Here is a 72089-nt window from a genome sequence, read left to right as displayed (position 1 = left end):
ATTTGTTCTAAAAATAAATCTTATTTTGAAAAATAAAATTTCTTCATTATAACACATTCTTAATAGACAAACAGACAATTTTATTATCATGACATTAATGTATTTAAATGAATTAAAGAATAAAAAATTTTTTATAATTAAAATTTATAATTGTTATCTGTATATATTTTTTAAATGTTAAAAATTTAAAATTGCATTATTTTTTTTTTCTTATGAACTTTTTGGCTACTTTATTGTCTTGCTACATCAAGTAGAGATCCAGTATTCTTCATCAAACTTTCTGAATAAAATGCAACAAAAGTGCAACACAGTTGCTGTCAATGAGAACTTAAATCCTTTTGACTTTCATTTATGCCAAGAAGTTAAGAATTAGAATTTTTACTTCCAGCATCGTTTTAAATTACACACCAGGCGTTAGAAATAAAGGAGCATAGCTCTTGGATATTAAACTTTTGTTGTGCAATTTGCCATAAACTTTGCATTTTGTTCTTATTTCGTAGTCCAAGTTAAAACTTTTGTGGAGGATTTTTTTTAATTTTTGGTTTTACTATGTTGTCTTTAGAGATGCATTTAAATGTGAATGAAAAATTTCTCTTTGAGATTTAAAAAAAAAAATATCAACAAAATATCCTAGTGATATTTTTTAATACATATTTTTCTAAATTATTTAAAATATTAAATGTATGAAATAAGCCATATAAAGCAATAGTATTTGATAGACTCAGAAAAATGATATATTGTAGTAGATAGATAGATTTTAAACGGGTAGGGAACTTGTCACCACATCACTACATCCTTTGAGGATTATTGTGACAAACCCACTTTAGGTAGTTGATTAGTACTGGTCTGAGACTAGCAAGACCATCACATTGACACACAATGTGTTCTGCTGTTTCTTCTTCTTTGTGACAAAATTTGCAACTATCGTCCCTTGTAATACGTAAATTTAATAGATGTTTTTTGGACAATCAATCTTAGCTGCTTTTTAATTTTAAGTTTGAAAAAGCTTCATGAAGGACCGCAGAATAGCTGTGGCGTCATATATTATAATATGATATCGCTCCTTTTCTAACTTGTTCATCAGTTTTCTAGAGTCTCTCAAATCCACTGTGTCCTGGGATCCATATTAAGTGGACCCTGTTCCTTTCAGCAAGATCTTTAAGAAGTTGAAGTCATTGCCACACTAGTTTTGAAGTTACTCGAGGTGAATGCTGTGTTTATTTGCTGTCAGAGAAAATATACCTTTTTCCCCGTGATGGGTTTCCCTTTATATTCCCTTAGACAAAGTTCAATTTCGTGTATTCCATCACTCCTTCCATCGTTTTAGAGCCATCCGTGTACCACAGATGGTAGTCTCCACCGAACGGAGGTATGTTCCGTTCCCAGTCTTTCCTGTCTGGTATAAGAACTAGGAATTTTTGGTGGAAGTCAAGTTTAGATGAGCAACTGTTAGACATGGTGATGTCTGACAATTGACAATTGTCTGACAATCCTTACCTAAAAAGGAGTTATCGAGTGATCTTGTTCATCGATTACTAGTCAACTTGAGCATAGGTATCTGTAAAAGTCATTGCTTCCTTTTTGACAAATAGGTGAAGTGGGGGAGTGCTATCTTAAGGGCTGCTTTCGGGGTGGTTCTCATTGCTCTATTTATATTATAGTAAACCATAATAAAGTTAAAAAGTTTGTATCCTTATATTGCATTACAAAACAAACTTATTTAGCAAATTTTCTAAAAACATCCTATGTGACACAAATATATATTATGTCATGAAATTAAGACAAACTTTGCAGTTTTCATTTTTAATAGAGTTTTGCAGCTGCTGTGCAAATTCATTTTGTCCTACAAAAACCCAAAAATGTTTACAGTGTAGAATGTGTAATTAAAGTTCATCCTTTTGCAGCTCCAATTTCATTTGTCAGAACTTGTAAACTAAGAAGTAACACGAATCTGTTCCAATGAAATTAGTTTAAATTAAGTATTTTTAAAAAAACATTTACAATATGTTAATACAATATTTTTTACAAATTTATTATTAAAATTGTCATTGGAAATCCAATGAACTGTTAATAGCATACGTTTTTTATTCAAAAATTGTAAAATAAGTCCATGTGCATATACGAATTACTATATGTGTAGTGCATGTCGGATTAATTATTTCAAAATACTTCTAAAAATAATACAAACGAGAAAATTTCAGTTTATTAATAAAATTTCACGATAAATCTTTATCAATAAAAAAATATACAAATTTTCGACACAAATTTTGAATTGAATTTTTTTTTTTTAAAATACACAGTTAATGTTAATAATTAAATATAAATAATTTTGATGTATTCGTTTTACAAAAACTTTAATCAATTATACTCACAACGCATGAAATTTTAAATCTTAATCATTTACAAAACCTAAGATATCACTATTAAAAGTTTAATAGCCAGTCTTTTCGGCTGGCGATTATCAGGAGTGTCCCGCCAATTGCGATTTCTCTTAGCTCAAAACATTTTTCTATCAGAGAGTTTTTTATAGACTAACTTATACCGCAATCGGTCCCGGTTCATAAAGTTGAATGACTGATTCAACTCTTGCAAGCCTATCTGCAAACCCGTTGCCACTAATTTCTGTAGGACTATAAAACCTAGCAAAACACCACTCTGTTCACAACATTTCCATTTACATTTATAGTTTAACTTGTGCAATCTTAGACAGTGGCAAGACAATAACAAGACACATAACCCAAATTTAAAGACTTTTTTAAGTATTATATTGTGTAAATTATCAATAATTGTTGAACAGAAACTATATGTATATCGTTTTAATATATCCTCACATTTTATTTTTGTGCATCTATATTATATACATATATATATTATAAACAATACTTAATACGTACTGGAACGTTAATAATAAACGTATTAAATGTATATTCTTATATTTTAAAAAAAAAAATTTTTTATATAATAAATTTTTCTCAATAGTGGTACATACCTCAAGTATACAAAAAAATTTGTTAACTGAGTTTAATACTTATTTTGTTAAAACTTTCCAAAACTTCTCTTAATAAATCTTTTTAACGCTTCGTAATGGCATTTTCTCTACATTTGCAATGAAGTACAAATTTAAGCACCCAGAAAATCTAAACAAAACTACAACTTTAAATATAAATCCAAAAATGTCACACAAGGCCAGGTGTGGAAAAAAAGAAAATAAGAAACTTTCTTTATGGATTTGTAATACAAAAATATATACAAAAGGAATTTTACAGAAAAAATACAAACTATGGACTTTTTCGTAAATACTATATACACTTCAAGTTAAATGAACTGTTATTAAGAACATATAATTCAGATATTATAGAGCATATAGATATTATGATCTACTATTGTGTTTAGTTAAATAGCTAGCCTTATCCCTACCATAATAGAAAGAAAAAAATTTAAATCTATATCACTGATAACTTTATTTTACAGACGTTCGAAACAATTCCAAATTCTATAGATATCCAAAGTAGTTCAAAATCTTATAAATATTAAAAATAGTTCAAAATGTTAGACCAAAATTAACCGATTTTTTAAGCTTTCAAAACTGCTTTAAACAGCTCTTAAGAGATAACAGATTTTTAATACAGTTTTTGTAGAACTACCGTCTCTATGATGGTAAACTATAAATAAACTATAAATGTTGAAGGTAGAAATTAAAGAAGGCTTAACACATCTTATCACTCGAATGTTCGAAGAAATTTATTTATAAATACCTGAAACTTTAACCAATCTTAAAAAATATGTATAATATATATACATTATATACCTTAGGAGGTCCTCAACGGCCGACATTCTAGAATTCATTCGGACGGCGGAATGTTCTTCTGTTCGGTTAGGGTGTGTTGCAGCATAAAAGATCAATCATAGTCGCAATGCTCCGCTCCGTTGGGAGCTAAAACCCCGTTCATTCCTATTCCTATACATTATTATATTGAGGCTAGTTGAGTCAGCGCACTTTTACTCTCCACTAACTGCTAGGTTTCTTCATAACCCCTCTCTACGCTATATAATGCTCATACAATAATAATCCCACAATAAAAAAGATTTATCTAGTAATCTGAAAATTTGAAATTTAAAAAAATCAAATATATTTATAAGTTGAATTTTATTTTACATCTATAAAAAAAAAAATGTTAAATACATAGCAGAATAATTTTATATTTGGATTTGTATTTTTATACTTTTTTATTGCAAAAATCTATAAAATTAATGGGCAAAATTACGATACCAGAACCCTTTTTCTCTCGCTAGTCACAAAAAATTGCAAAAATGGTAAACACAACATACAGACGAGTTTTTTATAATTTACTAATCTTTTAACTTACTTTAGGTTTATATTGAATACGGGCACAGAAATGATTTCATATGCAGAACACAGAAATTGATCTTACAAAGACCATGGACACCAACGGTACGTAAGAAAAAAATAATCGCAGAAGAATCATTGCCTAAACTTGTAAATTTGGGATCATTAATCGGTAAGTAAAGGTAAAATAATCTTAAATCTTAATTAAATTAATCGGTAAGTAAAGGTAAAATAATCTTAAATCTTACTTAAATTAAAAATACTTTATGCACAATTAGGACGAAATATACTTCAATATTCTTTAAAAAGAACTGCTCCAGCCTATCGTATAACTGGAAGAATTGAGAAAAAAATAAAGAGTTCCACACCTAGCCCTGCCGCATATGATATTTCTGGTTTAACTTGTAGAGGTAAATTCACATGTGTTACTCCAACACTGAAAGGACTCCGAGAATGTAAACAAAAACTTGAAACACCCGGACCTGAGAGATATAAATCTTCTAAAGCATATAAAAATGCGCACAAAAATTTACCGATGTACTCATTTGGATACAAACGTAAAATTGTTAGAAATGAAATTATTCCTGGTACTTTTTCAATTTTTTAAACAATTAAATACATAGCTTTATAAACTTTGTCTCTTTATAAGCATCAAAATTTAATATTTCACATTTTATCATATTATTTCAATTTGTCCTTATTTTTATTTTTAGGTCCAAATGTATTTGCTTTACCTTCAATGGTAGGGCCAAACGTAGTTGGCAAGGCACGCTGTGCACCTGCGTATTCATTAACAGGTCGAATAGATCCAAACTCCAAATTTCTTACACCATGTCCAACGACTTATACTCCCGTTATTGACTGTTCTAAAAAAAATTTACCTAAATATTCACTACGTGGCCACTGCCATCAAATAAATTCACAAAAACAAATTCCAGGACCAGCCGCATATTGCCCACAGAGCGTGCGTTTTTAGTATATTAGTAAGATTACTTTAAAAACAAACTTTTATTTTTTTTCTCTTTTTTGTAGTATAACCGTTATAAATCAGCACCGGAGATATCATTTGCTATTAAACATAGTCCATACAGTGGCAGACCATTACCTAAATGCCTTGATCCAGTCACTGGAATCTGCAAGTGCGTTTAAATTTAAATGAAGTTATGCTCATCATTCAAATATATTTTATTTAACTGAATATAATATATTTATATATAGATAAAAAAAAAATAAGTTGCATATATCTGTATGTAAATATATTATATTTTCATAAATATGTAGATTTATAATTGGATGTGCATATATGCGTAGTGAAATGATTACATTATATAGCAAAATTAGGTAAATTATTAAAATCCAAAATAAAATATTTTGTATACCATAGCAACAAAAACTAATTTTATTATTTATACATATTTTATAGAGACATTTCGAAAAGTAGTGAACTACAACAACAAAAACTGTTTTTTATATTATTTTTAATTAACTGAATTTTTGACTGACCATACAGCTGTTTCGAGTATTGCCAAATACCCATCATCAGTGGTCTAGGAAATATTTCTTATATTTAATTATTCGGAAATACTTTTAAGACTGTAAGTACCAAGGGTTGAACTCGTACCCAGCCAAATTTGAAACTCAAAGTCAGTCTTCATTACCCATCGGACCCAAAGCCATACTTGACTCGCACTTTGAGTTTTGTTAATTTGCTGCTAAAGTTCATTAACAAATTCGCTTGCTGTGTTATATTAGACTATATTAAAATAATTTATTAAAAGCAATTTTTTTAAAAATTTAAATGGAACCATAAAGCAATTAGGCTAGTTTATTTCTGACAAAGTATAATTTATGGAAGTTTGAGATCCTGTTCTATACCACGTTATTTTTACTTACACAGTTCTTCAACAACGGTTTGTATAACATACAATGGAATGCATAAATATTTCCATTTTATTCTTCAAATTATCTTAAATACAGTATCCCATTTGCAATAATGCTAAATTGTGAAGATTTTTAAGAGATAGTAGCGGGAAACTATTGAACATATGTCACGACCTAAGATCTTAATCTTATTTGGCACTATAGTCCAGTGTGAACCTTACCCGCCCTACCTCAATCTAAAATACCTGGCTTAGTCAATACGAATATTTTCAAATTGAACTAAAATGTGAATTCCTGCTTATTGTTTCTAATCCACACATAGTTTCTTTTTCTTGAATCTTCATTATATATTGCAATCTGTCCAATTTAATTTGATATTAAGTTATTATTTTAAACAGACTTTAAACTATATTCGGTGTCACAACCACACATATTTACTATCAGGGAGTGTTTCTTCCTAGCCCTATAAATGTGTTCTAAGGCAACAAGCGGGTGTGGATATTTACATATTCTATTGGCATGCTTTTTTGCAATTTAAGACATTTGTCTTTTGATTGTTGGGACTGAGAGTTGTTTATGTAATTGATTGTTGATAGAACACCAAGTCCATTTGTATTGTTTTGAAGTAAAAACGTTTGATTATTCTCGGATTTTTACCTGCCGATGTCCTTCCTTATTGTAATTAGTAACTTCAGTTAGTTTTTGGAACACTATTATAAATCTGATATCTATTCCTTTAAGACAATTCAGTATTTAGACAATTCCTTAACTGAGGAATCAAAATAAGTTTCATATATTTGTATCGTGTAATCCTTCCTCCTCTTATGAGTAAATTTATTCCATTTTAATTCATATGAAACATAAATGCATATTCTTCCGAAATCCTTCGAAACTAATTATTATTTCGGAAAGTTGCATTAAAACCATAAATTCTAAACTTATAACCACGGTTGCCACTTATGGTAGTACCAAAATTGGTACTTTTTTTTTCGTTTGGTACTCATGTTCAAAAAATGGTACATTTTTGACCACCCAACTTTATTGTGGATATTTCCAATTAATTTTTATTATAAATGCAATTTTGCACTATTTTATATTTCGTTCATTTATAACACTATGAAAAACACAGAACGAAAAAATAAAAAGGTCCAAAAAAATTTTGGACCCTTTTTTACAGAAATGGTACCTTTTTAAACCAATTTTGGTACGGGAAAAAATTTTCAAGTGGCAAGTGATAACTCCTAAGTGCCCAGCTATATATAGTGTAATGTAGCATAAGGCAAAGCAATTTTTCCTGCATTATTTTATCTAATCTAACACATTCAACGCCCTTTTTAAAATTCATTGTACTCAAAATGTTTTTTTATAATAAAGAAATCTGAATAATTTTATGCGGAGAGCACAATCCAAAATAATTGATATGAAATTAAAGTATATTAATGATTGCCTACGGCAAAAGTTCAATTCAATTCAATTCAATTCCGTTTGTTCTCTCAGAACTCTTCGTAAAATTTGTTTAAACTAATTTTGTAATATGAACATTTGCTTGAATAAATTATATCAAATGCAAGTAAGGAATATACTTTCTATTACAATTATTATTATTATTATATTATTATTACAAAGTATTAGAATTATAAATTACATTAACATAAAATTTGAACATTAACACTTTCAAGTTCTCATATATATTTTATATTTAAATAAAAGTGATGAGAATTACAATTTCACTTATTTGTGAAAATTGTACCATACACTATGAAATCAATTTTTTGTTTTTTATAAGAAAAAGCCTAACAGGAAATAACTTAATAATAAATGTGGTTTATGTTATTAACTTATGTGCAACAACAACAAGAAATTCACAAAAATACAAGTTAGAATAAAAAAAATAAATTTTGATTATTTTCGATTTGAGAGTTCTGATGATTAAAGTCTAGTTCGAGAGAATAAGGCAGAAACATATTTCAAATCTTGAAAACCATGTGAATGCGCTGACTAGATCTCTTGCTAATATGACAACTTCCTCTAGACTGAAACGAAATGATAGTCCCGCCATCCTGTTTTCCTAAAGATCACTCTGATTAATTCAACTTATAACACGTGATATCTGGTAAATAAGCCTTAGCTACTTTTTCAGAGGCCCCTTAAAAGAAAAAAAAAGTGATATTCGCTTTCATTTGGTAAGATGATGATTATTTATTGTGTATATATTTATATTATCAATCAAAAAATCAATCAAAAATAATTTGGTGATTCATTTCTTAATCACTTGCTTTTCACTATCTTAAACACTATCACTATCTTAATATAATAAAACCTTTTAAATTTATACAAAACTTCCATTACCGAAGTTCAAAATTATGCACGGTGTCACTATTTATGAAAAAAATAACTATTAAATAAACCTAAACCTAAGATACTTTCACAGTTTAATGAAAGTTGTATTAACCATTCTAAATGTACCCTGAAATAATTGTATTGGAGTGAGTGAAGAGTAAGCACATACAGTTAAATTCGTTCTGCATCAAGTTTCTAAACAAAAGTTGCATTTAAATTGATGTTTTTTCTTAGTTACAAGTTCATTTGCTAGTAATTCGTTGCCAGCTAAGCTGATTCACTTTGAAACTGCATTCGGCACACAAGTGCAATAGTTGCAGTAAATTTTGGTTCACACATTGCACTTAATTTCAGGGTTTCGTGTTGGTACGATAAAATAAAGAGGAAGGAATTAATACCCCTGATCTACTCTTAAATGGATGTGAAATGTAAAGACCCCATATATTACACTTTACCTTTTCTACTAAACCTTTACGCTAGTTTTTTGTGGTTATCAGACTGTGTGACTATGTGAGAGCAAATGCATTGCGTAGTTTCCGTCCTAACGTGATGCTTTGTGATGCATTACACTGAAACGGACATTTGACAGGAATCCAAGTAAATGCATTTAACTAAAACTGTTTGTAGGTATACATATCTGCAGATTTATATAGCAAAACGTATGAGACTCCTATTCCACTTCATTAAGTATGGTTGCAATTAGCTTAACTGCATGTAACCAGCAAAAATTTGTAATCAACTTTAAATTGATTGAGCAAATGGTGGTGACCACTACATTTTGTCAACTGTAAATAACTTAACTTTTGTTCAAAAAATTAAAGATAAATTAACAAAACAATTGCATTTAAACCGTCTTATAGCATTTGAATGATATGTGAGCTATTCTGAACATTTAAAATATAAATTCTAAAAATTTGAAGATTGAAAAAAAGATTTTTTACAAGAAATTTTTCAATCATTCCATACACAATATAACCAAAAATATTTTATATTTTATTATGTTTTTCGTTCTATTGTTAAAATGAAAAGAATCTATGGGGTAGATTGTAAGAATTTCTCCAACTTTTTTGTTTTTTTGTTTATGTATTTGTTGTAATTACATCTGCCTTACAGGAAAAGGCAATAAATAATTGGAAGAATTTTAGTATATAAGCTAATATGTAATATGAAATTAGTTTTTCTAATAAGTAAGTAAAGTAACATATGTAACAACTTTTACATTAGAACATAATATTTAGCAAGTCTGTTGGGAATGAGCTAATTCTTTCGTCGGTAAAATCTGGAGTTCCGACTTTTAATGTTTAAGTAGTCGAGTTATGTGCTTTGCACTAGACACCCTTATCATCTCGGTTATTATTAGACAACGCCAAAGTCTTTATGAATTTCGTTGTTTGGTATATACCAATCAGCATTGACGTTGTTTCTATTTCTACAATATAATGTTAAAAATACTAAATAAAAATTTTCAGAAAAATTAAAACTTTCGCATAAATGTTAGTAGAACTTTAAAGTTAAATATTTTTACTGAATTTCTATTTTAATATAATTCTACCTTATGTGTACTATGAAACATACATAAAGTCTGTTTATTTCTCGCCATATATACTTCAGGATTAAGGATGAACGTAGACTACATGTAGAAAATTAAACCTTTACTACTACTGCATGTAGAGGAGCTAACATCTTCATATGTGTGCACACAGTTGGATAAGATTTATTTAAAGAGTGGCAAACAAAATTGTCTTTGAGTTTTACAAAACTTCAACAATAAATCTTTTTTACGCTTCAGCACGACACTTTCTGTGCATTTTCAATAAGGCAACACATAGGAAATTTCAAGATATTAAGCCGCAAATGTGACCTACGCAAATGTGACCAACAGCATAAATTTAAAAGTTTTACTGGAGACACGTGCATGTGCGACCGAAAAACAATATTGATGCAGCAGGTTTTGCATATTTCAGGAGGAGGTCCTGCAGTTTCGAACCAGAAATGAAAAACTCATAAATTTTTTTTTAAAAAATTGTCTTCAATACAAAAAGCTTCAAAGATGCAAAATATTATATCTCCCAAATATTTGTAAAAGAGTATTTGCGAGACTATGCAACTATGCAACTTTATTTAATATTTAAATTAAATTTGTCTTATTAATAATACTATTTTTTGTGCCATTTGTTGCAATTTAACCTGTGCTGTCTTTTGATTCAATTCGTTATTAGCAAATGTCAAAGCAATTTAATCTACGATCTCAATTTATATAATTATTTAACTAATAATACTAATTATTTAATTGTTATTTTTTTCAGAGCTGTCTTTTATTTAATGGCATTGAAAAAACTCAATGCTTCTCAAATCTTCAGAGTTAGGCTTTACTCACAAAAAATTTTATTTTTGTGTACATTCACAAAAATATGTTGTGAATTCTAGTCCATTAAAATCATATGAACATATCATATACTAATGAATTTAAATACATAAATAAATGAATTGAGTTAAATATATAAGATAAAGACGCTAACCGTCTACATCATCCTCTTTATTCTATGACCTAGATATAGTTTTAGTAATATTAATTTATGTAATATCGTGATCTTGATGATGCCTCTCAAGGAGAGTCAAAATAAAGAATACATTAAAAAATAGTAAACATTGAATTACTTAACAAGAAGTGACTTATAGCAGGATTAAAAAATATATAAAAACCATTATAAAAAAACATGTGCATAATTACATTCAAAAAATTTGAAATATATTTCTCCATTTATTATAAATTTAATTTCAGATTACTTCGATGTACCTATTACAACAGCGTGCAAATTATATATATATATATATATATTGATTTAATCACAAATTATACATATACATATATATATATATATATGTATTTATTGTAAACACAGGTTTTTTTAAAAATTTTAAAATCTTTATTTTTTCCAACTTGTTTACACAATTTAATTTTTTAAACAAAAAAATGTATACTAAAATAAAACAAAAATAATGTGCAATTTCTCTCTACAATCAATACTCCATTATGGGTTTGCTGTTGCTATTTATTTATTTCAAAAATAACATATGGTACCTAATTATAACAAAATAGCTAAACCTATGTAACATTTCATATCAATATGAATGAGGGGAAGGAGGTCATATATAACTAGTTATACGTAACTTGCACGCGGGTATCCACCGCATGTAAATAGTTTACAATAAATATGTTAAATATTAATTAATATAATTACAACGTTCACCTCATCTTAAAAACCATTGTATACACAACGTTCTTTATAATAAAATATTTTAAACTACTCTACATTTGGTGTACGATCCAAAATAACTGCTAAGAAATTTTGGGTAGGATTCCTAAAGAAGAATGTTCTTAAAAATTCTTGATCTACTTATAAGTTTTAGGGCAAAGTTATTGTTACGACTTATGAACTAATTAGATAAACACATAATACAATGCTAATATACAGATTTGGGAAGGTTCTTTATTCTTCATATTAAAAGTATAGATTATATTAATACCAAACACTAATGCATACAAATAACAGTTCTTATACAGTTCTTATGATAGATTGATTTAATGGTAATTTAGTTTTATTATCCAATTTTCATAAAAAATTAATATACAATTAAACATTTAACACAAATTTTTAAGTGTAAATTTTATTTAAAAAACATTTTTAATTTTTAATTTTTAAATTAACGACCCAGTAATAATTAAAGGAACGTATTTACTATCCGATAATATTGACATTGATAGATTTTCGTGACTTAACATTTCCCTTTCTTTCAAAGCAATCAGTTTACACTAATTACTTTGAAATTACTTAATTGTTTCACTAAAAATTATATCCACAACAGTCATTGGACCACTAAGTATATTAAGAGGTATAAAAATTGATTAATTTAATATCTTTCTTTAAATATTAATTGAGACAGAAAAATATTCAAAGACATTTGATGTACCTTCTACATAAACTTAAATATTTGTTTTTCCTACAAAGGATTGTTGGATCATATAAATATATAGGTATACTGAAAAACACTTTTAAATTTATTTATGTTAACTAATTAATATTAATTTAATGCATTTCAATGCATTCAAAAAATATACGGAAGTTTTTTTGTTCTTTTTAAACTTTAAATTGGTTGAAACTTAAACATAATATTTAATTTATTTGAGTAAAAAATCTCATTTGAAATGCATCACAAAACTTTTTAATACTCCTAGTTGCATCTTTACTTTGGTATAAAAATAAATTTTAATTTTATTTGAATTATTTGTGTACATTAAAAAAGATTTAACAAAACTTTTGTCATTAAAGTACAAAATTTTTGTTTGTGTTTATTGTCACTTTTCACACTGTAATATATAGGATACGCTTAGATTACATCCAGTAATGGTAAGCAACAATGATACGACAGCACTTTAAAAAAATACACACTAAAACTTCTACAGTGTGTCCTTTGAAAATAAGTGAGTTTGTCTTATTCTATAGCACACAATTTTAAATATTTAATGTGTTTAATGTATCAGTTGGTAAAAGTATAAAAAACTATAATCAACGAGAGGAGTTCAATATAGAGTTTGATATGAATGCATTAAGTAATGTAATTGTCAAGCTGCTATTTAATTCTTGAGTTCAGTCCAATTTACATCTAGGACAGTATTTGACTGTTACATATCTGTAAATGAGTTGCCAACGCAGTTCAATATTTCTCTAATCTAGATTCCCGATCAAAGGGATATTTTTGGCTATTGCAAAACAGACAAGCTAGAGAGACGAGGTGCTTGAGGAAACCACTCGCAGCACCTAAACAATCTAAGTTGGCACTAAACTGGCACTGAGTTCTGACTGTGCCAAACTTTTTAACAAAATATGGGAAGACATTAACGTCATGCAAACTGGCACTGAGTGCTGCCTGTGCCAAACTTTTTAACAAAAGATGGGAAGACTCAACGACATGCAGGCATCTTTATAAAATTTTTGGCCACGTTCTAATAAAGGAAAATTCAACTCTCTCATTGAGATACCCCTTAGAAATATTAGTCTTGTAGCAGGTTTACTCAGAGGTTATTGTATTTTAGGTAACCATGCTAGGAGACTAGGTCTCCGTTTTAACCATATCTGCCGCTGTTGTGATGAGAATGATGAAAGTGTCTCCCACCTGCTTTGCTTTGGTCACGTTCTAATAAAGAAAAATTCAACTCTCAAATTGAGATACCCCTTAGAGATATTAGTCTTGTAGCAGGTTTACTCAGAGGTTATTGTACTTTACGTAATCATGCTAGGAGACTAAGTCTCCCTTTCAACCATATCTGACGCTGTTGTGGTGAGAATGATGAAAGTGTCTCCCACCTGCTTTGCTTCTGTTCGGCATATGCACGGCACCGTCTTAACATTTTAGAGGCTTTCTTTTTTGATGATTTTGGCGAACTTCTGGACCTCCCTTTAAATAGCATCATAAGCTTTCCCAAAGTTTCTAGATGGTTTTAACCCTTGATTTTTTTTAATAAAACGGTAGACGGTATAACCTAACCTAATCTAATCTAATAGTAATTAATGGAAAAATGTTTAATATAATTACTGCATCACATATGAGAAACAAAATTGGATATCTTAAAACCATAATTGGATATCACAACAATTAGCAATTATCTTCACTTTATTAATTATTGACCTTATTTACAACCAAAACTTAATTAACTCAATCTTATATCAAAACTTTTGCAATAATAATTATTAAAATTTAAATTATGATTAATATCACATGAAATTCCTTACAATCCTGTAACCTATATCAATTAAATATAAATTATTTAGTTTGTAAAATTCAAAATTAAATTTGTTTAGCAACTAAATTAATAAATGCTATGTATTCCTTATCATAGCATCAGCAATGGAGTGTATTTTAATTATGAATAGATTTCACACGCTCTTATATGATAGCCTACGAATTTTGTCGACAATGTACTAAAAGGATTTGTTTTTGGATTAAAATGCAACTGTTTACTTGTGTGCTATTTTAACCTTACAAGTGTATTGATTTTATTCATGTTCAGAAGTGAAGTACTTATATCCTTTATTATTAACACCTCACTGGATTCACACATGAACGTTTGCAGCTTCCATATAATCAAAGCTCTCAGCTTCACTTTTAGTCCACCACGTACTTCGTACACATACTTTGCTTTTATAAATTAAGTACTTAGGTTTGCAATTTTGTGGTGCTTTGATTACATTTGCATTGCATTAGCACTTGAAATCGTTTAAATTGTAAGAACTTGTGCATAATATAAATTACAGCATCCTGCTGTAACCTCCTATAGTTACTAGTCGTTATTTGTATTAACAAGAAAATTAATTGCTAAACGGGTAGAATACAATATCTTGAATATCTTGAAATGTGTAATTTTATTATTTTTGAAAATTACAAGGTAGCAAATGATAAAACGTTTTCCATCTCATATTTTCAGTTGCATGAAAAGCAAACAAATTTTATTGAAACACACATTTAAGAATTATATTTTTTATAATCCTTAATACAGATATAAGAAATATATCATATTTTCAATACAAATATAAATTTAGTCATGTATAGTGAAGATCTTTTTAAAATTTTAAGATTTTAAAAATAAAATAGTCGTTTTTAAGCAGAAACATCTCAAGCTACAGCCTCTAACTCGTACGAAATTAATTTATATAAAAAACAAACTGTGATATTTTTATTTAATCTTAAGTTGGTTTTTTATATAATATCAGTTATTATAAATTAAATATAAATTTAAAAACACGAACTAAAGCCCAGAAAAATTTAATACACATAAATATTAAGGTAGACACTAATAAAAACTTTATATAAAAAATTTCAAAAAGTATTGGAATTTCTTTAGAAATTTAATAACTGAATAATTGTTTAAATTTTGTCACTTAAAAACCTCTAAATTGCAATGCAAAATTTTTTAATTAAATAAAAATTTTTTTTTCTTATCATCGTAAAATTACTACAATTTAGTATTTATTTAGCTCTACAGAATAAGTTAATCTTCATTAAAGTGTTCTCATGTTTCTAGTGCATCACTTTTACAGAGTTTTTGCAGAGTTCCACCCAGCTCACTGACTAATTTGTGTATTCCTCATAAGCATCGTGATTATGACTGATCTAGGATCTGCGTACCGCCCCGTGCGGTTAGTGATTACTCTGAGATTAGATAGTGCCAAGTAGAACAGCCTGTCGGTTTTCGCATATAGCTTCAGGGTTCTGTCCCTTATGTATTTTTTAACCGAATGTATTCTAAGGTCTCTTGGCATGTCATTCGTGCTGCTGTTCCATGGCACTTTGAAATCTTCGGAGAGCCTGACTTTGAGCAACTTGCAGCTTCTAGATAGTAAAATTGGCATCTTTGGTATATGCAACACACCCATAAAGTAGTGCTGGTCTAATTATCTGGCTGTAGATTTGCTTTATGTTCTTCGCGCTAAGGTTGTTGTGTTTGAAAAATGGTTGTAAGCATTGCAGTGTTTTTTTTTAATTTTCTCATTGTTAATTTTTATTTTCCATTTCTGGAAGAACTCTAGGATGAGATGAAAGCAATATAAAGGAGTACATGTATTCACGGTTTTAGTTTTTCACATTTAATTTTTAACATTATAAATAAAGGATATTCCATCTCAAAGTAATTATAAAGTTTCATAATTAGTCCAATTGAAATATTTAACCCAGTTTTCTTATTTTCAACAATCAGCTTCTACTTGTCTATAAACTGTTTACCTTATTAATACAAATTTCCTCATTAATACATTATTTATAATATTAAGAATAAATGAGTATGCAAATCACTCCTGTAAGGCCACAATTTGGCTTCCAATGGACATTTTGTTATTTTCATTTAGTGAATTGAAACATTATCGTGCGAATGCATAAAATGGACCCCAAAAATATATATCACAAAATAAATATATACTAGTTCGATTGATACGCACCTGACTCCGTCTTTTTCATTATATAAAATATGAAGGCGGTTTGATAAGTCAGCGACTTTTTGAATTTCCCGCGCAGTTATTCCAAATGCAACAGTGCTGTCGTCAGCTGTTATCTACCAGTGGGCAACTTTGTAATTTTGAGCAAGCTACTTCGTTCAGTTAGTGTTTGATAGCCGTTCAAAGCAGACAACCTCGTGAATTTTTACGAAAATGGAAAAAAGTGAATTTCGTGTACTGATTAAGCATTACAATCCCAAATCCACAAATTGGGATATGAACTGCTACCCCATCCAGCATATTATCCAGATTTAGCTCCATGCGATTATTTTGTGTTTCCAAACCTAAAGAAATGGCTGGGCGCTAAGAGATTTAAGTCGAATGAAGAAGTGATTACCAAAACAAATGCGTATTTTGAGAGCTTTGAGAAAAAAAAAAAAATTTTTGTCGATAAAAATTTGTTTTATTCAAAAGGTCACTGACGTATCAAACCACCCTCGTACATAAATTGAAATATTAATATTGGTATATATTATATTTACTATATATTTATTATTTATTCTTTATTCTACATAAGTTGAATTCTGTCATTTAAATTTTTATACTTTAGTAAGACCCTAAAGTAAAAGATGAAATAAAAATTAAAATTAAAATTAAATTTAGTTTTCGTAAAGCATTCCAAACACATAAATAGCTTAAAATGTCTTTTTAAAGGAAAATATTAAATTAAATAATCTCAGTTAATACATCCTGAGTTATGGTTGTACTTTGAATACAAAAATAAAACGTTCATTGTCATTTAGCATTTAAAATTCATTAAGTTTTAAAAGCTTTTATGTGTCTCAAGTTAACATTTTTCCATATGTGGCGTTGGTCTAGAAAATGAAGTAAAATGTATATTTTAAAAGGAACTTAAAATGCAGCTTTAAAAACAAAAAGGGAAGTATTGCATATTTAATGAAGTTTTTGTCAAAATTGATAAAGTTTGAAATTCTTAATTTACAAAAAATAAAACTTATTTTTATTCTCATGCAAGTATTTGCAAGAAAATACAATTAAATTTTTCTTACGGATGTACTTGTATAAAAATTTCGTACACTCGGATATAAGTTGCCGATTAACTATTTATGGTAAGAAGGTAAGAAATATTGGCAGATCGCATCATATTTATAAAAATACTTAGAAAATCAATATATCAAGAAACATTTTATTACCATATCATGAACACTAATTGCAAATAACTATATTTAAGAAAACATAATATTTATAGTACATAATATGCACGTAAAAGAAAAGTCTAAAGAAGAGTCTAAAGTCACTCTTTGGTGCACAAACAGGCCACGACGCATGTAACCAACACCTACACAAAATAGGTATATCCGACACTAATATTTGCAGATTCTGCTGTGATGAGGAATAGTCTATGGAACATCTGATCACCAACTGTGATGCACTAGGCCACAGAAAAAACAAAATTTTAGGTTCATACCAACTAGAGAATGCTGATCTTCGAAAACTCCCAACGAAGGAGCTGGTTCAATTCTTCGAGATACTAAATATCTAAATACAGAGGGGCCTTAGCCTAACCCGAAATCCCCAAAAACCATTACCATGCAAATACATTAATTTTGTTAATGTATTATTATTAGCGTTGGAGTTCATGAAATTAATCGCTTGTTAGACAGTGTAAAGATGCTAACTTAAGCCGAAAGAGCTTCGTAACTTTTGTGTACCTCAAATTGTCCATAATTTTAAAAAAGTTCCATATGTTCTGATAAATTCTACTTATATATTAATTTACAAATATTTACAAACACAAAAGAAAAAAGAAATAACTTAATTGGGATCTCTTTAAAAACTGCTAAATATTTGATTTACCGATTTAGATAACGGACAAGTACTTAAGTACTGTCTAGTTAAGCATAAGTTTGTTTCTAAGAATATACAGGAAAAAAATTAAAAGTTGATAATATTTCATACGACTTTTAAAAAAGTTATAGTTTGTTTACAGACAAACACTTCTAATAATGAGAAATGAAAACAGCTGTGCTTGATTTCAAGCTACTGAAACATTATTCCACTTCCACATTAAATTAAAAAGTTAATTCAAAATTTAAATTAACATCACTTTCACAATAAGTTACCATTGACTTGTTAACATATTTAAAAAAAAGTCCCTAATTGCATTAAAGAAGAAAGTTCTGAAACTCAATTCATTAATAAATTAATTTACCCAAAAAAAATCACTCATACGCTAACGATGACATTTCAGTCAAAAATACTTTATTCACAAAATGCATTTAGATTGCCTTTTTGTTATATTATTTTGTTTTAAATAATTATTTTTTTATACAATTTATATTGTAATTAAAATATATAATGTATATAAAAACAATAAAAAAAACTCAAAATTTTTTATTCATATTTAATATAATTATTTTTTATATAGAAATTGCAATATTGTTTTGTTAGTTATGGTAATAGAATTATTTATCCACTGTAATTACTTATTAAATAAATACTTAAATAATTTAAAAAGAGTGTGAAAAAAGAAAGTTATTTAAAGATATTAAAAAAAGTTATCAAATACTCCAATCGTTTGTTTAATATTGAGGATTCTATAAATAACAAACAAATGAAGAATAAATATTGTTCATTTTAAAGCTAACACACCGTAAAATACAAACAAGTAAACTATTAATTAATTTGATAATATTATTATCAAGATCTATAAAATAATAATAAATTCAATATAAAATATATATATATATATATATTTATAAACAATAGCAACATCAAAAAATAAACAGAGCAATACTGCGATTTCATAAATTTACATTGACTTATATAAAATATGACTTCCTTATTTAACAAATCAACTAACTAATTTATTAATATAAACATATTTTTAATAGTGAACATATTTTTGTATACATTAAAACTTAATTGAGACTTCTAACATATACGTATGTACATCACAAAATTATATTAGATTTAGACCAATACATTTCACCTATAATGAGTAATTCTCATTTTATAAGCTACAATTTATTTTTAATTAGGCTGGGATTAAGAAAAAGGTACACGTTCTATGAATAGCATAATTAAATATTAAATGGTCTTGTAGAAGAAGGGACAAGAACAGAAGAAAAATGATAAATAATAAGTTAAGATAAAATTTAACTAATGGCAATGGTCTGGTTTTTCCGGACACTAGTCTTTAGTTGAAAAACCAATTCTTTTAGCTTAAGTGTTGACGTAGACATATAGCGTCAATATATTTGTATCGAATTCTAATGTAACCCAGATACTTGTAAATCTTTGTAGGTTTACTCATTCCTAACGTAACATATTAGTCCAGTGATCACTCTTTATATGTATGTCTGAGCTCTTTGCTGAATATCAATGGTTGAAGCACTTGTATTGATACATAGTTAAATACCATTTGTCCCAATTGATTTAATGATGCTGTTATAAAGAAAAATATTATATAATTAAGCTATGAAACTAGCTGTTGAGAGGAATGTGTAGCTTAACTGCTTGAAGTTTCATTTTGTCAATTATATATCCGAGTGCTTACGCCATTTTAATACTCTAATGAGGTGAATCCTCAAATAGATGACATTATCTATTTGGAGTATTGGAACGTTATTTAATGAAATACTGAAAAAGTACCTCTAGTTATATAGTGAATGTGACATGACGACATTTTTGTTAATTAATTTTGATATGCAATTGGGCTTCTTTCATTTTTTTAGCATAAGTGATTTCCTAAAAACTATTTATAATAGACTATTTATAAAAACTATTTATTTTTATAATAGAATTACATTATACCGAATATACATGTATCATCGACAATGTAGAAGTACCAAAAACAATTACTATACACTTAAATCATTTAATTGCAGATAAGATATCAAGACTGATGGTATATTTAATAGTTGCCTTGTTTTATAAAAACGCCCGTTATATCGTGCTCAGTGAAAAGTTTAAAATCGGAAAAAAGCAGTAAGACAAGTATTATTTCATTTGATAATTTACTTCATCACTAGTTCCAAACTTTTTTACTAAAAGAGAACTGGTAAGGAGTGGTTAAATTATTTTACTAAAGAAGCTCAGTAATTTTGTTAGAAATCTATTTTCAAATATCTTGGATAATCGATAGAATACTAATACTCTGCAAAATCAAGCTAAAATAGTATTTATATTTTATTTTTTATTTAAATAAATCAATAACTTTGAGTTCAGCACAGATAATAAATTTTTGCAACTAAAAAGTAAAAAAAACGCTAAAAATACCGTTTTTAATACAAATAAAATTAATTTCAATTATGGATGATTACACATCTAACGCCTACCTATATTGCAGTCGTTACCATTCAATAAAGTGTAGCTTTACCCAAGTGTATCTATATAATTTCACAACGGATTGAATAGCGATAGATATAGTGAACATTATCTTCTTGTGCATGTTATTAATCGTTAATCGGTATTTTATGTGCCTATGTATGGCAAATAGTATAGTTATAGCAAATATAGCCAAAGAGTCAAACATTTTGCGGCAATAGTCTCGGTAATTTGATTCATACTTTCATGACTTATATGTGGTTTCTGTTTTGTTTTCAGCGCTTTTCTTTCGCAATAGGTTCTTAAAGTTATATCTATACTTTAAAGCATTTATATTTGCTATAGTTGATAGTAAAATAGTTATATATGTTTTCTTTTCTAAGTTGTAACATTTCAACTTATCAATACAAGATGCATCCACCATTTATTGCGTTATTATGTTAACAATTTCATATTTCAAAATTTTTTGCTCTCTTCACATAACTTATAATAACTTTAAGAATATATTTAAAAGCATATTAAATGTTTCAGTATATATCACTCAACATCGACGCCTTTATTAAATGGGTAATTGCCTAGATATAAGTTGGCATTATAATTTTTTGCTTATGCATATAGAAGTTTATATATTAATTAAATAAATATTATTTTATTACTTTATTTAAATATATAACACTATTAATTATAAAATACTTAGCACAAATATTGACGTCAGTCTCATAAATATTTAATTTTAATTACTTCATTTTTAAAACAAGTACAATTTATGACGCACTTTAATTTAAATATTTACTTTATTAAATAAATGTAATGATGCGAAGGCAATTACTTCGACAAATTTTAGGTTTAAATTACATACTCGTGTATCTACACCTCAAGCTATTTTACATTAAACAAATTTATTACATTAAATAGGTATTATTACTACAAATTAGGCAAATTGTGTAAAAACACTGTCGATACTTCAAAATGCGTATAAAATACGAACATTAATAAATATTGAATATATTGAAATATTGAAATAGAATAATAATTGAAAAAAAATTTAAATAAAATACATTGAAAATTTTAATAACTACTCTAACATTTTGTTTATTATAAAAAAATAGAAAATTGAAAACTACTGTACTGTACATTGTGCGTTGTTATATACATATATCAAATTAATAATGCATCGATACTTATTTAGTGTAAAACTAAACTTTTATTATTTCCGCTTCCTAATAAAAATGCCTCCTCGGAGATTGCCACCTTGACGTGGTGAGGAGACTCAGTAGTTACGAAAATTCTTCGAGCGATACCGGTGGTAAAATGCTACTGGTAGGGTCTCCCTTGCCGGTAAGGTCGAATGAGAAGTAATGAAGCTAAACGCAGTCCACAACTTAGCAACAGTACTCATAATTAGCGGCTACAAAAGGCGTCTGTTCACCAGGTTAGGAACGGTCTATTTAAAAGTAACTTGTTACTACGTACAAAGCTTGCAGGACTGACATTGCCCATCGTCAGGGCTTTCCTCCCTTCTTTAACTATTTTCTGGAAATAAAACATGAGTCAAAACCCGATGCAATTACAATCTCCAAGTGGTACCCGTCCTTATACTTCGAATCCACCTGCTTCGGCAGTAGGCACAATGAATTTGGAGGTGCGTAACTCATGTTTAAACTGAATCTCTTCGTTAGGTACAACTGTAACCACATGGCCCAATATTCCCCTGGGAAAGCATGGGAATGAAGTAGAAGAAAAAATAAAGATGAACTAAGCATGAGCTTTAAACTAATTTCAAAATAAATCTATAATAAGCTAAAGAGTTATCACACTGATTTGAAATACATAACAATATTTTAAATTCGTATATTAAAGAGTGGACTATATAAAGCGATATCTAAGTATATATTTAAACCTATGTACCGTAAATTAAAAATGCTAAAGCTCGTAAGCATTTCAAATTTTTGGGTCAAAGCATCAATAAATGAAATATGCGCATTATTCTATTTTTATCAAGCAAATTCATTTTACACATAAGTGTGGTTTGAATATATTTCCGATGTTATCTAATTAAGTGATCATATTAAGTGACCCATGATAATAGGAAAAACTTTTACCATTATTGTACAAAAATCATAATCTGAATTTACCCACAATTTTTGAACTTTTATGTCTTTTAAAATCGTTTCATAAAACTATTTAGAGATGAATATATTTTAGTTACTATAAAATCAATACATGCTGTTTACGCAGAAGCGGAAAGATCAGTTGGTAGATCTCTTCCTTGTGGATATGTGTGTATATATTTTTACAACCGATAAATTATTATTTAATTAATTTAAATTAACTTAGATAAGTTATTATTATTTTGTCCAACTTTAGCGTTCTCTTAAATTTAATCAATCGTTCTATATGAGTTACTAATTAATTATTTATTGAATTTGTTCTTAAATGCATATTACTAGGATTATATATTAAAATAACAGGAAGCATTTCTGCAAAAATTACCGTAACAAGCGTTAATAAGAGCATTATAAATTTTACGCCAGTAAAATGACTAACAAAAAATCCTTTAAACCAAAAACCACAATACCTCATAGTACGGACGTTGTTGATCTTCAAATATTTATATTGGACCATTTATTTACTCTCAGCTGTGGTCTATGTTAAATTTTTATATTTGAACCTTTATTTACTGAGCTGTTGTCTGTCTAACTTCAACTACAATAGTTACTTATGAGTTATAATTTTCATAATTCTTCTCCAAAATAGTTTTTATATATATTTAAGTACTCGTAAGTTATATAAAAACAACTATCCACAGCTTCCCTGCCAAGCTGTAAGTTAGTTACTTTCCTTACATTTTTTCCTTGTTTGTATTAAATTAACCCTAAGCGTTATTGTATGCATAATCCAGCAACATTTGCCATTTTAACTCCACGTTTAATCCCCACTTTACGTCACTTAAAATGTCGTAGCTACAAGCGCTCAGCAACTTTTATAACAACGAGGGAGGTGCAGAAGATTAAATGAGATGGAAAAAAATACTTGAATATGTATGAAGCAATTTTGTATAAAAATTGCACTGACACGTTCCCCTAAAGTGCACGCTTGGTTAAATTAAAAATAAGTGGGAAAAGAATAAAATCATGACAATTGGATTAATAGTCAGTTTTATGACTTAATAATTTATTTAAAAAAATTTATAAAAATTTTAGAAATTTTTATTAACAAATTTATTATTAGCACATAACTAATGCGAAAAAAACAATTCATTATGAAAATATAAAAAAAAAATCTATTTAAGTTTTTAAATTAATTATTTTATTCTGAATTAAAACAGGATTTGGATTTTATAAAAACTTGTCGACATATAGTTTATAACGTCAGTATAAGCTTTTTTAACGACTTCTACGTCACCACTTTCTTTTTGTTAGTAAATGCATTGCTCTGAACACATGAAACTTTCACGGTACCAGGTCAGGTGAACACGGAATATGGTTGACATGACTAACGCAGATAACAGGCAATAGATGATATCATTGCAAATTCTTATTTTTTAATAAACCCCATTTACTTTGTAATGCAACTGGTATATTCACTTTCTTAAAGCTGCAAAATCCCAAAAAGTTCAGTAAAAAACAAGATAAATAAATATTTTTGAAGAGCTTAATTCAATTCTATAAATTTGAAAAAAATTTTGACTTTTATTTGATAACTTCATGAACCAAATCTGTGCATGTATAATGTATGTATAATGATTCCATCAAATGGAATAATTCGAATTCAATTCAGTCAAATTTTTGTATTATAAACTTTACATCATCAAACTTCTTTAAAATATAGGAAAGGTTTTATTTTTCTCCAAATAATCCACATATCTATAAGAAGATAGCTTACTTTTCTATTATTTTTATATCCAAACATTTGTCTGCAGAATAGCCTACCGATTTTTGGGACAAGTCATTGAAACTCAGCTCACATTCTTTGCAGTTTACTTGGCTTATTTGCTCTTTCTCGCAAAACAATCCATTTAAACTTTTTAAAATTATATCGGCAATCAAGTATAAAACTTTTGTTAAATATCATAAATGTGTTATTTTTTAATAGAATTACCATTTTGTTAAAAATTACCATATAACCATTTATATATTGTCTATCCCAGGATAGATCTTAGCAGTTGTTAATAACATAATAACGTTCAATTCCTCTGTGCCCTCAACGCAGTGTTTACATTTGTTTAATTCAAAGATGAAGAATTTGTGCTGGTGGTGCTTGCAGCTCGTACTATTTTCAAATCATGTCTCTTAAATAACAGTTTGTTTTCTAATCTGCTTTTGTTGAAAAGTACATATTTTATTATAATATTGAATGTTAATTGGTACATGTTAGAAAAAATTTGCATTTAATAGATTTAAATTTAGTTAAGCGTATACATATATATCTCAACTACATCATATACAAAAAATGGATCAATCAAATCACTTTAACAACTGCCAGCAAGCAGTCAAGGCAGTTAGAAAAAGTTTAAAACAATTATTTTATTACAGTATTATAAAACAAATTGATATTAATTTGAATGTAAGTTACAGTATTTAATAATTTTATGGGAACAAGTATTGTAAACGAGATAAGATTTTTTATTATTTCATATACAATACTTATCATTTCATTCATAACCTACCACAATTTAGGCACTATTGAGAGAGTAAAAATAATCTATAATTTTTTTATTATGCTCATAAATTTATTATTTCGACTATAAAGAATAATAAAAAGAGAAAAATATTATGAAAACAGTACTCATATTCAAACGAAAGAGAAGAAATAAATAATTATTTTTATCTCATAAGAAATAACATACATAACTTTTTTAACACTCACTTGATAATATTTTTTACTTCTGTATATATCTCTCATTGTAGTGTAATTAGCAACAAATATTTAAAAAAAAATTTTTTTTAATTCGGTTACATATATATATATATAATATAATACGTAAACAATATAATATATATTCACAATATAAACAAATAGATTTGAGTACATGTTTAGTATTCAGATATCGTTTTCATACCAGTATTTGCGATTTATACGATATTCAATAAACTTAATTTGGTTTTAATATTTATAAAAATATTTTATATTTTTTATGTTCATATTCATTCGTATTCAAATTCGTCATAAATTTTTTTATTTTTCTTAATAAATGATTTAATTAAGCAAACTCATTCAAAGAGAACAAATTTATTCTACATATTCATAACATAAATTTATAAATTTCATTTTGATTTCAATTCATAAAAAGCTGTAAAATTTATAATTAAATTTTTAAAGTTATTAATTTAATTCTAAAATAATATCAACAAAACGAGAAGAAAAATATAAATATTATACATATGTATATAATAATATATATAAATATAATATATATATATATTATTATATATATTTATATATATAAATAAATATATATATATATATTATAAATCTACTTTTTACAAATATTTATATAACTCTTATAAACATTAAATATATATTTTCATTGAGCAATTTTACATATATTCTAAATGTATAAAAAAAATGTTATTAAATATTACCTCTTAACAAAATTACACACGATCAGCAACTGCAATAAACTGTAAAAACTGATCTTCAATTCAGTTTATCTCATTACTCTGTAGATTGAATATTTAAGAAAAGCGATCGCTGTACTATTCGATATTCATATACCATACATATACATATAAAGAAAACATAAATAAGGTTTTGAATTCTTCGAATGAAGGTTTTAGAAATCAAAAGGAAACCATTGCTCAATAAGTGCCAATATGACAAAACTTATATATCATATATATAACGTTTGATAAAAATTTCATATGAAAAAATATGCAACAACTTAAAAGATATACTAAAAAATATATTTAGCCTTATTTGAATATCCATTAAAGATCTTCTAATTATAGCTGAAAAAGTATAACTTATTTTAAAATAGGGATAAGAAGCATTAAATGTATAAAAGACTAATAAAATAAATGAAATGAAACAGTAAATTAGTTTTTAATATCTTATTTATAAACACTTGTCCTAATTTGAAATATTACATTAAGCACAACTAATTACTTTTCTTTGTTTTAATAGACTTTCCAACACATTTTCCTTTACGACGGCAACAAATTAACTTACATAATTTAATAAAAATTAAAATTACTACAAACAAAACAGCCAATAAAAATCCTATAACGTCCAATGATAATAACTGCCAACTATTCAAAAATACTGCTGGAGATTGCATATGTTTAGCTCCCTTGTGACGTAATATATACTCAACCCAAAATACAGCAACTTGACGTGCAGACATAGGTCTATCTCTGTATAAAACTGAGAACTGCTTTATAGTGTTGGTATATTTTGGATTATCTAGAACTTCAATAATGGTATTTTTAAAGTCCTCTGCATTCAGATTAATATAGTCTAATGAAAGACCATATCCTGCGCGTATAACATTTAAAGCATTCGCTGGTTGATCACCGAAAAGTGGTATACACACCATTGGTACACCGTGGAATTGTGATTCGACAACACTACCTTGTCCGGCATGTGTTATAAAAAGTTTCACATTTGGATGTGCTAAAATATCATCTTGAGGTAACCAACTTCTGTAAACAATATTATCTGCGAAACCCGGAGCATCAGCTTCTTCCCATTTCCAGAGTACCTTATATGGTAATTTCGATAATACATCGAACAACAGTTTTGCTTTTTCTTTTGGTAAAAATGAACCCTTAACATTTGAACCTAAACTGAAAAATATTGCTCCGTTTTTAGCACTATCAAGATGTTGTTTTATATCTTCAGGTAATGGATCAGGTTTTTCTTTGATTTGTATGCCACCAATTTCAACCATGGCAGGTACATTTGGTCTAATAGGTCCTTGACTGAAATGATGATTAGTGAATACGAGTGATATATTTTTTTTGATTTCATCCAAAGAGGGATACTCATCAGCTGGAAAATACGTTCTAAAATTAAAATTAAATTATAATTATAATTAAATAAAATTGAAGAGTCTAATGAGACTTTAGCATAATATAGAAAATATTTTGTTAATCTAAAATATTTTTAAATAATTGTTTTATAATTAATCTTGTTGACAGACCATTTTACCAGATCATTTACAGGGTACTTTTACGTATTGCAGCCATTCGGATCAGAATACTGAGTTTTATAAAAAAAGAACAACTTGTTGACAAATGTCGATTTGGGTAATAATCATAAAATCAATGTTTTAATATTTTTTCGATTTGTATGTTTTTATTAAAGTTAAGTCTTCAATCTTTTCCATCTACCTCGAAAAACTTCTATTGAAGTTTACAAACAATACATATTTTCGAAACATCCAGTGAATCATTATTAGATGTGAATACTATGTTAATATATATAAAATTTCTAACATCCTGCAAATCGGGATTTTTTCTAATCAAGATAGCATTTCAATTGTCTTTTATTGATAATTTATGGATAAGTGTACAGGTATAGACAATTATCTATTTCAGACAATAAAGGAGCGTTTATAAGGACAATTATATTCGTCACTTTATTATAAATACATACATACATACTTTTACCCAAATAATTCTTTGGATTATTAATTTATTTTATTACATTTAATTTTTTTAGAGAGGTTTCGAAAAGTAGTAGTTTAATTTTTTACCCAAAGTGATTTTGGGGTTATGGACGCAGTTATACTTTCTATTAATGTAGGTTTTAAACTTTTTAAGATCTCCAACTGTTCATACAAAAGCAATTCACGATTTTAGTGCATCGTTATGAATGCGAAATAAATATCTGTTACAAAAACAAAAAGCATTGAAAACGCATTTGCAACACCCTTGCACTTGCAATACCAAAAGCGTATTGCATTTGCGATTGCATTAATTTCACAAGAGTCTATTATGGGTAGCACTTCTTTGATAGTTTTTGGAGAAGCAGCTGTTTTTGCATTGTAGTGTTAGAATGGTTCAATTAACAATCTAAATAAGTATAACAATCAAATGAAAACCAATAACAAAAACAGCTGTTAAAAAGCATTTGCAATAGCACTTCTTTGAAAGTGTGCTCACATAGTTCAATATTGCAAAAACGCATTTGCAACAAAACATCAAGATCGTGAATTGCCCTATAATGTCTTTATCATTTTAAATTAAGTTTGAAGAAGATCTTTAAACTAATGGACAATATGTAAATGACCAAGTATAAATTATTTTCCGCGTATCTTAACCTGTTGCGAATTATAGCACATATTGACAAGTAATGCCAGCGCAACATATACATATACCTATATACGCACATATTTTTAAACTCTGATTTGTTTGTTAGCATTATCTTACCAGAATAATCAACAACAAAATTATAAGCATAAGAATTGCTACCAAAATTGATAGCAAAATCCAGATGTTTAAAAAAATGGCACATATTTTCCACGATTTCAGAGGCCCGTTATTCACTTACTAATGTATGGATTATTAGACCAATATTATCCATTAAAAATTATCTTATCAAAACAAACACTAAAACACACGATTATCAAATGAACAAGTATTTTGCAGACTGATAACTACTTTTCCTATTGATAAATATTTTATTGATTAAATAATAGTGAGATTAATATAATATATATAGATTTAGAAATTTCAAATTTTATACACATTTATAAGTACATTATTATAGTCTTACATGTATAATTAGATGTAACATGATAATTTAGAATTTTTTACCTGTAATATTTATTGTTTCCGTGATTGAGTAAATACTTTAGTACTAAACTCTCTACTAATGAAGCTAAAAAGTTTTGCACTCGCCCAAAGAAAGTCAACGGTTGTTTTAATCCACTAAGAACGGTCGGCACATACGAAATTTGTTCTGGGTTTCCAACCAAACTGTTTATAGCCAACATAGGTTGTACCACAAAAGAAACCACTGTTGGACAATCGAAATATGCACTTAATCCAAAATGGAATTCATTCATAAAATAGCCATACAATATAAGATCAAATGATGATTTTTTATGATTTTTTAAGAATTGTTGCATTGTTGGATGTCCCATAGTCTCATTTGCCATTCCTATCACATTAGATACCAATTGACTCATACGTTTATAGACCGGTTGTGGATTGTTTATCATTTCTTTAGCAAACTTATCAGCAAAATTTGATGCATTAATGTAAATAAAATTGTATTTGCCATTTTTATTTATATTAGGCACAGTAGATAGTACAGTGACATTATGTCCAGCATGTCCCAAAGCATCAGCTATAGCACTGTGTATTAGAATGTGTGACTTTGAGGGACTTGGAAAAAATCCAAGTATATTTGCAGAATTGGTCTCATTTGGTAATGAGACAATAAGAATTAGTGTAAAAACCAACGAAACTAATAATGATCGATTAAACATTTCGAACTATAAATTGAACTAGTCAATAGCGGAGTATAAACAATACTGAAATTTTTATACGAAATATGATTGAACATAAACCGAACTAATACTAAACGAATTCACGTACATCTCTTATGCTTAGCGCTGAGCTAATGTGAACTGATAAAGTAAAGCAGGGAGTTATGTTTCATAGTATTCTCTACGGTGTAATTGTACGGAACAATAGTTTATGTTATAAATATATAGTTATAAATAAAATATTTGTGTATATTTAAAAAAAATTATTATACATTTGTTTTAAAACAAATTGCCACAAAATTATATTTAATCAAATCAAATTTTTTTCTTATCTGAAATGTGGTAATGGCAAATTTTAAATATAGTTCCTCATAGGCTTTCAATACAATCTCTGAATAAATCTACTTTTTATTTAATAATATATTTCAACCTTTCTATTCATAATGGATTTCTTATCATAAGAAATACAATTCTTAATTTATATTATTATTGCATAGTGAATCATTTTAATTTAATACAGTTCGTAAGGTGTAGAGCTACCACACTGAAAGTTTTTATATAGATCATAATCATTTTTCAATAATGTGTCCACCATTTTTTTGTTTTTTGAATAGTGTCAATATTATTTCTAATAATACAAATTAGTTTCCAAAACATGTCTAGAGACCATAAATAACATGTCATAAATCTACACAAGTTATTTAATTAAAACTCATCAAACGGAAATACATTACAGCACTTGGTCATAAAATCAAACTCTACATATGGTGCAGAAAATTAAGAGTGAATCCAAACTGTCTTAATTGAGAAAACCATGTTCTATTACTTTTTCTTTTACACAACTTAAAAGGAAGTCAACTACTCATCTTTTTCACTAATCCTGGTAAATAGTGTATCCGTCTTTACAAAATTTATAATATGATACATTAATATCCGCCTCTTTAAGATTTCATCCAAAGACAAACATATAACAAACTTTCTATTGGTTAATATTCAAGATTTCTTTATATCTTTTATACATTTTACAACATATAATCGTTTAGTCTTTCTGGCAATTACATACATTAAATTGTTTCAATATATAAATATGGTTTCCAAAGACAACGTCTTCTCCAAAAAATAACATTTTAGATAATATTGTACATATACGGTTAATGCTATAATTGCATGTAAGGTTCTATAGTGTTAATCCCTGTGTGGCTCTGACTGTTTCAAAATCGTCATTGGAAAGAGCATGAGCAGTGGCAATTGTAAGCGCAATCATTTCTATATTGTGTTTTGTGTCCAAAGGTAAAAAACAAATGTGAAAGATCCTTTATGGTAAAGAAAATTAATACTTCACCTTTAGTAAAGGATTCTACTTAAGTTTCAGAAACTTGTTACGGTGTAACATACTTGTTATTTACTTATACATTATCCAATAGAATTGAAACTGATCTGTACTATGGGTTCAATATATTGCAAATTGATAGTTTACTGCAATATTGATACGTAGTTGGTAACTGAATATTGTCAATAAATTTTATATATATTTTTTTTGTGAAATTACAACCTGATCAATTGTAAGTATTCGGTAATGTTACAGAATACTTTTATACAAAATTTTTAATTGAGGTTTTATAACTTTAACTAGAAAAAATTGAATAACTAACTAGAAAAGTTGAATTTATGACTTTACCGAACAAGTTTGCCAATCTATATATAAACACCAAAGCATTTTAAAATTTGAACATATTACGTTGCTGACCAGTTATCTGTAGAGGCAAGTCCTTAGAGATTCATTCACTTTTCAGAAATTGAAATTATTCAATTATTAAAAAATTAAAACTATATCTATTCCATTAAAAAAATTTGTCTAAAAACTTTATCTTTTATCTTTATCGGTAAACAGTCAAACAAATTTTCAAATAAGTTTATTAATTAAATATGTTTCTTCTGGAAGCCATCTTTAAATTGTAAAAATATATTAGAGTTATTTTGGAAAGATTTGAGATTACTTTCTACATCTACAGACAAACGTACATCGTTAATTTATATTATTATGCTTAGTAAGTATGTTTACCACCTCAGAGTTCACTTTCATCACTTCTTAAATTTGGTTACAAACTTAACATATTCTTTATTCACAATAGTGTAAAGGATAACAGGGTATATTCATATGTATATACCTAAACATAGCGTAAACCTATAGTTTTATTATTTCTGTTTCAAAACATTCCTTAGTGCTGAACTACAAAACTCAGGAGCAGAAATAAGTAATTAATTAAACGAACTGCCACAAACGCCATTAAAACCTTATCCTACGTGACAATAATATTCTTTATATCTCGAAATTCCCGAGTAAAAACAACAAACTCAAATTTTTTAACAGAATATCCTGAACAGAATGAAATTTGTACTCAAAGTTGTTCCTTGGGGAGGAACACGTTTCATTTGTTAGTAATCACGAATACAGCCACCGAACTATAAAGCTACAACGCATTGTTTAATTTTAATGAAAACATAATAGTTTGCCTCAAAGTAATGAATTACAATTTTTGTTTAAATTTCTATGGGGAATAAATTGTGAATATTTCATTAATGTGAATACGGAATAAAGAAAACTTGTGTTATTCAAACATATATGTATATAGATGTAGATGTGATTCATCTTCTGCCTATTATATTGTATTTAAGTAAAGTACAATTTCACAAGTTCAGTAAAAAACTTATTTAAGCTGAGTTATGCAAGTGTACATATAATTAGAATGAATTCACTATCGAAAATGTATTAGTTTGTTAATATTGCAATATTTGTTTTGTAACTCATATTTACTCAAATATGAAGGGTCAACCAACACCTCGAAGACCTCGACTATGCGGACAACATAGTTTTACCCTCTTCAAATAAAGAGCATATGCAGACAAAAATTGATCCCCTTTCAACTACAGCCACACTAGTGGGGCATGTGGATGAACATAAGCAAAACAAAGGCATGCACGATTAAGTGAAATCAAACTCCCACTTTTACAATCAGTAATACCAACATAGAAACCGTTGAAAATTTCTACTACCTTGAAAGCATAATAAATTCAACGGGAGGCGCAGTCATTGAAGTATGAAGCAGAATTAGCAAGGAAAGATCTGCATTTGCAAGTCTCCGTAACATCTGGAGGTCAAGCGAATTATGTCCAAAGAGCAAGATCAATGTATATAACGCATGTGCTGTATTTGCGAAATATATTAAGAATTTGGTGCCCCCAAATTCAATGGACAATGAAACGCTGCTGCAACTCACAAACCAAGAAAACATCAACATGCAAATAAAACGATGAAAATATAACTGGCTTGGGCACACATTAAAAAATCCCTACGAAAAGGTCTGTCATGCTGTTCTACAATGGAACTTGCATGCGATCGAAGACCCGGCAGGCCTCAGATCACTTGGAGAAGAACCATCCGGCATGAAACTAACAAATCATTTAATGAATTAAGATATTTAGCATTAAACAGAAATACCTGGTGATTCTATGTAAATAGTCTATATTCCTGATGGAATATGGCTTAATAATAATAAACACACTCTTAAATCGGAAAGTTGTAGATAATATTGAATTCAATTGCTGAAGTTTAACGACGTAACTGCAAGGAATTTCAAATTATGCTGCTAAACTCCAAATTGAAATTATTTCGCAAAATTGCTGTATCTTTATAGGTTTTATTTCATTCAAAGAACCGGAGAGGTAATAAAAAAATATAAAAATATGAAAAATAAATAAAAACTAATATTTGATAGTATACTTTAACAATTTGAATACAAATTATAAATTTCTGCTTAGAGGGATCATTTTGAAAGCACATAGTCTTGTATTTATAGAAACCCAATAGGTTTAGGCGGTGTGCGAGTTGGAGTAAATTGTTGATAAATTGATGGAAATAGTAATTATGTCAGTATGGTAGCGAATGTTGGTATTTACCAAAATTTCGAGTACGGTTAATTAGATAAAAATTATATCAATTAGATGTTCTATTATAAAAATTTTATAAGTTGTTTAATAAATAAATAAATAAATTTGAAAACTTTTAACCAAAAATAATAAATATGTGCATTAAATAAATAAATAAATATTTACATAAGTGCAGTCCAAAAAATCCCTAGAAAATTTCAATTTACTTTACCTCAATTTACTCGAACTCGCACACGACCTTTATTATTTACCATCAATTATGTTTCAATATATAAAATATATATATAAAATAAAAAAAAAGTAAAATGAAATAAATATTTAAAAATACAGACCCATTTATTGATACCGTAAACAATAAGAAAGAATTACAATTTTCAATTTTAAAGAAAATAAAATATAATATACAATATATGGAAGAAGTTTATTAAGAGACAACGAAACTAATTTCAATATTTTGAAAAAGGCTACATATATAGCACAAACACCACTATCTATGCCCTCAATAGATTTTCATTCATTAGGCTACTTTATAGAATATTTCTACACTCAAAGCAATAATTATAATTATAATTAATAATTATTAGCAATAATTATCAATAATTATAAAAATATAAAATATAGCTCTAATATAGCTCTATTTTAGAGCTAAATTACAAAAATGTAGCTCTAAACTACAAATACAGCTCCAAATACAAATGGGACCATATGTTCATAGATCCAGCGTTTTTATCAAAATAATGGTTATTCATTTAGAACAGGCTTTTGTTTCATTATCGCCTCTCCTTAGCTTCGCACATGTACTTAAGTACTACTTTATATTATTAATAAAACATCACTACACTATAATCTAAATACAATAACGTAATCAGAGATAACAACGTATTAATGGTTGCATGATTTTTTCCATATAAATTAATTTAATTGATGAAACAATATATAATAAATTAAGCTATAATTTGCATATTTTACATATCACATAAAATGTATAACACATTTAGTAATTTGTGTAAATACACAAATAACTAATTATCTATATCATTATGATGTTAAGCTTTAAAATATGAAATACGTATACATTTATTTATTAAGTAATTTTGGAATCATGTTGTGAAATATTTAAAGCAACCAAAATTATCTGAAGAGGTTTAATTATTAACCATCAATTATATTTTTAAATGTTTTAATATTTTAAATTAAAATATCAAACTTATAAATTTGGAATGGGCTTTAGTGAAGAATATTTGTTATTTAGTAATGCCGATGTTTCGACGTTTTTTTTTTTGTTATCTTATTCAGGGCATATGAGTTTTTAACTATATCTAGTATAGTATTATACACGTATATTATCGATATATAAGCAATAATTTTTAATAAGACAATATAATGCAAAATATTCACAAAGAGAGAGAAAATATTCAACGATAAGTGTAAGCAATCAACTATTTACTTAAATAATTTTAAATTGATTTTTGTTAATTTACAAATTTCTGTAATAAATAATATATATTGAATGAATATTTCCTATTACAAAATAAAACCAATTCATTAATATAATACATAACATTGAATTTTTATAGATTGTGTTATATACACATAATAGAACTATAAATATTATATATATTAACTAAATAATTACAATTATCTTATACTTGTTCATACACACCTTAATTTCGCACAAATCTTAATTACATCTTCGTTTCAGCGAAATTAAGTTGTTTTTTCAATACAAAATTCAGTTTTAAGGTTAGAACGAAATTAAGTAAAATAGCCTTAATTTCGTTGAAATGAAGGATGAAATTAAGAGACATTTCATATGCAACTATGCGTAAGATGAATTTTTAGCTAAAAATAAAGTCGAGATAACGAAAAAGTGACATTTTTTTAAATGTATGTCAGTAACAATAGACTTTAATAAAACTGGGAAAATATTTTGAAATTTTCAAATTTGAATATAGTGAAAAATATTTACAACAGATATTTAAAAGTGTCTTAATTGATAATAAAGTGGTAATACAGAAGTACCACATATCTTTTGAACATGCTAAATTTATCTATAACATTATTATGATTGTAAAGTGTTAGTCTTTCTCCAGTGTTAATCTTTTGCTAAATACCCTTACTTTATCTATTACATGGACATTGTTAAAGTCTAGAGTATGTATATTGCTCATAATGCATTGTGCTAGTGCTCTAGTTTATAGTTTCGACTTTGACATCATTTTTCATTAATCCTGGTTCCTAATGTCCGTTTCATTGTACCGATGTAGATTTGATTGCAACTTTCTTCTTCCATATAATCTTCAAAAATACAAAACAAATTTATGATGCAATTCTTTTTTGCAATCATATGTGAATAAGAACGTAATGTATTAAGTTTCATTATAATTTAAATTGAATTAATAATAATAAAAAGAAAGGATTTAAATTAATAAATATCTTTCAAAAAATACATTGATGTACGAATGGTACAGGATCGTTTTTGCTTATTGATTTGTATATTTTCATTTATTTAAAGAAAAATCGCAGATTCGTAATATAAAATATATCTTGTACGCTTCCAGAAAATAGCGCCTATTCATTTCAATAAGACATCATATGTCTTTTTTTGAGAATTAAATATAATTGATACTCTTTGTGAAATCTTTATGATTTTCTTGCAAAATTACTTAATTATTTTAAAAACTGATACTTTTGAGAGGTATTCAATTATTAAGTATCCTTATTGCAGTTATGTGTGATATATATATAAGCGTACAAATATGATGTAATATCATATAAGTTCTTAAATCACAAAGACTATGTTCCTTAAAACACTATGTTCCAGAAGAATATTGTCAACTGAAAAATCGCCACTTTAATGTTTAATTAAGGAAATCAGGCGTATATAACACGGTGGGGAGACTTAAGACTAGAAATAATTGAATTGGAATTTTACTTAAAAATTAATTTACAAAAAGTATCAACCACAATCTTAATTAATCTAAATAAAAACAATTTACTATATTTAAAGACATTTTGTGAACTAAAAGAAATACTGATCATTTTTTAATGTTAGTCTATTTTTGCCGAAAGTGACGCGTCTTATTACAAAAAGAAATCATTTAAAAGATAGAAGCGTTCGAATAGGAAGGAAAAGATAACAGCAAAAAATTTTAATTAATTTATTGTAATTTGGCTGACCATACAAAGCTGTTTCGAGTATTGTCAAGTACTCATCAGCAGTGGTCTTAGGAAATATTCAAAATTTTTTAATAAGTTTTTAGTCCGTATATTATTTGTTCGGACTGCAAGGTTTCATTTTTTATTTTCAATTTAAAATTTGTAATTTATTTAAATTAAAATAAGATCAGACAAATATTTTTTTCTATTTTTTTACAAAACGTCTTTAATAACAATAATATTACTATTAAAAGTAAACACTAATTTACTAATTATTCCAATATTAAGAAATATGTCTTTTAAATTATTTCATTTTCAATTTCGCTTCTCCGTAGGAGTCGCGCTCTGTAACTCTATATCTCAGTAAAGATAATCAAGTTTAAAGTATATTTATTTTCATGAAATTAAAACGTCATCGATTTATCGATCAAACAAATTATAGTATTGGCGATTATCGATATAATTTTCGATATTCAATAAAACATCAGCTGATTTTTATTTTTGTTATGCAATAACTTCTAAAGTAATTCGATTGAAACGTTTGAGAAATAATTAATAAAGACATATCAGTAGGATTAATGGCTTTATAAATCAAGTTTTTTAATTTCACTTTTTCACCTTTTTTATGGACTTCTGTTAAAGATAACGAAGGAAAGAAAAGTCTGCTGCTTTGGAAATTTAGTTTTATAACTTAACCAAATAACAATTAAAAAAGACTTTCAGAGTTTTATCATTTTATAATTTTACATATTTTTCAGTTAAAGATTTACCAAGCTATATATGAATAACTCTAGTAAATGTCTGAGAAATTGTTCACACAAATTTGTAGTTATATCTGTTCAAACCCATCAATTAAGTTTCTTTAGTGAAAAATTCAATTTTTGACTATAAAGTTAAATTCATATACATTACGTATAGTAAAATTGCTACATCGTGAAAAAAAGAATTTGAGAAGATCTTAAGCGCAACGCAATGATAATAATATTTTATTGATTAATATTCTATTAGTATTAACATCTAGAATAGTCAAAATATCTAGATGTTTTTGTACAAAAGTTGTTTAATTAAAAAAAACTTTTTGTATTAAAATATTTCGCAATTCCACGCTGTTATTACCAATGGAGATATACTATGTTGAATGTTAAGCGGAACATGTTAGACAAAATTTACACTTATTTATTTCACCATATATATGTATTTCAATTTACCATATATATATACATATTATATCATATACCATATACGAAAAATGGATCAATTAAATCACTTTAACAACTGCCAACAAGCGGTAAAGGTCGATAGTTAGAAAAAGTTCAGAAAAATTAGTTTATAGCAGCAAATTAAAAAATGTTGATATTAATTTTGAGCAAGTCACGCTATTTAGCAATCTTTTGACCGCAGCCTTTGGAAACAAATATAAACGAGATAAGATTTTTTATTATTTCATATACAATATTTATCATTTCATAACCTACCACAATTTAGGCAATATTGGGAGAGCAAAAATTATCTATAGTGTTTTTATTACGAGTATATACGTACTTGTAGATTTATTATTTTGACTCCAAACAATAACAGAGAGAAGAAAGTATTTTCAAAACAGTACTCGTATTCAAACCAGAGAGAGTAGTGATTAATTATTATTTTTATCTTATAATAAATAATGTACACAACGTTTTTAACATTCACTTGACAATACACTTTGCTTCTGTATATATCTCTCATTGTAGTGTAAATAGCAACAAATATTTAAAAAAAAAATTTTTTTTAATTTAGTTACATATATATATATATAATATAATACGTAAACAATATTATATATATTCACAGTATAAACTAATAGATATGAGTACATGTTTAGTATTCAGATATCGATTTCATACCAGTATTTGCTATTTATACGATACTCAATAAATGGCATATAACTTAATTTGGTTTTAATAATTATAAATATTTTCATAAATATATTAATATATATACTCATTTGTATTCAAATTTTTTTATTTCTCTTAATAAATGATTTAATTAAGCAAACGAATTCAAAGAGAACAAATTTATTCTACATATTCATAACTTATAAATTTATAAGTTTCATTTCGATTTCAATTCTAAAGAAGCTGTAATATCTATAATTAAATTTTGACCAATAAAATCAATTTAATTCCAAATTAATATCGACATAATTAAAAAAAAAATATTTATATATATATATATATATATAGACTTCCCAACACTTTTCCTATATGACGGCAACAAATTAATTTACATAGTTTAACAAAAATTAAAATTACTACAAACAAAACAACCAATAAAAATCCTATAACATCCAATGATAATAACTGCCAGTTATTCAAGAATACTGCTGGAGATTGCATATGTTCAGCTTTATTATGACGTAGTACATACTCAACCTAAAATACTGCAACTTGACGTGCGGACATGGGTCTATCTCTGTACAAATCTGAGAACTGCTTTATAGTGTTGGTATATTTTGGATTATCTAAAACTTCAATAATGGCATCTTTAAAGTCGTCTGCATTCAGACTAACATAATATAGTCTAATAAAACACCATATCCTTCGCTTATAACATTAAGAGCATTATCTGGCTGATCGCCGGAAAGTGGTATACACACCATTGGTACACCATGATAAACTATGGATGTGAAACTTCTGTAAACAATATTGTCTGCGAAACCCGAAGCATCCGCTTCTTCCCATTTCCATAGTATTTTATATGGTAATTTTGATAATACATCAAACCACATTTTTGTTTTTTCTTTTGGTACATGTGAACTTTTAACAGTTGATCCTAAACTGAAAAATATTGCTCCATTTTTAGCACTATCAAGATGTTGTTTTATATCTTCAGGTAATGGATCAGGTTTTTCTTTAATTTGTATACCACCAATTTCAACCATGGCAGGTACATTTGGTCTAATAGGTCCTTGACTGAAATGATGATTAGTGAACACGAGTGAAATATTTTTTTTGACTTCATCCAAAGAAGGATACTGATCAGCTGGAAAATACGTTCTGAAATTAAAATATTACAAAGTTATTGAATATCATAATAACAGCATTAGTATTATATTTTTATTCTTAAATTTAAAGCAAATATTATTGAACATAAAGCAATTATTGTAAATATATAGTATATTAGGCTACAGTAGCTAAGCGTAAACTTGTTATCAAACATCGAGAACGCGTGTACTGATAAGTTTTTTTCAAAGTTACTTTACCTTCTTTGAAATTTTCGCTTTGTCATATTGGTTTAATAATGTATGAAAGTGGTCTCACGTATTGATAAGCATTACTAACACAATCTTTTTTTTATTCTAACTAATTGTGATTATTATTCTGTTTGCTGGGTATAAAATATATTCTTACGTGCGAAACCCTTAGCAATAATGATAAAGGTAAAAATGATTAATGAATGCTTAAGGATAATCCAGATTTTTAATATAATTGGTGATATTGGGTATGAACTCAAACGCTTATTATTCATCCATTCAGTTTTGAATTATAAATATATGCAGCCATATTCCACCAGTAACATTAACATAAAATTGCTGTTACTCTCTATTTAATCTTGAGAGTCGTAGTTTAAATTTTTCCACTTTCACTATATATGATTCATACGCAAAACCGCTGCGCCGCTAGCTTACTTTATAAGGCTTCCTTAAGATGTGCTCCAACTAGTTCATTATTAATCTTTTAACATAAATGTTTCTTTGCTTATAATCTGTTATTAACTCTCCGGTTTAATATGGTTCGTGGTATCATATTTTAAATATATTATTAAACCACGTCATATATCAAAATATTTAACATTTGATATTTGAATAAATCAGCTTCGTTTCTATAGATGATTGATTTTCTGCCGGTGTTATAAATATGAATTTTTATTTTTGACTGTCTGTATTCCACTTATTATGCAAGTATATGAAGGTGATGAGTGATATTTCTATTTTGCTTTCTTTATTATCAATAACACAGCCATCGGTAAACATGGTGCTTTCGAAATGGTAAAAAGTATTGGCATTCTTAATAATGGCGACTGATTATAAAAACTAATGATCGTGTCTATTGATGTTATCGCTCTGTTGATATTTACCTTGCATATGTCTAGTATATGTCTATGTTGTAAATTTTTATACCAAAATCGTTTACAGTAATATTAAACGTCAAAACTCACTATAATCAGTAAACAATTATTTTTCTTTGCATATAAAGCAAAGTAATTTTATATATATACTGAATACTAAATTTGGAGCAATACAGATTAGTCTCTAACCTTATCCCCAACATAAGGATGACACGCAAAATTATGAAACGTTTCATAATAACATCAATATATGCTTTTTACATCAATTAAAACAATATTGTTTTAAAAAAATCTAAATTCTCATGTAAAATGTGTGACTTCATAACGTGAAATAATTATTTTAAATTATGAAATAAAAGGACCTAACTAAAACTTTCATAAATTCTTCAAAAACTTTCATAAATTTGTCTTTTGGTGTCTCTCGCTCTCTCTCTCTCCCTCTCTCTCTTTCTCTCTCTTTCTCTCTGTCTCTCCCTCTCTCTCTCTTTCTTCATTTTATTGTACAGCCCAATCGTTACACTTTTATTTAAAAATATCAATATTTGAATATCAAATAGATATGGGCTTATATGGCCAAAGTAATTAAAGCATCTTGATTGTGACTTATTAATAGCGAACCATTTACATCACTTGTCATTTTTGCTAACGTTGTAACCCAAAGTTTGGTTACAAGCGTTGGTATGGTCAAAAGTAAAAAGCCTTTATGAAAAATTGATTCTTGTCTTTGATGTGGTACTTCCTCATTTTTGTCACTTTCAGCCGGAGCACCCACTGTCATGTTAATATTTTTATTATTAAATGAATAAATAATAAACTTAATACTTGTTAAATATATAATAGTGATAAAATATATATCAAACTGTTTCCCTTTATTTCTTAAATTCCACAAAATGGGATTGTTGGATTTATTTTGCGCGCGTCAAAGATAGACACTAGCAAACAGAAAATATGCCATATTTTACAGTTTTTCTTTAATAAAGGCGAAAACACAAGCCTAGCGGCAGAAAATATGAATAGTGTAACAGTCCTGATTCTATAACAGTCAATCAGGCACAATTTTCTTTTCGTCGATGCTGTTCCGGTTATTTCGATTTCAAAGATGCACCATGCACTGGAAGGCCAATTGTCGAAAATGTCTGAAGGTTGGTGAGTAGTGAAGAAAAGTGACTGGTAATCACTTACGACAACGTCAATCGAAAACGGTCGTGGTTGAATCACGATTAGCCGGCTATAATGGTGATCAAGCCAGGTTTGACGACCTTGAAAGTTTTGTTGTGTATTTGGTAGAACTGGCAGAAAGTCATCTACTATGCTTTACTACGGTTATATAGGAATAGGAAAGAAAATGTTTTACATCAGGACAACGCTAGTCCACACACACCAATAATGACTCGCCAAAATCTCCGAGAGCTTTATAGGCTAGAACTGGTACTAAGTAATTATCATCTGTTCCTATGTATGTATACGATAAATAATTTCCCTACAATGAGTATAGTACTAAAATTTAACGATAAAATCTTTAAGTAATTTAATTATTCTATAGTTAGATTACGATTTTGTTCTAACAAACTAACTAACCTTCAAGGTGGCAAAATAAACAGATACACAATAACAAAATATTTTCAACATCTTAACATTATACATAAAATATATTTTAATACTTTTATTAAATATTTTATATGCATATATTTATATACCGAATAAGATTACGTCTTTACATATAAACCGGGAGAAGCAAACAATTCTTAAATAACGGAAGTAAAAACTTTATAGAATAGTATATATTATATTACAATCAATCATCACAACTTGTTCATATTTTGCAAACAAACGTGTTTTATTATAAAACAATTATTTATATAAAAATCTAATTATTTTTCTTTGTTTTAATAGACTTTCCAGCACTTTTTCCTTTACTACGACAACAAATTAACTTACATAGTTCAACAAAAATTAAAATTACTACAAACAAAACAGTCAATAAAAATCCTATAACATCCAATGATAATAACTGCCAGTTATTCAAGAATACTGCTGGAGATTGCATATGTTTAGCTCCCTTGTGACGTAATATATACTCAACCCAAAATACTGCAACTTGACGTGCAGACATAGGTCTATCTCTGTACAAAACTGAGAACTGCTTTATAGTGTTGGTATATTTTGGATTATCTAAAACTTCAACAATGGCATTTTTAAAGTCCTCTGCATTCAGATTAATATAGTCTAATGAAACACCATATCCTTCGCGTATAACATTTAAAGCATTAGCTGGCTGATCACCGAAAAGTGGTATACACACCATTGGTACACCGTGGAATTGTGATTCGACAACACTACCTTGTCCGGCATGTGTTATAAATAGTTTCACATTTGGATGTGCTAAAATATCATCTTGAGGTAACCAACTTCTGTAAACGATATTTTCTGAAAAGCCCGGAGCATCAGCTTCTTCCCATTTCCAGAGTATTTTATATGGTAATTTTGATAACACATTAAACCACATTTTTGTTTTTTCTTTTGGTACATGTGAACTTTTAACAGTTGATCCTAAACTGAAAAATATTGCTCCATTTGTAGCACTATCAAGATGTTGTTTTATGTCTACAGGTAATGGATCAGGTTTTTCTTTGATTTGTATGCCACCAATTTCAACCATGGCAGGTACATTTGGTCTAATAGGTCCTTGACTGAAATGATGATTAGTGAACACGAGTGAAATATTTTTTTTGACTTCATCCAAAGAGGGATATTGATCAGCTGGAAAATACGTTCTGAAATTAAATATTAAGGAATTATTAAATCCAAAAAATATCATTTGTGTCATAAACTTAGTAAATATATGAATCAAATTTTTCTATCTATAATAAAATTTATTTAAATATAACTGAGCATAAATTAATCTCAAGTAGCTTAATTTATAAATGTTACTTACACAATACATATTTATTATAGACTTTTTGTTTGCTAGAAGAAATATTTTTTTTAAAATATATTATTTATTATTTTAATATAAATAATATTTTATTTTTTATTTAAAAAATTTATTTAAAAAATTGTAACGAAAAGTGTTACCGTAATCCAAATGCTTGTTATAATCGATAATGTTAGTTTTGGTTTCAATTTCTTCATGTTTTCGAAATATCATAAGAAAATAAAAACTCAATTATTATTACATATATATTAATAAATGTTTTAAATAAACAGTAATAAAATTAATACACATGGTTTCTAAAATTTTAATTTTTTTAAATATCTGTATCAGTGCCAGTAAGTTATTACATATATTATTAAGAGTAAAATAATTAATTAATGATTATCATACCTGTAATATTTATTATTTTCGTAATTGAGCAAAGGCATCATTAACGAATTCTCTAGCATTGAAGCTAAGAAGTTTTGTACTCGTCCCAAAAATGTCAGCGGTTGCTTTAAACTGCTAAGCATGGTAGGCACATACGAAATTTGTTCCGGATTTCCAACTAGATCATTCAAAAACAACATAGGTTGTATCATAAATGAAACCACAGTTGGACAATCGAAATGTGCACTTAATCCAAAATGAAATTCATTCATAAAATAACCATATATTATGAGATCAAATGATGATTTCTTATGATTTTTTAAGAATTCTTGCATTGTTGGATGTCCCATAGTCTCATTAGCCATTTCCATAATATTGCTTAACATATGACTCATAAGCTTATAGGCGGGTTGTGGATTGTTTATCATTTCTGTTGCAAAGTCATCCGTATAAGTGGATGAATTAATATGAATGAAATTGTATTTGCCATTTTTGTTTACATTTGGCACCACAGAGAGAACAGTAACGTTGTGTCCTGCACGTCCTAGAGCATCAGCTATAGAACTGTGTATTAGAAAATGTGATTTTGAAGGACCCGGGAAAAATCCAAGTATATTTGCAGAATTTGTCTCATTTGGTAGTGAGACAAATTGAACTAGTATAAAAACAAACGAAACTAGTAAGGATCGATTAAACATTTCGAACTATCAATCGACCTACTCAATACCGGAGTTCAAACAATACTGAAATTTCAACGAAAAATTTACTTATAAATATAACTGAAAACTTGAACAATACTCGTACACGAAATCATAAAAATTTAGTCAGTTGATTAAAAAACACTAAAACATACTTGTGTAAATTTTAATTTTAATTTTCATCATTAATTGTAAAATTTTATAAAAAAAATGCTACTTTAATGATCAAAAACGAGCCTTCGTATAAATGGACTATTCGTACTTTATAAAATGAAAAGTCATTCAATATATACATACTCAATATTATTCTTATTAAACGGTAGCGCGTTAAATGAAATACTCAATACTTCTTCATTAAATAATATTACATATAATAAAGGAAAAATAAAACTACATATTTTTATATTATTTAAATATTTGCATATTAAAAACATTTGTAAGAATATTTACTCTTCTCAATATTATTCATAGTATTTCTTCATATTAACTTCTAATATGATTATCATTCCGATTAAATCGTAGTTTATTTAATATTGCTACCAGTTTAATATTTGGTTATCTTTAATCTTTTTTTTTTTTGAACTTTTTGCAATATCATTCCGATTTACTTGTGAAACCAACATCGTCACCATGAACATAGTGATAAAATTTCAGTGCATGTCGGTCAATGGTGCTACAAACACTATATCGGAAACGCCTAATGGTTCCTATTATACAAATATTCGTGATCTAGCAATAACATTTAATTTTGAAAATAACAGACTACTTTAGTTTAAGAGTACTATTTACAAGTTAATAGCTCTTCTTCACACTCTAGTATAAAATAGATCTAAAATTTTGTCAATTTAACATCATTTAAAGTCATTATGTATTTAATTCTTAAATCAATGTAATTATATTACTTATTTTATGTAGTGGAACATACCCCAGATTTCAGTGATTTTTATTACAAAAAAATTACCATCTAAAAAATAAATCATATCACAGTAGTATTTTGTTTGTAAGCAGTTATCCGAGGAATTAACTAATGTTTCTAATTTTGATCCATCAGTGCCTGCAACACATACTATATTGAAGGAAAAGAAAAAAATTAAGTTGTTTGAATCTTCTGAAATCACCACGTTTCGTCACCAGTTACTTTGTTGACATACTTGAAGGATTCATTCAAAATGTTTTTAACATATCTTCGCAATGCATAACTCTCTGGTCTTTATTGAGTTCCATTAGAGTTCGCAACAAGAAGCGTACATAAACCTGTAGCGTTTTCCCAAATCTTTGCTCAAAATTCTCTAGACTTTACATTTACATTTCTCTGTATTGGCACAGTGGTCGCTTCGAACGTATTTTTTAACCTTCCCAATGTTCATTTAATTTTAGAGACGTATAAATTTCTAATATGTACAGACAGCAAATCTACAATTGAAGCTAAAAAACTTATCTGCGTTATCAGAAATAATTGTATACATTTTTCAAATAAAATTAAAATCATGTAGGTTCCTGGGCACGCAGGAATCAAAGGAAATGAACTAGCAGATTAAGCTGCCTCTGTTGCCATTCGCTCTCCCTTGTTCTTATTCAATATATCCGAAAAAAAAACCTATTAATCTTTATAAATAAACATATAGATGGGCTATGGCATGGTCAGTGTACAACCATCGCTACAAGTCGATCAGTACCAGTGGATTAAAAATAATATACCCACAATTATGCTCACGTCAACAATGTCAAATTTTTATCTGATTGCGTATGGGATATACAAAGCTTTTTCATAAAAACCTTTTGCGTGGAGATCAGTCATCAAATTGTCCATTTTGTAATCGCATACCATCCATAGATCATGTACTTAACAATTACTCTATTTTTGATTACTATTCGTAGTAATACCTTTCCAAACATCTTACCTACCAGCCTATTAAACACAATTACTGTTAAAAATATACCTTTGATATATAATATAGTAAAGCCTGCAATCTAGTCAATAAAATTTAATTTATAATATCCAAGTTGAAGTCCCAGGCAGCTAGCCCTGGTTTTTCCTACCTTAGTTACAAGATTTTATATTTTGTAATTAATTGTAATAAATAAATAAATAAGAATAGAGACGTACTAGATTATCGTTATCATGGTCATTCTTCACTGAATCTATTAAACCAACCAAAAACTTGATGCGATGAACATGCGTTCATTCTTACACACATTTTTTAACAGTTCGTATGTTTCTGTACCACTTTTACTCAATTTGAAACATGTATATATTTCTACCGATATACACAAAGTAACATTATGTATAATAAAATATCGTCACACTGAAATATCAAATTTTGTTAGCAAGCAGAAAAAGTTTACACCATTCACTTATAAATGTCGCTGCGGTTATAATATTTTTAGAACCGGTCTCATCAGACAGACTGTGTTTGTTAATACATATTAGCTAATATGATATGTATCCACCGTTTTTTATCACTAAATGTATTGATATCCATATACTATATACGACATCTATTATCGTTTAAAAAATGCTTAAAAGATGACATTTCCAGCTACATTCTCCGTGAAAACAGTTGAAGAAATATGTTATATGATTCTTTACTACATTATAAAAAGGCAAAACTACTGCAAAAACATGTCGAAACAGTTGTGAAAGATCTAATTATGGATCATCTAATTAACTAATTATGATCAGCCAGTCACCAAAAGCTCTATGAAATTTTGCAACTGACTTGAAGCTTTCAGGAAATAGCGAAGACAACAAACTTCAATCACGTAAAATTGTAGATTCATTTAAAAAGAGCTGACTTCTTTCTATATCTACTATTTGACTTTAACGTTGATAACATCAGAATAATAAAGAGAAAAAGAATTCACATTAAGTGACTGACATTGGAGTAATAACATTTAAAAACATATAAATAGAACAATGAACAAAAAAAAGGATACCGGTAACATCTGCACAAGCTATATACTATTCCTATGTAAGCTGCTATTTAATGGTCCCTCCACGATGAAGATGTACTAAAACCTTTGAAACGTTGGCAACTTTATATAGCACTATATCAACAATATTAAATTCAAAAACTGTGGAAACAGTTTTACATAAATAGTATTTAAATAGTAAATAAATAAATTTTTTATTGATATTTATTAATGTAACAAAAAGTTATCTTTTTAGAAAAAGGCTTTTTAGTCATAACAAACATTAAAACAAAAAACAAAAGTAAAAGTAAAAAAAATTTTTTTTAATTCTAATCACAAAGTTGTATAGATAAGAATATATCAGAAGCGAAACAATTATTTATAACAAGTTTATTTTTATATTTTATATTTTGTTTACATGCTTATGTTTTAATATAAAACAATTCTTTAAATAAAAATCTAATTATTTTTCTTTGTTTTAATAGACTTTCCAACACTTTTTCCTTTACGACGGCAACAAATTAACTTACATAATTTAACAAATATTAAAATTACTACAAACAAAACAGCCAATAAAAATCCTATAACGTCCAATGATAATAACTGCCAGTTATTCAAGAATACTGCTGGAGATTGCATATGTTTAGCTCCCTTGTGACGTAATATATACTCAACCCAAAATACTGCAACTTGACGTGCAGACATAGGTCTATCTCTGTATAAAACTGAGAACTGTTTTATAGTGTTGGCATATTTTGGATTATCTAGAACTTCAACAATGGTATTTTTAAAGTCCTCTGCATTCAGATTAATATAGTCTAATGAAAGACCATATCCTTCGCGTATAACATTTAAAGCATTCGCTGGCTGATCACCGAAAAGTGGTATACACACCATTGGTACACCGTGGAATTGTGATTCGACAACACTACCTTGACCGGCATGTGTTATAAATAGTTTCACATTTGGATGTGCTAAAATATCATCTTGAGGTAACCAACTTCTGTAAACGATATTATCTGCGAAACCCGGAGCATCAGCTTCTTCCCATTTCCAGAGTACCTTATATGGTAATTTCGATAATACATCAAACAACACTTTTGCCTTTTCTTTTGGCAAAAATGAACCCTTAACATTTGATCCTAAACTGAAAAATATTGCTCCATTTTTTGCACTATCAAGATGTTGTTTTATATCTTCAGGTAATGGATCAGGTTTTTCTTTGATTTGTATGCCACCAATTTCAACCATGGCAGGTACATTTGGTCTAATAGGTCCTTGACTGAAATGATGATTAGTGAACACGAGTGAAATATTTTTTTTGACTTCACCCAAAGAGGGATACTGATCAGCTGGAAAATACGTTCTGAAATTAAAATATAACATAGTTATTGAATATCATAATAACAGCATTAGTAATATATTTTTATTCATAAATTTAATGCAAATATTATTGAACATAAAGCAATTATTGCAAATATATAGTATATTAGGCTACAGTAGCTAAGCGTAAACTTGTTATCAAACATCGAGAACGCGTGTACTGATAAGTTTTTTTCAAAGTTACTTTACTTTTTTTGAAATTTTCGCTTTGTCATATTGGTTAAATAATGTATGAAAGTGGTCTCACGTATTGATAAGCATTACTAGCACAATCTTTTTTATTCAAACTAATTATAATTATTATTTTGTTAGCTAGGTGAGAAATGTTTTCTTACCTGCGAAACCCCTAGCAATAATGATTAAGGTAAAAATGTTTAATGAATACTTAAGGATAATCCAGATTTTTAATATAATTAGTGATATTGGGTATGAATTCAAACGCTTATTATTCATCCAATCAGTTTTAAATTACAAATACATATATGCAAATATTTTTATATATATAATGTGGGAAAAATACACATACTTATTCTATTTCTTTCCTTTTAACATGTTATCAAATCTTCATTAAATAAGAATCTGGGCATCATATATTGAATATATCACATAAACCACGCTTGGTAAAATTCTTCATTTTTCATTTGATATTTGAATAAATAAACCTTGTTTTAATAGATGTCTGATTTTACGCCGGTGTTTATCCAAACTTATTAAGGCGATAAATAGCTTTCCTATTCTGTTTTCTTTATTGTCAACAACATTGTTGCTTTCCTGGTGGTAAAAAGTAATGGGGCTCTTAATCAGAACAATGCTGATCATGAAAGCGGTCAATCACAGATCTATTACTGCTATAGCTATAGTTATGTTGATATTTACATTGCTTATCTTTTTGATTATATGTGAAAGAATATTAAACGGATATTATTATTTGTTTGATGATGATTATTATTTGATCTAAGCTTTCTTATAGCACGAGTAATTTCATCACGTAAAACAATTTTTTTATATAAAGAAATAAAAGGTCCTAACTAAAACTTTCACAAATTCTTCACATAGGTTTAGAAATTTCAATTCATTTAATTTAAATATGAATTGATAAAAAATGAAATGATGATTTTAATATTTTCTTACCTATAATATTTATTGCTTTCGTGATCAAGTAAAGACTTCAGTACCAAACGCTCAAACATTGAAGCCAAAAAGTTTTGTACTCGCCCAAAGAAAGTCAACGGTTGTTTTAATCCACTAAAAATTGTCGGGACATACGCAATTTGGTCCGGATTTCCAACTAGATCATTCAAAAACAACATAGGCTGTATCATAAATGAAACCACTGTTGGACAATCGAAATGTGCACTTAATCCAAAATGGAATTCATTCATAAAATAGCCATACAATATGAGATCAAATGATGATTTCTTATGATTTTTTAAGAATTCTTGCATTGTTGGATGTCCCATAGTCTCATTTGCCATTCCTATCACATTGGTCAACATTTGACCCATACGTTTGTAGACAGGTTGTGGATCATTTATCATTTCTTTAGCAAACTTGTCAGCAAAAGTGGATGAATTAATATGAATAAAATTGTATTTGCCATTTTTATTTATATTAGGCACCGTAGAAAGCACAGTAACATTATGTCCAGCATGTCCCAAAGCATCAGCTATAGAACTGTGTATTAGAAAATGTGACTTTGAAGGACCCGGAAAAAATCCAAGTATATTTGCAGAATTGGTCTCGTTTGGCAATGAGACAAATAAAACTACAATAAAAACAAACGAAAGCAATAATGATCGATCAAACATTTCGAAATATCAACCGAACTACTCAACACCGGAGTTCAAACAATACTAAAATTTCAACGAAAAATTTGCTTATAAATACAACTGAAGCAATACTCGTAACTCTTAAATGTACAGAACTGAGCAGATGAGCGCTTTTATAACAAAGAAAGAAGAGAATTCTGATTATTTTCTACATAATATTCTATTGAGGGTAAGTGAGTAATGCTTCTCGATTTTCTATCCCAGTAGAAAACGGATTGATCCGTCATCGAAGACGTCTTCAAGACATGGATACATACATGAAGACCGATCGATCCAAATGTATGACGGTCTTTGAAGACACTTTCATACAAATTAGCCAAATGTCTTCAATGAATTTTTGCGTACATGTCTCGAAGACCGTCTCGAAGACCATGTCTTGCATAACGGACGCATTCGACAGAAAGTTGTGCGCTCTTAGTGCAGTGCTCATATAATTTTTTCACCCTTTTTTTTATTTCTACTCTTTTATTTTGCTCTTTAAATTTTAAATAAATTTCAATTTTCTCTTTAAATAAGTAGAAAGAAATTGTTGTATTTTGTACTTTTATTTATTTTATATAATAATTTTTTACATTACATTCAAAATTAAAAGTTTTAGAAGTAAATTATAAATTTTATTATAAATTATTATAAATTTTATTAAGACAGTAATAATAAATTAAATTAAACATAATGCAAATTAATTTAAATAATTAACTTAATATAACTTAACATATCTAAAATAAACTAAAACTAATATAAAATAATTTATAGCATTTCGCTATCATCAATTGTTGAAGTTTTATATGTTTTGAAGAGGATTTTGATACAATTAAACCTTCTGATCTTAAGAGTTCTAAAATATCATTACCACAATGCCTGTTAATCCTGTGTTTTTAAATATACCAGCTAATTTTTCACAAGTGTTTTCAGTTTTTTTATTTTCAACATCCTTTGTTTCGTTTCTAAAACAACTTTCACTGGAATTATTGTCTTCAATATTAATATCAATATATTTTCCAGGAACTAAGTCAATATTTAATTTGTTTTGATTTAATTTATTTTTTTTAATATTTCATAGTTTAATGATTTTGTTTCTTTATTCATTTTGATTTTTTTAATATTTATTTCACAAATGTTTATTTACTACACTTCAAAATTATTGCGTCACTTCACAGCTTCATCTGAGGCAAAATTCAAATACATTGCTATGAACACTAAAAATGAGAGAGAAAGCAAAGAAAGAGTATTTACATTCATGTTTTGAGCAACTGTTTTGCAAATTTGCTTGAACATGCGGACGCGGTATCAAAGACCGTCTTGAAGACAATGTCTTCGAAGACCACTTTTTCTACTGGGTATATACTCAGTCACTGAATGTGGTTTGAATATAAATTTTCATACAGCTACAAAAGTTGAGCTAATTGAACTTTGTGTAACCGGATGTCATTCCGGTTACTTTTCACGGTTTAAATCTGCGCGGACCATAGCTCATGTATATTTAAATTGAATTGAAATGTATTTCTAAAATACATTTATTTTTATATTTTACATATTTTTTTGAAACAAACATTTCAAAAAAGTTGTCAAGATGCGGTCAAAACATTTTAAAAATAATTTTCATCAAGTTTTGTTTTTTATCTCTATCCCTCTCTCTCTCTCTCTTTCTTTATTTTATTGTACAACCGAGAGAGAACCGCTATAGTTTTATTAAAAAATATAATCAGTTGATAAAAATCATAATAAAACAATTTTTGTTTTAGTTTCGAATTTCATCATTATTGAATACCAAATAGATATTCTGATAATCTAAAGGGAACCTTTAAACGTAAAAGTCATTAAACCAGTGTCGGTTTAAGTATTATCAGCGCCTTAGGCAAGATTACCTTATGTACTATCAAGACTCGAATGAAAAACCTAAAAAGGAAACAATTGTAAAGAATAAAGACAAAAAGGGAATAACATAAAATAATACATAGTTATAAAAATTACTTTATTTTAAAATCAGGAATATACATTTGGAGACAGCAGGACATAAGGAACAAGAATTTGCGTGTGTTATATACAATAATATAAAGAAATGCTCTTGTAAATTAATATTTTTTTAATGATCACAAACTTATTATTCATAATAATACTAATAAAATTTTACTTTTTGCAAACTCTCTTAGTACGATTAATCAATTAATGTCCAAATTATCTGCAGTTTCGTTCTTGACTTGTCAGATTTGTTATTCTGGGTTAAGAATTGTCCACATTGACGTTTAGTTCGTAGAGGTATTTTGATGTTTTAGAAAACAGGTTCAATTTTAAGCTATTACTTTCCTTCACTGTTTAAGGGGCGTTTTTGAAGCCTGTTGTTCTAAACTCTTGCTTGTAAGCTCAACATTTTTAAATAATTCTGTAAGTTTACTAAGTTTTTATATATATTACTTGTGCCGATTTGCTAGCAATATTAATTTAAGAACGTATCTTATACCAAACCACCAACGAAACTATGACATTAAAATTTTTTAACTGTTATGCTAAAGTCATGAGTCCTATGAGAGACACGTTTTTTTTCTAGGCTTATGAGGGGACTACTACATCACTGGTATATCACTGGCTACCCAACATCTAGTTACATGCGTTGGTACTGTCAAAAGAAAAAAGCCTTTATGGAAAATTAATTCTTATCTTTTTTCTGGTACCAATCAGGCACAATTTTCTTTTCGTCGATTCTGTTCCGGTTATTTCGATGTCAAAGAAGCACCACGCACTGGAAGGCCAATTGTCGAAAATGTCGATTAAATCATGGAAATTGTCGAATCCGACCATTATGTATGCACTGCTTAGATTGCCCAAAATGACGCAATCGAGTTAACGCAAAAAAACCTCATGAACCGAAATTCCATCTGCGGCTCGCTGCTGAATCGCAACCAAATCGACCCATTTCTGAAGCTTGGTGAATGGTGAAGAAAAGTGACTGGTAAACCGGCTATAATGGTGACCAAGCCAGGTTTGACGACCTTGAAAGTTTTGCTATGTATTTGGTAGAATTGGCAGAAAATCATCTACTATACTCTACTGCGGTTCAACTCTTAACTCGAAATAGTAGTATCAACGATTAAACCGTCTGAAGAAGGCAGTAGCCTAAAACGACTAACTTTGGGCAATAGGAAAGAAAATGTTTTACATCAGGACAACGCTAGTCCACACACACCAATAATGACTCGCCAAAATCTCCGGGAGCTTTTTAGGCTAGAACTGGTACCAAGTAATTATCATCTGTTCCTATGTATGTATACGATAAATAATTTCCCTACAATGAGTATAGTACTGAAATTTAACGATAAAATCTTTAAGTAATTTAATTATTCTATAGCTAGATTACGATTTTGTTCTAACAAACTAACTAACCTTCAAGGTGGCAAAATAAACAGATACACAATAACAAAATATTTTCAACATCTTAACATTATACATAAAATATATTTTAATACTTTTATTAAATATTTTATATGCATATATTTATATACCGAATAAGATTACGTCTTTACATATAAACCGGGAGAAGCAAACAATTCTTAAATAACGGAAGTAAAAACTTTATAGAATAGTATATATTATATTACAATCAATCATCACAACTTGTTCATATTTTGCAAACAAACATGTTTTAATATAAAACAATTATTTATATAAAAATCTAATTATTTTTCTTTGTTTTAATAGACTTTCCAACACTTTTTCCTTTACGACGGCAACAAATTAACTTACATAATTTAACAAATATTAAAATTACTACAAACAAAACAGCCAATAAAAATCCTATAACGTCCAATGATAATAACTGCCAGTTATTCAAGAATACTGCTGGAGATTGCATATGTTTAGCTCCCTTGTGACGTAATATATACTCAACCCAAAATACTGCAACTTGACGTGCAGACATAGGTCTATCTCTGTATAAAACTGAGAACTGCTTTATAGTGTTGGCATATTTTGGATTATCTAGAACTTCAACAATGGTATTTTTAAAGTCCTCTGCATTCAGATTAATATAGTCTAATGAAACACCATAACCTTCGCGTATAACATTTAATGCATTCGCTGGCTGATCACCGAAAAGTGGTATACACACCATTGGTACACCGTGGAATTGTGATTCGACAACACTACCTTGTCCGGCATGTGTTATAAAAAGTTTCATATTTGGATGTGCTAAAATGTCATCTTGAGGTAACCAACTTCTATAAATAATATTTTCTGAAAAGCCCGGAGCATCAGCTTCTTCCCATTTCCAGAGTATTTTGTATGGTAATTTTGATAATACATTAAACCACATTTTTGTTTTTTCTTTTGGTACATGTGAACTTTTAACAGTTGATCCTAAACTGAAAAATATTGCTCCATTTTTAGCACTATCAAGATGTTGTTTTATGTCTTCAGGTAATGGATCAGGTTTTTCTTTGATTTGTATACCACCAATTTCAACCATGGCAGGTACATTTGGTCTAATAGGTCCTTGACTGAAATGATGATTAGTGAATACGAGTGAAATATTTTTTTTGACTTCATCCAAAGAGGGATACTCATCATCTGGAAAATACGTTCTGAAATTAAATATTAAGGAATTATTAAATCCGATAATATTATTAATCTGTCTGACATAAGCTTTATAAATATATGAATTTTATGCGTTTTTATACAACAAAATATGTAAAGAACTTAAATTAATTTTTTTTATCTTTTCTACATGAAATTATGTTAATATATACTCATTTAGTATAAATTATTCTCGAGTAGCTTTGCCTTCTTTAGAATTTTCGCTGTGTCATGCTGAGTTTATGTTTTATACATTTCTCACACACTGATAAGTGATAAAAATAAAATATATATTTATTATAGACTATTTTGTTTGCTATACGAAATATTATTTTCTTACTGAAGAAATAACTGACAATAATGATAAGCATAAAAATTCAAAACAAAAGTGTTAGCAAAGTCCACATGTTCGTAATAATAGCATATTATTTTTGGTTTCAGTGATAAATAATTTCTTTATGTTTTTGGATTACCATAAGAAGAAAACTCAATTATTATTATATATATATTAATAAATGTTTTAAACAAACAGTTATAACATTAATACACATGTTTTCTAAAATTTTAATAAATTAAAATTAATTAATAATTATCATACCTATAATATTTATTATTTTCGTATTTAAGTAAAGGCATCAGTAACATATTCTCTAGCATTGAAGCTAAGAAATTTTGTACTCGTCCCAAAAATGTCAGCGGTTGCTTTAAACTGCTAAAAATAGTGGGCACATACGAAATTTGTTCCAGATTTCCAACCAAACTATTGACGGCGATCATAGGCTGTACCATAAATGAAACCACTGTTGGACAATCGAAATGTGCACTTAATCCAAAATGGAAATCATTCATGAAATAACCATGTATAATGAGATCAAATGATGATTTCTTATGATTTTTTAAGAATTCTTGCATTGTTGGATGTCCCATAGTCTCATTAGCCATTTCCATGATATTGCTTAACATATGACTCATAAGCTTATAGGCGGGTTGTGGATTGTTTATCATTTCTGTTGCAAAGTCATCCGTATAAGTAGATGAATTAATATGAATGAAATTATATTTGCCATTTTTGTTTACATTTGGCACCACAGAGAGAACAGTAACATTATGTCCTGCACGTCCCAAAGCATCAGCTATAGAACTGTGTATGAGAAAATGTGACTTTGAAGGACCCGGGAAAAATCCAAGTATATTTGCAGAATTTGTTTCATTTGGTAGTGAACAAATTAAAACTAACGTAAACATGAAAGACAGCAACAGCACCCGTTCAAACATTTTGACTTATAAATCGAACTACTCAATACCGGAGTTCAAACAATACTGAAATTTCTCTGCGAAATATACTTAGAAATAGAACTGATGCTAAAGCGCTTCTCGTATCATTCATTTTTGTAAAATTAAGCAGACGAGAACTGCTTAAGAAAGACAGAGAAACGTTTATAATGCGAGAGAAACTAAATTAATTTGATTTCTTAATTAATTTATGAGTATATATGTATGTATAAAGTTTATTCATGTTTGCACCGTTTGAATAATTTGGTAAAGAAAAAAAATTAGTACTACTATAAATAATAGGTTAATGCGAGTTATAAAGATTAAACAATTCGAATTACAAATTTACAAGTTGAATTACAAATTAAACAACAATAAAACTGATATAAATGCTATCGATCGATTATTTAGAAGATAAGACAAAACAGTGTTAATGAAATTTAATAATATTTATATATAAAATTAAATGAAATATATATTCTATGAAAGAGAGCATTAAACTAGGAATTTTATAATATGCTCGTATTAAGAAATATTTAAAAACTTATTTATGCTTCTATATTAATCATTCAAAACGATCTGGAAGTTGTTAAAATATGGTTAAGGTTTCTTATGCATACATTTCAAACTATATCTTGCGAACTAGAAATCACTAGAACTGATTAGAACTAGAAATCGATCCTCTTTATTAGGATAAACCATGAATTTTATAATGCACTCGTATTAAAAAATATTTAAAAACATCTTATTTATGCTTCTATATTAATCATTCGAAATGATCTGGATGTTGTTAAAATATTGTTAAGGTTTCTTATGCATACATTTCAAACTATATCTTATGAACTAGTAATGAATAGAATGACTAGACCTATAAATCGTTCCTTTGGATCGATTTAATAGTTCAACATATAATCATGATAAATACATTTGGCTCTCAAAAATATCTTCATGATGTGTCACCAATATTCATGCCACCGAATCCACTTTTACAAATTGAATGATTAAACCTATTTTTTTCATAAATTTTCTATTAGGTTTTTTTTATTTATTATCTTTATTATCTGTCCTTCACATCTATACATGCTTCCTATTTCTTGACTTGAGTTTATGAACTAAAACAAATCGAAGCAACAAACTCTGGCGGCCAGAATAGATAATCCCAACTGCAGATCACAAACTTTTTCTTGTGGCATATTCCGTACAGAATGCTCTTGAGAACGTTAGGACAAGTCCGTATTTTTAAGTCTAAAAATTGAAAAATTGGACTGGTTTTTTGTCAAAGATATTAACCAAAATATAAGTTGCATAAGAGTACAATAGTAGATAATGTATAGAATATCTTTTAACAAAGTTACCATTGAATATTTTATTTTAAAAGAAAAATTTTTTCTTTGAATTAAAATTGTACAATATTTCATATATTATTTTTATGCAGCAGATATTGTTACCAAAATTCTTTTCACTAACTTTTCATATATTTCGCAATTGTATAGCAAATACTGAATAAAATGGTAATATTAATTTAATTTATTAAAAATTCTTAACATATTATAAAAAAATTCTCAATAAAATATATTTTAGGTTTATGTCGAACCAGATTTTCCTCAATTTAAAACTATATGCCCCCCAAACCCTCGCGTAGTACAAAAACCATGGACACCTCATGTTCGCAAGAAAAAAATAGCAGCAGAAGTTTCTCCAAAATTTGTGAATTTACAATCCTTTATTGGTAAGCATTATTTTTTAATATTTACAAATATATTTAAATCTATTTCAACACAGGCAGTAGAATTTTGGAGTATTCCACAAAGAAAGCAGCTCCCGCCTATCATATTGGCAGGAAATATAAACAGAAACTAACTATTGGAAACCCTAGTCCTGCTGCGTTTGATTTAACTGGCCTGTCACGTAGAGGTAAAGCGGCATGTAATGCTCCTACAATTCGAGGGTTACCAGAACGTAAGCAAAAACCTGAAACACCTGGACCTTTTACTTATATAGTGGATGATGGTTTCAGTGCAAGAACAATCCCACAATATACTTTCGGCTATAAGCGAAAAATAAAGGAACTTTTTGTTACTCCAGGTAAAACATGGTTCAATGACTAAATATATATATATATATATATATATATTAATCTTTAATCCATAATCCGTAAAAGTAATATAATTAAAAAAATGTTTCTACATTAATTGAAATTTTAGCACGAAATAATACCAGTCTATTTCTATATAGGTCCAGATGTGTTTAAGATTGCATCGCTTTTAGGTGGTAGTTTTGATACGAAAATTAAAAATCCTCCTTCTTTTACAATGAGAGGTCGTGGAAAAGCATTTTTCGATATTGGTTTTAAAACTCCATCCCCAGTTGATTATACTCCAGTTGATCCGAGCAAGAGGAATTATCCAAAATACTCTTTTCGTGATCGCTACCACGAAATTACCACGCAAAAGCACTTTCCGGGTGCTGGCTATTATTGTCCAGAAAGAGTAAGTCATAAAATATGTTATTTAGAAAAATTAACAATATTTTATTTTTAATTTTTATTTAAGGTTAATGTACATAAAACTTCGCCGGCATTTACATTTTTGATGAAACATAGTAAATATCTTGGCGTTCGCAAGGCTCATGAATTCCCTACTTGCATTGAATATTTAGGAAAACCATTTAAATATTATTAAAGCTGCAAAATGAATGAATAAAAAAATAAGTTTAGATACAATCGCTTTATTTATTAATTCCAGTAATTTTTTCAATAAAACATAAACCTTTTTAAAAGCAATAAAAGTTGATTATTTCGTATAATTTTAAATTTAATTACACTTACCATATATACCATATATATGAAATATAGCGATAAGATGATTTTATAGAATTCGATATGATTTTTTATATTCCAAGTTATTCCAGCCCTCTATAAAAGTACATTGGCACTTTTAAATAAAATATTATTAAATTTATCAAATATAACTACCAAATATTTTTTATTTCATATAACAGTAATCGATCACTGTTATATAGTCTTATACGAATAAATCACTGTTACACCAAATCCTTAACTAGCATAATAATTGTTCCGTTATTATACTTTTCGTCATTATATTTTTTACTGTATATAATATTTAATGCTTTTATTCCTAGGTGGTACATAGGGCCGTAACAAATAGTTTCCACTGATCTCTATTTAATGTAAGACGTTTTGTTTCTCTCTCTTTTGTTTCTCTTGTCTTTTCAAGTATTGCTCTTCTACTTCCTTGAGGGTTGAATTCTAAAACTTGCGAAATCATCAGCGGGTTTTTTTAAAGTATGTCTAAGCCATCTGTATTTGCGTGTCGCTCTAAACCAGAGCTTACTATTGGCTATGTTTGCTGGCTAGAATACTTGAAGAATGCGTCGGAGACAGCGTTTGGCAAAGGCTTGCAGATGTTATGCGTCGCTTGCCGATAAGTTCCAACTTTCGCCACCATCTAGTAAAATTGGCTCTACATTTGCGTTGTACCTATAGGCGTATGTTAGTGCGTTGTGAGTTGTTGGATAGCCTTCGCTTTCAATAGCCTGTATTTAATGTCTTGGCGACTGCCACCGTTATTGGAGATGTAGCTTCCCAGGTAGTAGAAACTTTGAACATCTTCGTTGTAAACGCCATCTAGTTGGAAATTCGTTGAGCAGTTTGAATTCAAACCCATAGGCTTGGTTTTGGTGATATTGATTGACAGACCTGGCAGCACGCTTTACGATATTGTTTAGCGATATTTGCATCTGGGCAAAATTATGTGTTACTGTATATTAATTTGATTTAAATACCTATTTTTTATAAATCTACTACACGAAGTTTATGCAAGTCTTTAATTCTATAATCACTTTAACAAGTCAGAAAGCAAATTAATAATATTTTTCAGTTTCGTTTTACTAATTAATTTATTTATTTTATATATTAAGTAAAGCTTGGTAAAGAACTTATCTTTAATTAAAAACAACCAAACAATAGCATCAACTTTATTATTTAATTTAATTATTAATTAATTAAAAACAAAAAAAAAATGAAAAAGTTAAATAGAATTAAATATGCTCTAAACTCATAATAAAAAACTTATTCGTTGTGAATAAAATAGTTTTGTACAAAAAGAACAACTAAAGCTACGTAACAATAATTATGTTAGTTAATGGTATTTATATAGCGGTGTTTTATGCGTTAGTTTGAGTAATGTCACAAGCAAGTATTGTTTTCGGTTTAAAAACAAAAAAGTTAAAAAAAGTAAGGTAGAAAAATATTTCAAATTTAAACTACAGACGTTATCTAAATATATTAAAGCATAGGGTCTACGTTCGAATCCTATGATACAATTCTACATTCTTGATTCTTTCTATAAATTTATTTAATATTGTAAAATAAATTAGTAAAAAGAAATAAATTTATTATTATTTATTATTATTATATATAATAACGCTACCCATAATAAAGCCTTTATTGATAACATTTACGAATATTTAATATTTAAATAAATTTATATATAAAATGTACGAACTTTTAAAATTAGAAGTTGCCCTTAGAAATCTGCAACCATATTACCGCGAAAATATTTATCAATCTTCTGACTAGCTATAAACCTATGCTTTTAGGTTTGACTTTGACTAACTATCTTATATTTGCAATAACAATAATATTGTATAAAATAGCATATTTTTAGTCAAAAAGTTTTAAATTTGTAATACTACTTTTAAATTAAAATTGCATTATTCCTTACATTGTTCTAAATTGCACTATTTAAGTGATATATGTATATCAAAACTCATCCATAGCATTATATGTTAACTTTAAGATTTGTGCTATTTTGCGATATGAATCTTTTGACAAGTGCTCAATAAATTTAAATGATGAAATCTTACTATATATGATCAGGTACATTTTGCGTTAGTGGTTTTGTTAAGAATTAAATATGTCTCACCTGAGACTGTGATAATCCACAATTAACAGCCAAAAGACCATTGCATCCACAAAAAGTTTTAATGGATCCGTACTTTCTTGCAAACAATAAAGGTGTCACACAAACCATTAATTCAAATAGCTATATTCAATTCGTTTTGATTACTAATTTTTTGTATGTGAAATTGATGATTTAAATATGGAAGATAAGTGGTTTTAACTGAATGATATCACAATGTTCACAACACGTATTGCTTTGGCTTCGTTACTCAAGAAATTTTTCAGACAAATGATTTCACCCTTAGGTGATGTGAATTCTCCACCACTTACTTTTTCTTGTGAGTCTCCGTAAGAGGACGGGCTTATGCGGATAATGGTGATACATTGATAACGAATATCAATGAAGCTATGGTCGTGCTGTTACAGCTCATATACCGACAATTTATCGAAAACTGTCTCAATAATCTATACAGGATTCAGTATTGTGAAAAGGTTCTTGGTAAATATTTCAATGAAATTATATGTGTTGTACACACCATAGCAAGATCCAAAAAATATACTCAAAATAAAGACTTGATCGAAATGACAATTACAATTATGTAATATTAATTTTTATTATAATATTTCAGTCTCTCACAATGAATATCATTGTATAAGATGCTATCTTCTGTACAATACGTTTTGGTTATTAAATAAAATTGATTTTTACTAACAAAACCTTACTCACTTATGTGGCCATAATAACACGTTATCGGGTTTCGTACATCAATCTCGGTTTGTGCTCCCTCAACTTGATCACTCCAATGGAAACACGGTCTACCTCTACGCTTTTTTCCTCCAACTACTGCTTCAAGTATCTTTTTCGCTGGAACATCGTCATTCACTCTCACGACATGACCAAGCCAGCGAAGCCGCTGATGTTAATTCGCTGTATTATATTAATGTAGTGATAAAGCTCATACTGTTCGTGATTCATTCGTATGCGATAGTCGCCCCAACTAGTAACGGACCATAGATCTTACGAAGAATACTAACAAAATCAAGATTATATTTTATTTGATTTTATAAAATTGCTTTTTTTTCTAAAACTATTAAAATAAATAAAGTAATAGTTGTTATACCAATGATAATATTAGGTATTCTTCACAATGGAATCTTATCGCGAATCGAGATATACCAAAGATCATAATTTTCAGAAATTTTCTAAATTAAGTCTTGTCGAAAAAGTTTAGAAAAAGCCAGGTAGAAACAGTCAATGAATATAAATACCTTGGGATATTAATTACGTATAACCTTTTATAACCTTATAACGTATAAGCTTCCAATAGATGATAGCACAATTATATTCACGTGGGTGAAGTACTTTTCTAATCCTTAGACAACTCTTGCAAATAAACCAAAAATGTTCTACACAGCAACAAGTTCAATCGTACTCTACCATGATCAAGTTTGGGATTACAAACATTATGAAACAGTGGAAAAATTCTAGATTTTTTATAAAAAAGATTTCATTTCCAACCACAAACATCCCAATCTATATGCTCCACTTAAAAACGGGTTTACCAGCGTAATTCATAGATTCAGTGTAAACGAAATGTGTAAGAAAAAATGTAAGAATAATTCTTAATATCCCCTCCACAAGGTTTTCTCGAATACTACCTGAACTTAAGATTGACAAAGGCATATATTGCACCAAAGAAAGGGAAAATATGTGTTTAGAACTGGGTCTTTCGTTAACCAGTATTCATAGTATGAATCTTAAATTTTTACACAATAATATTAAAAATTTATACAAACGTAGAGAACATGAATTCTTTGTCGCGAATGCTAGATCGGGGTCTCATGACATGTACCCATAGCTGCAGCACATATCGAGTGTACTTTTTAAATGTTGAGACGATCATTTTAAATTAAATGTCAGAGAATTTAATAAACGTAATAATATCAAAACGTTATTTCTATAATTGTCATGAAATAGACAACATATATCACATTATTAATGTATGCCCCATTTTTAAAGAACATAGATGTATTTTTTGATATAGCACTGCTGTCTTCTGAAAAGTGTTTTAGGTTACAGAATATTAATTATAGAATAATAAATATAAATAATAATGTTAATTATATGCACCACTTTTTGTATGCCAATCTGACACACAACATGTATGTTATTGTCAACTTAGATTTTAAGTAAAATTCTATAAGTTTTTGTAAGTGCTGTACGCATTTCTGGGAATCTATAAATAATATAATAAAATAAATAATAAAATAATAATTGTTAATATTCGCACGTAAAAATTAATTTGGAACAAAAGTGACTTACAGTAAAAAAATCTTATATTTTTATTTTTAAATCTTTAATTTTTATATTTTATTAAAAATATTTTCTGCATATTTGACTTTACGTCAAATTTTATTGAAATCAGTTTCGTTGAGTGTATTCAAAACGGTACTAAAGTAACTTATCAATATCTTTCTTATCTATGTATGAATAAAAACAAAACATTCTGTGATGAAAACCATTACCTCTCCCTACAAAGCCTGAAATCGAAGATTGGTGAACTATTTTTTACACTGATATTGTTCGAATGCTACTCAGTGGGAAAGTCTCAACAAGAAACAATTATCGATAACTTTGATACGAATGAGAACGAGTACCCAAGTATTTATGGAAGTATATTGTTATTAATACTATCGTTTATTTTTACTTACTATCTTACAATACTATTAATATGATAAGAAGTATAATCAACCCAATTTCTTTGCTCGTTACATTTAAAACTAAGACGATTAAATATATAATATTAAATAGCTGGAATTAGTGTGTTATTGGCATTGACACAGTTCAGTTCTTTCCTTGCAGTAAAATGTATTTTCAAACAATTCACACATTGTTTATAGTGATTTTATTATTACCAAACATTCGCACTGCAAATATATTAGGTTTCTTTCCAGCTCCAATAAAATCACATTTGCTTATACACTGTGCTATTGCCGAGACATTGGCGGAAAGAGGCCACAATGTAACAGTAGTCGCCACCTTACCCAATGTACACAAAAATTCAAAAATCAACTATATTCATATCGATATATCAGTGAATGAAGCAGTTTTAAGTGATATGATTAACCAATCCAAATCTAACTTGCACAAGATGACTTCCTGGATGGATGAAAATATACAGCAGTGTGAATCATTAATAACACATCATAAACTACAACAATTCCTCAACAATCATAACTCAACATTTTTTGATTTGGTGATATTTGGCTATCGATTAAATGATGTTTTACTGGGCGTTGCTGCTCACTTTAAATGCCCAATTATAATATCAACAGTTGTACAGCCTATATTTCCACTTCAATCTATGATTGGCAACCCACATGAGATTTCATATGTGCCATCATTTTTTACTGGCCTATCACAGCCCATGAGTTTCAAAGCACGTTTAAGAAATTTTTATGCATCGACGTTTGGTCATACCCTTATGAATTATGCGCTAGAGACCCGTTTTGAAAAATTTTACAGGTAACAATTTTATATTTCGTATAATAATTTAATTGTTAATTTTCTTCTTTTTTATTATATATAGATTGCATTTTCCTGCACACCAACATCCATCATTAAATGATATAAGAAAAAATATATCTCTTTTATTTACCAATCATCACTTTAGTCAGGGACCAATAAGACCAAATGTACCGGCTGTAATTGAAATTGGTGGTATACAAATAAAAGAAAAACCAAATCCGCTACCTGTTGATATAAAAGATATTTTAGATAATAGTGAAAATGGAGTAATATATTTTTGTCTTGGTTCAAATGTGAAACCTTCACATGTTACTGAAAATACTGCAAAAATCATGTTCGGAGTACTCTCCCACTTACATTATGATGTTTTGTGGAAGTGGGAAAATGCCAAAGTACCTGGTATTGCGAAAAATATTTACTTTAGTAGTTGGTTACCTCAAGACGATATATTAGCTCATCCCAATGTTAAACTATTTATAACACATGCTGGTCAAGGAAGTATTGCGGAATCATTGTATCATGGAGTACCTATGATTTGCATACCATTTTTTGGTGATCAACTACAAAATGCTCGTTATGTTAAACGTTCTGGATATGGTTTATATATGGATCATACAAACATTACATCGAATGATTTCAAGAATACAATAACAGAAGTAGTTTTGAATTCGAAATATATTGAAGCTGTCAAACGTTTCTCTGTGCTTTATCGCGACAGACCTATGACACCACGTCAGACAGCAGTTTACTGGGTAGAATATGTACTGCGACATAAGGGAGCTACACATTTACAATCCCCTGCAGTACATTCAAATGTTTGGCAACTGCTCTCGTTAGATGTTATATTATTTTTATTATTGATTTTAATTTTAATAAGCATAGTAATTGTTAAGCTGGTTAAATTAGTTATAAACAAATTAAAGAAGAAGAAACTTAAATTAGACTAACTTAAAAATTAATTTATTTATGTTTTATATTATGCAATAGTCATATAGGTATATTTATTTGCATTTAATAAATATAAATAGTTTTTATTTTAATAAATCATTTCATAAATATGTAATAAATCATAAATCTTTATTAGATTTTTTATATGATATAAACAAAGTGCTTTGTGTTATACTTTGACAGGTGTTTCATTGGTACAAAAAAGAAAAATATAGTGTCGGGAGTCCGTATTCAATATTCATTGAAATAGAAGATTTAAAAGACAGGCATAATCGAAAAGGGTCAAAATATCTCCAAAACTTACTAATAAATGGAACATTTAAGTTGTAAGCATTTTAAGGTCATTCTTCTAAAATGAGTTCAGAAATAATTATGATTAAAAGTTGATGTCTTGAGAATTTTCTATCAGTCTATCAGTCGACCTCATTCATTTAAAAATTTTTATGCTTGCTTTATTTATTTTTTCCACAGAAATACTTTATTATTTTGTAAATATTATTTGTAAAAATATATTCCAAATTATGGTTTTGTTAAGCTTGAAATAAAAGTGCAATCATTTTGACTATTCAATGATGTTTCAGTTTAAATAAAATATAAAAAAAGCCAACTTTTTTCAAGAATTAATAAAATAAAAATTTATAATACTAAATCAACTCCGAATACACTTCCATAGACCATAGAACTGTCAAAATACCGGACTGAAAGAAATAAAAGAACTGTGAAGAAAGCAAAGACTGTACGGTCAAATGGTTATTGATTACCTGGTTACTTTTTTTAATGGTAGATTTTTTAAATATCTTAAGAGAGTAATTGGAGCACTGTATACATTATTTTTCGAAAAATAGAATATTATAATTACCGGAAAAATGTCACTATTAACCCTCACTTTGACATATAGAATAAAATACATGAACAACATTTAAAATTCTTTGACTATCTATTTTTTTTTTTTCTATTTTTTCTATCTATTCACCTGATATAGCACAGATTAGCTCTACCTTGTTTTTAAAGTTGATAGTTTGTAGCGTAGAAGATGACGTATTATCAAATTAAGGATTCATATCCATCTAGTAAAAATTAGTAGAAAATGTATCAAGGCAAAATGCTATTGTGTTTAAATTAAATATAAAGTTTAACAGTATTACCCTCTACATTGAACACAAATTCTTCTGTAATACTCTGTGATAAGAACTAGAAAAACAGATAATAAGAATAGACCAATTTGCTCTAAAACTTTGTACAGTTAAGTTGGAACATTTTACTACGCACACTGTATTCTCCAAATTAGCGAGATTATTATTATTTCAAATTATTAGATTGTTTCAGATTATTGTTGTCTATAAAAATTTTTAGAATCTTCAAACGAAGACGTCAAAATAAATAGGTGTTCGCAAAAATTGAAAATGTTTAATTCAATATATAAGAAATATAAGAAATTATCTATTTTTTGAAAAGGCTTATTTAAATAAGCTTGGAAATTAGTTTTTATTTTTATATAGTTCTCTATATAAATATCGCTGACGTTTTAAACTTTGTTTGATGCCTTCCTCTGGGTGGAGTATTATTACAATTGTTCTTGGAAAGATATAAGACGGTTTTTTATACTGAAATCTGTTCACAAATTGCGTCAAGAATAATTAAAATTATCGTATGAATGTCGACTAAAAATCAAAAAAAAGAAATGTATTCATAAATGAGAATTTTTCCTATCAATATTTATTATTATATCATTTCCTAAAAAAAAGTAAAATATCATTAAATCGAGAAACTAATTTCAAGTGCTGTTATCATATTTAGGGAGAGCGATCATCACCCAATGAGCTCTAATTTCATTATTACTTCGATGTTACTCCAATATTACTTCGAGCACACTTTTAGGAGAAAACATCGCCCTACATGTTCTTCCTAATGGTGTCAATAAATATTGGCGCTTAGTGATTTTTTCTTTAACAAAATTATTATTATTTCTCAAAATAAGAATATATTTCTCAAGAAATTTTATATACCACAATAGGTATTTTTTTCATTATCACATCAAAAACAAATAACTTTAACAATTAAAAGCAAACTTTCGAGTTGAAATGTATCTAAACCTTAATTAAGTTTTCCTTTGCCTTTGAGTTTTGTACGAATAACAAATGTTTATTGTACGTTGTTCCAGAAGATAAATTTTTTGCAGTGCTTTGCGGTTGGTAAGACACTTGATTTCCATTGTCCTTTGCATTTTCAGAGTGCAATGTTGACACCAAAAACATTTTGAAATTTACCGTAATCCTATGATTCTAATATCCCAGCGATGCAATGCAAAGTGCAGAGAATGGCCTCCGTTTTACTGGGTTAAGTGGCAATCCTTTGAATTCTGATTTTATTGTTGTTTTTAAAGTTCTTTTAGTTAAAATTTTTAAGAGAAAAATTCAGTACCCACTGCCTAGTGAGCAGAAAAAAATTTTAATTCGCTTCTAGGACTTCAACAATTTAATTCCATGGGTCATAATTTTTTCTTGAAATTGCTTTAGAGTCAAAAACGATAATTAACGTTTTTTAAAAAAGATTGGTTAATTATATTTTATATCAAAGCATATCGTTAAGAAACTTGTTAAGAGGTAATACCATACTAAATATAAAATACTTTTTATTTCAATTAATTTTAGTATTCCCTTTTTGTTTTTGCTATATGCTATATCTTCCTATTACAATAAACTTATTTAATGTCAAGAAAGTATTTCGGAAAAGGAAAAATGTAGGAACGATGCTTATATTCAGATACGACTCACATCTTCCTTCCCACATTTTATCCTAAATTTGACTTAATGTGCTCACAACATTTTAGATTACGCATAACATTTAAGATTAATCAAATATAGTTCCATAAAAACTTTAAGCCAAACTTCACCTATAAACGATTAATACTCGTAGTAAGTAAATGGTGCACACTGTATCACTCACTGTTAAAGTTCACTGGATCTTTCGCTAAAATAATATTTTATACGATATCACTTTTTATAAATTTGTTTAAAAATAGAACAAAAAGTAAATATTAAACTCAATTTTCAGTTGGATAAGTAGGGACCTATCAAAACATATGTACGGGACCGAATGTATGTGTTGCGTACAGACTTTCCATTGATTTTGTCGAATTATGGTTGCGAATTCTATGAGGACCTTGAAGACGACGACCGAGTACTGTTACCAAAACCCACAAAATTTTATTTAAATAATCAGTTTATAATGTCTAAAAGATTGTAATCGATTAAATTGATTTATTGACTGTAATATTTTGGCCAAACTTTATTTGAAACTTTCTTTAGACAATTCTAAGACTAGCCGGGATTATTGACTGGTTACTGTAGATTGAATAATCATCTAACGAAATGAGAAAGTCAATCCAACTCAGACTGCAGATACTGCAGATGAATACCATGTACTTGTGGAATGCTCGGCACTAATGCGCAAGCGGAAGGAACACTTAAAAGGGTATTTCATGGATCATAAGCATTCAGGACTAGAAAAGAAAGGTTCTATACTTTTTTTCATTAAAGAAAGTGGACTTGGAAAAATACTCTAATCCGACTAAGGGGAAAAATGGGTCTTTTAGGTCGCAATGCACTACCCCTTTTCAAATAATAATAAGACTAGCCGATTCGGTTGCTGGGTGCCGATTCTATGATGAATGTAATAGTCCATTAAATACAGATTACATATATACATTACAATTGTTCTACTTTTCATACTATTTGCAATTATATCTTTTAAATATTTAACCTTTAAACTTTTAAAAAATATTACTATTAAAAATAAATGTTTCAGACATAAATATATTTAATTTCTTACTGATGCATACTTTATGTATTAAATACTCATTGCCATAACGTAATATTAACAATTAACAATAACAATAATTTAAAATTAAACTTAATTTCCTCTCAATAAATTAATGTAAACAGCTTTTGGAGAAACATTTATGTAGTTTCACAATTAAACATTTTATTAAAGGAATTAATACTCTAACTTAACAAAAAAATACATAATTAATGGCTATTTATTATGTACAAAATTATTCAAGTTCCGTAAAGAAAGTATTTCCCAATTCAAATTCATCATTTTCTAATGCATCATCTTGCATTTCTTTACTAAATTCATTGAAAAACTTTCCATTTGTGTCTGCATTCCAAGTGTCATTATTTAAGCTATCCTCTCCGATTTGCACCATATGTACATGTTCATATGTACAATCAGTGTAATCGAAGTTATCTGCATCTGAAGCCACCAGTGGACTTAATAATAAAAGGTATTCGTGAAAATTGCCCAACAGCCGGTACTGCGGCCAGAAGAGACCTATTGTACCAGTTTCACTATTGATTAAACAAAGCCCCTTAAAGCTTTGTGAATAAAGTCTAGAACTAAATCTAGAGAAGAGTTCTTAATCTGTTCTGGTGACAGAAATTCCTTATGAAACAGGTTTCTTCTGTGCGTTATTAAAGCTGGACAGTCACAAAGAATGTGCATGGTTGTTTCCTCATCTTCGAGGCATAATCTGCATTCAGAGTTAGCAGATAATTGTAGTTTATGAAGGTGATATTTCAGACCATAATGACCTGTAATGAAACCCGTTATCATCCTTAAATTACATTTTGAGAATTTAAGAATGTTTTTGTAGGAGTAAGGTGTTATCAGTGCTTTGCTTTGTCTGAGTCCTGGAAAGTTTACCCAGTACTCTAGCCGCATATGATTTTCCATTTCCTTGATAATCTGTTTTGTACTAGCCCAGTTTATTCCACAAAAGGGTTGAGGGCCTATAAAAGCAGTTTCTGATGCAGTTCTGGCAAGCTCATCAGCTTTTTCATTTCCCAAAACTCCTCTGTGGCCCGGAACCCAGTAAAGGTTTACCTTATTCCGAGCTGCAAGTGATTGCAGAAGATCGTAACACTCAAGGACCTGTTTTGATTTGAAAGTCCAAGAAGAAAGAGCTTTAAGAGCAGCCTGGCTGTCAGAGTAAATAACAATTTTCGAGCCAGAAGGTTTTTTGATTAAATTGGATCTTACGCATAAGTTGATTGCGTGGATTTCACCAGTGGACTTAAATCATATCGCTCTTTAAAGAAATCCAAAATTTGTTGCTTGAAGACGATTTGCCATCACCACAACCCACAAAATAGTATTTAA

At 28.1% G+C, this 72089-nt stretch overlaps 8 protein-coding genes across 8 annotated transcripts; 3 read left to right on the top strand and 5 right to left on the bottom strand.

The window, feature by feature from the left end:
* Positions 1-4180: 4180 nt before the first annotated feature.
* LOC119669052 (outer dense fiber protein 3-like) lies at positions 4181-5701 on the top strand. Its single transcript, XM_038078786.1, has 5 exons — positions 4181-4314; positions 4373-4520; positions 4627-4935; positions 5062-5312; positions 5381-5701. The coding sequence occupies exons 1-5, from the start codon at positions 4312-4314 to the stop codon at positions 5495-5497; spliced, it is 828 nt and encodes a 275-aa protein (XP_037934714.1). The 5' UTR covers positions 4181-4311; the 3' UTR covers positions 5498-5701.
* Positions 5702-27007: 21306 nt separating this feature from the next.
* LOC119666574 (UDP-glycosyltransferase UGT5-like) lies at positions 27008-30346 on the bottom strand. The gene is made up of 2 exons (XM_038075856.1): positions 29670-30346; positions 27008-27914 (listed from the first exon to the last, which is right to left on the bottom strand). The coding sequence occupies exons 1-2, from the start codon at positions 30344-30346 to the stop codon at positions 27008-27010; spliced, it is 1584 nt and encodes a 527-aa protein (XP_037931784.1).
* A 9646-nt stretch (positions 30347-39992) lies between these two features.
* Positions 39993-42338, bottom strand: LOC119666573 (UDP-glucosyltransferase 2-like). Its single transcript, XM_038075855.1, has 2 exons — positions 42208-42338; positions 39993-40488 (listed from the first exon to the last, which is right to left on the bottom strand). The coding sequence occupies exons 1-2, from the start codon at positions 42336-42338 to the stop codon at positions 39993-39995; spliced, it is 627 nt and encodes a 208-aa protein (XP_037931783.1).
* Positions 42339-43427: 1089 nt separating this feature from the next.
* LOC119666572 (UDP-glycosyltransferase UGT5-like) lies at positions 43428-45562 on the bottom strand. The gene is made up of 2 exons (XM_038075854.1): positions 44886-45562; positions 43428-44334 (listed from the first exon to the last, which is right to left on the bottom strand). Exons 1-2 carry the CDS (start codon positions 45560-45562, stop codon positions 43428-43430), a joined length of 1584 nt encoding a protein of 527 aa, XP_037931782.1.
* Positions 45563-48891: 3329 nt separating this feature from the next.
* On the bottom strand, positions 48892-51695 carry LOC119669656 (UDP-glycosyltransferase UGT5-like). Its single transcript, XM_038079644.1, has 2 exons — positions 50990-51695; positions 48892-49841 (listed from the first exon to the last, which is right to left on the bottom strand). Exons 1-2 carry the CDS (start codon positions 51664-51666, stop codon positions 48935-48937), a joined length of 1584 nt encoding a protein of 527 aa, XP_037935572.1. The 5' UTR covers positions 51667-51695; the 3' UTR covers positions 48892-48934.
* Positions 51696-55354: 3659 nt separating this feature from the next.
* On the bottom strand, positions 55355-57554 carry LOC119666571 (UDP-glycosyltransferase UGT5-like). Its single transcript, XM_038075853.1, has 2 exons — positions 56852-57554; positions 55355-56261 (listed from the first exon to the last, which is right to left on the bottom strand). The coding sequence occupies exons 1-2, from the start codon at positions 57526-57528 to the stop codon at positions 55355-55357; spliced, it is 1584 nt and encodes a 527-aa protein (XP_037931781.1). The 5' UTR covers positions 57529-57554.
* A 1388-nt stretch (positions 57555-58942) lies between these two features.
* On the top strand, positions 58943-60263 carry LOC119669044 (outer dense fiber protein 3-like). Its single transcript, XM_038078774.1, has 5 exons — positions 58943-59036; positions 59107-59254; positions 59308-59610; positions 59761-60014; positions 60078-60263. The coding sequence occupies exons 1-5, from the start codon at positions 59034-59036 to the stop codon at positions 60204-60206; spliced, it is 837 nt and encodes a 278-aa protein (XP_037934702.1). The 5' UTR covers positions 58943-59033; the 3' UTR covers positions 60207-60263.
* Positions 60264-62684: 2421 nt separating this feature from the next.
* On the top strand, positions 62685-66925 carry LOC119666570 (UDP-glycosyltransferase UGT4-like). Its single transcript, XM_038075852.1, has 3 exons — positions 62685-62787; positions 65351-65975; positions 66040-66925. Exons 1-3 carry the CDS (start codon positions 62685-62687, stop codon positions 66923-66925), a joined length of 1614 nt encoding a protein of 537 aa, XP_037931780.1.
* Positions 66926-72089: the final 5164 nt, after the last annotated feature.

The sequence above is a fragment of the Teleopsis dalmanni genome, chromosome 1, assembly GCF_002237135.1.
Source record: "Teleopsis dalmanni isolate 2A chromosome 1, ASM223713v2, whole genome shotgun sequence".
Classification (NCBI taxonomy): Eukaryota; Metazoa; Arthropoda; class Insecta; order Diptera; family Diopsidae; genus Teleopsis; species Teleopsis dalmanni.
This window is presented reverse-complemented; position numbering and strand designations above follow the sequence as displayed.

Bases quoted from the DNA above. Each gene is read 5' to 3' on its own strand.
- LOC119669052 (XM_038078786.1), top strand. The intron at 4,936-5,061 runs GTACTTTTTCAA...TTTTATTTTTAG, and splicing joins TAGAAATGAAATTATTCCTG to GTCCAAATGTATTTGCTTTA. The intron at 5,313-5,380 runs GTGCGTTTTTAG...TCTTTTTTGTAG, and splicing joins CCGCATATTGCCCACAGAGC to TATAACCGTTATAAATCAGC.
- LOC119666574 (XM_038075856.1), bottom strand. From the start codon at position 30,346: ATGTTTAATCGATCATTATTAGTTTCGTTGGTTTTTACACTAATTCTT. The intron at 27,915-29,669 runs GTAAAAAATTCT...TTTTAATTTTAG, and splicing joins GGAAACAATAAATATTACAG to AACGTATTTTCCAGCTGATG.
- LOC119666573 (XM_038075855.1), bottom strand. From the start codon at position 42,338: ATGACAGTGGGTGCTCCGGCTGAAAGTGACAAAAATGAGGAAGTACCA. The intron at 40,489-42,207 runs GTTAGCAAAAAT...TTTTAATTTCAG, and splicing joins ACCAAACTTTGGGTTACAAC to AACGTATTTTCCAGCTGATC.
- LOC119666572 (XM_038075854.1), bottom strand. From the start codon at position 45,562: ATGTTTAATCGATCCTTACTAGTTTCGTTTGTTTTTATACTAGTTCAA. The intron at 44,335-44,885 runs GTATGATAATCA...ATTTAATTTCAG, and splicing joins GAAAATAATAAATATTACAG to AACGTATTTTCCAGCTGATC.
- LOC119669656 (XM_038079644.1), bottom strand. From the start codon at position 51,666: ATGTTTGATCGATCATTATTGCTTTCGTTTGTTTTTATTGTAGTTTTA. The intron at 49,842-50,989 runs GTAAGAAAATAT...TTTTAATTTCAG, and splicing joins GAAAGCAATAAATATTATAG to AACGTATTTTCCAGCTGATC.
- LOC119666571 (XM_038075853.1), bottom strand. From the start codon at position 57,528: ATGTTTGAACGGGTGCTGTTGCTGTCTTTCATGTTTACGTTAGTTTTA. The intron at 56,262-56,851 runs GTATGATAATTA...ATTTAATTTCAG, and splicing joins GAAAATAATAAATATTATAG to AACGTATTTTCCAGATGATG.
- LOC119669044 (XM_038078774.1), top strand. The intron at 59,611-59,760 runs GTAAAACATGGT...ATTTCTATATAG, and splicing joins GGAACTTTTTGTTACTCCAG to GTCCAGATGTGTTTAAGATT. The intron at 60,015-60,077 runs GTAAGTCATAAA...TTTTTATTTAAG, and splicing joins GCTATTATTGTCCAGAAAGA to GTTAATGTACATAAAACTTC.
- LOC119666570 (XM_038075852.1), top strand. From the start codon at position 62,685: ATGTTCACAACACGTATTGCTTTGGCTTCGTTACTCAAGAAATTTTTC. The intron at 62,788-65,350 runs GTGAGTCTCCGT...CATTGTTTATAG, and splicing joins TCCACCACTTACTTTTTCTT to TGATTTTATTATTACCAAAC. The intron at 65,976-66,039 runs GTAACAATTTTA...TATTATATATAG, and splicing joins CGTTTTGAAAAATTTTACAG to ATTGCATTTTCCTGCACACC.